Here is a 60,948-nt window from a genome sequence, read left to right on the forward strand (position 1 = left end):
GTTGGTCCAATACCTACTGTTAAGACCAAAAAAAAAGAAAAGAAAAAGAAATAGTGGTTGAAATTTAATAATCAAACTAAAAGCATCAGAATAATTACACAATTGTGATGGAATACTGAGTATGAGTACCTGTATTTGTGAAACGTGCAATCTTAGGAGGTGGGGTTCGGTGCTCCATTTTAAGCTCAGAGCATCAAGATGGATGGTCAAAGTAACTGAGAAAAAGTAACTGCAGGGATAGAGTCTGAACTCTGAAGCACAGTGTAAAAAGACTATATAGATCTCAGTTCCCAAGTCAGAGAGATTGGCACAGCCCGTGGGAACGACGACCAAAATAGAATTATTATATAAACATAAAAATATGTTTCCAATACGACAATGTAGCTCTGACACCACACGTACCTGTTGTCCTCTTTGCCCACCTATGACCTATCCCACCACAACTGTTGCGAGTGGAGTAATTGACGATCACCTTGGATTATCACTGTAGTACTGCTTTTTACCTTTCTAGTTCTGAACAGATAAGTTTTTACATCAACATGCATGCGAATCTATCATAACACTGTTTTTATTTGTTGTTATTTTTACCGGGTGTTTAGTTAATGTGTGTTTTAAGGGTACATATTAAATTATTTATTTTTAAAAATATTTTATGAAAAATTAAAAAGTTTATAAAATTTTTTCAATTCTTGATAAAAATATTTCAAAAAATAGTATACTATTTAGTAAAATTCTTTTTACAATATATAATTTAATAATTCTACCAAAAACTTTTTTAATAAACTATTTTTTTAAAAAAATTGTGTGATGGATGGTAATACAACTATTTAAAAATTTTATATTATAAATTACAGTAATTGTAATCACTAAATTGAAGCATCTTCAACGTGACCTTTATTTCCCAACATCATTGTATTCATGTCAAAATTTGCAAAATAGAATAGATGACTTTCAAAATCTTTCGCATCAATATATATATCATTGTTAAAAAATATATTTGTGCTACAAAAATTTTTTAAAATATAAACAATTATTTTAGCTTTGCAAATAAACAGTTTAATAATTTTTTTATTTTTATTTTTGGTTTCATTGTTAAAAGAGGAAGAAGGTAAATGATTTGGAATAATAAAAAAATAAAAATAAAATAGTTTAATAAAATAGTATAAAAAAAAGATAATGATGTGTTAAAATAAAATAGAAAGACTAAATTGCAAACTAAACCCCTAAAATTTAGAGGTATTTAAATTTTAAATCTTAAAATTTCAGAATTTGTTTAGTCTTCTAAAATTCGGGAGTATTTGAATTTTATATTTTAAGGTTTTAGAATTTGAATTTTTTATCCAATCTCCTATTTCATTTGCATTAGCAATCATTTTATCCATATTTTTCATTAAGAACTATATAAAAATTTTACACTTATTTAGTTCATCTAATGAAATAATGTCACATCATTTTTATTATGCCATATTATTTTAAATTATTCAAATTTTTTAGGCTACAAAAATGATGTGAAAAATTCAAATATTAGAGGATAAAAGTTAAATATTCAAAAAATTTATGGAATAAAATCTAAAATTTTAAATTTTAAAATGTAAAATTGAAAGTCTAGATCCCTCCAAACTTTATTAGAGTATAATTTACAATTAAATTTATTAGAAAAAAAAAGATTCTTTTTCTTAACTCTAACGTTTGTTTATTTATTTATTTATTTTTGATAGGATTCTTACGTTTATTATCGTTACGAAAAAAAAAAATAGTGAAATCATAATCATGTGAAGCACAATTAGTAGATTTATTCTTCCCACAAAAAGACATAGAAAGTGACGATGGTTGAGGTGAGAGTGGTGAGACTGCAACGGCTGAGACTGTCAGAAATTGCAGAAGCTGCCGCAGAAGCAAGCGCGTTGATCAGGATTTCCAGGTCTTGAAGTGAAGTAGAGTTGCAATATTATATTTATATATTGGAGCTGAATGATGTCATTGTCTGACAAAGAGCTTTGTCTTGGCCTCGCTTCCGTCTCCCACTTGTGCAGTTTAATCTGAAGCGCATGTCTACCGCGTGTATTGTTATGTTGTCTTGAAGACATGAAATTCCGGAAGATTCACGTGAGCCATGACCACCATGACAAGCAAGTTGTGAAGGCAAAATTTGCCAAATAGTATGGTTTTAGAAAAATTTTAGAAAAGCAGCTCACGAAAGAAATTATTTAGTTAGTTAGACTGCTTTTGAAAGTTGAGTTTGGCAAATTTGAATTTGAGTTGGAAGTTGAGTTAGACAAATTCGACTTCCAAGCAAGATCAAACAGGATGTATCAATATTGCTTGGAAGTCGAGTTTGTCAAACTCAACTTCCAGCCCAAACTTGAGTTTATCAAACTCGACTTACAAAAATAATCTAACTAACTAAAAAATTTCAAACATATGCTATTCACCAAATTCTTTTCTAAAAAAGTACCATTAAGCAAATTTTGCCAATTGTGAAGGTACAAGTCGAATTATACGAGTTCATTATATTATGGTGGCATGCGACATGTTGCAGACACTGGCACTTGTTTACTTACTATGGTTGCCGAATTGGACATCAACTATAAGCTGCAAGTCGTGGAGCACTACTTCTGGACAAAACTTATGCTTTATTTGTTTCAATAATAATGTTTTCTAAAAAATAAGTCATTTTTCAAAAAAATATTTTATATAAAACTATCTAATTTTCTTATGTTTGGTAGCAACCTTAAATAAGTTGAAAAAGATCTCCTAATTTTCCTTTTTTTAGGATGCTGTGAAATAGAGTTGTTTTCCAAAGAGTATTAGTGGAAAACGATTTCTAAAAATAAACCATACTTTTTGACAAGTAGCATATAAATGCTCATCTGTCACTCGCAAACCAACCATAACAATGACGAGTAAGAGTATGGATGAGCGTAAGTGCATTAACTCCAAATAGTATTCAATGATCAAGCAATAAATAGCACAGAACCGTTATCTTCGTCCTATAATGCGAATTTAAGAGTCGGTTACAAACAGGGAGCGTTGGGATTTTGGCTATATAAAGCCAAGAAAGACACGTAAAACAACGAGACACATTTTTGCTCTACAGATTATAGATTTCCAAAGAGTATACGCTAACTTAAGTATCAAAGGGTACTTGGCAAGCCCCAAATCGGTGCCGCTATCTATTGAGTGCCTTCTTTGACGCAGGATTTCAGGATGTCCATCGTACCGACGAGGAACATACTGACGAGGTGAAATCTCACTTCATCAGTTTGGCGCCGTCTATGGGAAAACGACCATAAGTCGTTGAATTCTCTACTGACTAAGTTCCTCAGAACCAATAGACTCAACTACGACCACACCACCAGATCCTGTGGTAATGGCCCAACAAATTCAAGCGCTGATAGCTAATGTGCAAGAATTGATGAAACAGAATGAAGAGTTGAAGCGAAAGGCGCAACCCGAGGGTACGAGTATATCGCAGCCTCGATGCAATCGTAGTGACAACGACGATGAGGCCCAAAGTCTAGGGAACAGTAGAAGGGAAACTTCAGAACACACCGCACAGTCAACTCGCAGCAGTGACCAAATGATGAAGAACATGAGGAAGGAGTCAGACGAAGTCAAAAACGCCATGAATAATAAGGCAGCAATAAATCTTGACGGCATGATCAAAAGGACAAACTCACCCTTCACTACCAGTGTTTTGGAGTGCCCTTTGCCTCCCAAATTTCGACTCCCTCAACTGGAAGTTTACGATGGCACTAAGGATCCCCTAGATCACATAGGGGCGTTCAAAACAATTATAAGCCTCCAATAGACCCCAGATGAAGTCGTTTGTAGGACATTCCCGGTAATCCTTATGGGAGCAGCAAGGGTATGGTTTAGCAAACTGCCTGCGGCGTCCATTGAAAATTTTGATCAGCTGAGTGACTCCTTCGTCCGTCACTTAATTGGAGGTCAACGCCTCCTATCTGCTAACCGTGAAATAGCAGGAAGGAGAAACCCAGAGAGAATATGTAAATCGTTTCAACAAAGCAGTTCTGGAAATTGACAAACCAAATGATCAAGTGATAATGACGACATTCCAGGCTAGGTTGAATAATCATGACCTTGTTTTCTCTCTAGGGAAGACCCCCCAACTTCAATGACAAATATGCTTTTCAAAGCACAAAAAAACATAAATGGGGAAGACGCACTGACTGCAAAGGGACTGACAAGCAAGTGAAAGAAGGAAGAAAGCACTGAGTCCAAGGGCAAGAAGAGGGGTCACAAAGATAATCTCACAGAAGCCAAGACCAGCAAAAGTGGTCTGGACACATCATCAAAGAAAAAGCTGAACTTCACTCCTTTGCTACTACCCGTGGACAAGATTCTCATGCAGATAAAGGACGACCCTGCACTGAAATGGCCCAAACCATTTAACTCGTCCTCAAAACGGAGGGATACGAAGAAATATTGCCGCTTCCATAAGGGCCATGGTCATTATACTAACGAGTGTCGAGATTTGAAAGAACAGATCGAAGAATTGATCCAGACAAAAAAACTTCAAAAGTTTGTTAAGAAAGATTATCAAGTCTGCCAGCAAACGGAGGAGAAGCCTATTGATGACCATAAGGAAGAAGATCGGGACAACCTCAAGCCGATTGTGGGAGAGATAAGGACGATCACTGGAGGACCAATTGTTAGGGGGTCATATAAGTCCCTGAAAAAAGGCAATCTAAAGGCAAGTGAACAGTGTTCATATCAAACACTTAATAGCGAAACAACATCGTACTGGGAATGACGACATTGTTTTCTCTAAGAGAGATGTGAAAGGGATCGAGCAGCCATATGATGACCCCCTTGTCATTATGTTAACCATTGAAAGGTTCAACACCCGAAGAGTACTGGTGGATAATGGAAACTTGGCAGATGTAATGTACATGAGGGCTTTCCAAAAGATGGAGTTGGATCCAAAGCGGCTCAGACCCTACGGATCTCGCTAGTCAGTTTCAAGTGTAGAGCGTGTTTATCCAAAGGGCATCATTTCATTGCAGATTACAGCATGGACTTGCCCCGCTCAGGTGACAAAGATGGTAGACTTTTTTATAGTCGATTGCCTTCGTCTTACAATGTGATTCTTGGACGACCAACCCTTAATCGCCTTAAGGCAACAACTTTCACATACTGCTTGAAAGTGAAATTCCTAACCACCTACAGGATTGGAGAAATCACTGAAGATCAACTTTTAGCTAGGAAATGTTACCAAGTAGTCCTGGCGTCTAGAGAAAATCACACTTGGATGGTAGAAGAAGAACCACCTAAGCCCATGGGAGAAGCGGAAAACATAGAACTAGTGGAAGGGACCCATCCAAAACCACTAAGGTATGAAAAGAGCTTCAGCAGTCCTTGAAGGATGAGTTAGTGAAGTTTTTGAAAAAGAACTTGGATGTCTTTGCATGGAGCCATGAAGATATGCTAAGGATTGATAGACAAGTAATAGAGCACAGTCTCAATGTTGACCCAAGTAAGAAACCCATTCAACAGAAGAGATGAGTATTCGTTCTAGAGAAGAATAAAGTAGTTATGGAAGAGGTGGAAAAGCTGTTAGCTGCAGGGTTCATTCGAGAAGTCTATTATCCCAAATGGCTTGCCAATGTTGTCATGGTAAAAAAGTCTAACGAAAAATGGAGAATGTGTATGGAATTCACTGACTTAAACAATGCATGCCCCAAAGACAGTTTTCCCCTTCCCAGAATTGATTGGCTCGTCGATTAGATGGTCATGAACTACTAACCTTCATGGATACTTTTTCAGGTTATAACCAGATCCTAATGGAGGAAGAAGATCATAAGAAAACTGCGTTCGTCACTAGCCAGGGCCTATATTGCTATAAAGTCATGCCGTTCAAATTGAAGAACGCAGGTGCCACCTACCAAAGATTGGTAAACCTGATGTTCAGCAAGCAAATAGGTAGGAATATGAAGGTCTATGTGGACAATTTGCTCGTAAAAAGTAAGGAAGCCAAAACTCACCTTGAAGACCTCCAAGAGACATTCAACACTTTGAGAAGGTATAGAATGAAGCTCAACCCTACGAAGTGTCTTTTTGGGGTCTCATCAGGAAAATTCCTAGGCTCATGGTATCTCAATGAGAAATTGAGGCAAATCTAGAGAAGATCAGAGCCATACTTGACATGACTTCTCCCAAGACAGTCAAGGAGGTACAAAGGTTGATGGGGCAAGTGGCAACATTAAACAAGTTTGTCTTGAAGGCCACTGACAAGTGCCTTCCCATTTCTAAAACTCTTAAGCAGGCATTTCATTGGATGAACGAGTGCGAGGTAGCTTTTCAGAACCTCAAGGAGTATCTAGACAAGCCCCCATTACTGAGCCCATCTGTAGAAGGAGAAGATTTGTTTTTGTACTTAGCTATATCACTAACAACCGTCAGTTTAGCATTGATCCATGAAGAATCCAAGATACAATGGCCCATGTATTACATAAGTCAAGCTTTCCAGGGTGCCGAAGCAAAGTACCCATGCATGGAGAAGATGGCCTTCTCATTAATTGTGGCTTTGAGGATGCTTCGTCCATACTTCCAAGCCCATACCATCATGGTTATGATGGATTAATCAATTCAAAAAGCTATGAGCAAACCAAACGCTGCAGGATGCATGGTCCAATGGGCTGTTGAGCTAAGCCAATTCAATATTGAGTACAGGCTAAGAACGGCAATCAAAGCTCAAGTTTTAGTGGATTTTATTGCAAAATTCACTCTTCCAGACCTTGATCGAGAAGTAGAGTATTGGACAGTTTGCATAGATGGCTCGTTCATTGCAGGGATCGAAGGCATCGGTATCATTATGACGTCACTCGATAAAGATGTCCTCAAGTATGGGGTTTAACTCTAGTTTCCGGAAACAAACAACGAGACAGAGTATGAAGAAGTCCTTACTAGCTTAAGAATTGCAAGAGCCCTAGGATCAAGGATTTGAGATTAAGGACTGATTCTAAGCTGGTTGTTGGGCAAATAACCAATGAATATGAAGCAAAGGAAGAAAGAATGAAGAAATACCTCAAGTTGATGACTCAACTCATTGACAAATTCAATGACGTTAAATTCGAGTAGATCCCAAGAGAAGACAACTCAACTGCTAACGAGGTCGCTAGACTAGCGTCAACTAAAGACACCTTAGTAATGACAGAATTACTTATGGAAGTCCAGATGATCCCTAGCATCAATGAATTGCAGACCCTCTCAGCTCAGCAACCAAACACCTGGATGGACCCGATCTTGTCTTACATCAGAGACGACCAACTCCCATCTAACTCGTTAGAAGCAAAGAAGGTCAGAGTTAGAGCAGCAAGGTTCACTGTTTTGAATGGTGAACTTTACAAGAGAGGATTCTCGATGCCATACATGAAATGCCTAACTCCTAAAGAAGCGACATATGTGTTGCGAGAAATACACAAAAGTGTATGTGGTAACCATTTAGGACCTTGATCTTTGGTGGGAAAGGCGGTTAGGGCAGGCTACTTCTGGCCAACTATGCAAAAAGACACAGTCAAACTTGTCAAGAAATATGATAAATGTTAGCAATTCGGAAACGTGCAGCATATACCTGGGGAATTATTGACAAGCATCTCCTCACAATGGCCAATCTCCATATGGGGAATTGACATTGTCGATCCACTTCCTCGAGGGAAGAAGCAAGTAAAGTTTCTACTTATTGCCATTGATTACTTACCAAATAGTTCAAAGCAGAGCCACTAGCAGTAATCACAAGAGGCAAGATACAGAGTTTTGTTTGGAAGAACATTGTCTGCAGGTTTGGAATCCCTAAGACGATCCATCTCTAATAATGGTTGGTAGTTTGACAGCTAAAAATTCAGGAAATTTTGTGCAGAACTAGGGATACAAAACCACTATTCGTCACCTGGGCACCCACAAGCTAATGGGTTGGCAGAAGTCACAAATCATACTTTGCTTAAGCTCATCAAAGCATGGCTTGAGGGGGCAAAGGGTGTATGGCCCGAAGAATTACCTAGGGTGTTATGGGCTTACAAGACAACAACGAGAGCACCGATAGGAGAAACTCCATTCAAATTGGCCTTTGGCACTGAAGCAGTTATTCTCGCTGAAGTGGGAGTATCTAATCTTAGGCAAGCTCATTACGATGAAGGTACAAACAATGACGAGCTGAGGCTCAACTTGGATTATTTGGCTGAGGTCAGGGATGAGGCAGCCCTAAGAATGGCCCAGTATCAACAAAAAATGAAAAAAGTACCACAACCAATGGGTGAAGCTTAGAAGGTTTAACCCCAACGACATGGTACTGCGAAAAGTCTCACAAGCCACTAAAGATCTAGTGCAAGGGAAGCTAGGGCCTACTTGGGAAGGTCCATATAAGGTCGTCCATTATTCCAGAAGATGAAGTTATTACCTGAAGGACTTGGACGGCAAGCCACTGACACATCCTTGGAACGTGGAACATCTCAAGAAGTACTATCAATGAGAAATACCCTAGTTTAATAAGCTCTGCCTGTGAGAGCACCTCGCCTGACGACGCATTAGATAAGCGAGATTTCATTATTGTTTTTTTTTTTCTATAAGTATTTCATTTCCTTCAAGTATTTTGATTAAGTTATTTTTAGTTATTTCCTTGTAATCCCCTCGTATATGAGGATGCATGAAATAATAAGGCTCTCTAAGCCATCCCTTTTTCAATATATTTGACAAAGTTTCAAGAGTAAGTTCAGAGACGAAAAGGAAGTACCCGAAACCAAGTGACGAGTACAAATCACAGAAGTGGTAAAAACACGAACGAAAAAATAAGGTAAAGTCTCTATTGACAAGTTTAAATCATAAACATGGTAATAACTCTAATAACGAGTTAAAATCACAAACTATGGTAAAAACTCTATTGACGAGTTTAAATCACAGATGTGGTAATAACTCTAACGACGAGTTAAAATCACAAATTATGATGAAAACTTGAATGACAAGTTTAAATTGCAAACGTGGTAATAACTTTAATGACGAGTTAAAATCATAGATTATGACAACGAGCTAAAGTCATAAGCATGATAATAACTCATATGGCGAGTTAAAGTCATAGAAAATGATGAAAACTCAAGTGATGAGTCAAAGTTCAAACTATAACAAACCCAAATGAGTGCATTGTTCATAAAAACAAAAGCCTCAAAACAGGAGGCACCCATTGTTCATAAAAAAAAAAGTCTCAAAACAGGAGGCACCCATTGTTCATAAAAACAAAAGCCTCAAAGCAAGAGGCACCAATTGTTTTTAAGTTTAAAAAAAAAAAAAAAAAAAAACTTCTTTCATTGACCACTGATGACCTCCTCAACATGGTCCATGTCCATACGAGCCTCGTCCATGCCTCCACCAGCGGTAGTATCACCTATGACAGTATCATCTCCTTCAACAACATCCGAAAGCTTTAGCAACAGTTTCATCTCCCTTCTCATTGACCTCGTCAGCAAGGACCTCGGTATCGATAGCTTCAAAGTCCAGGTTTGCAAAATACGCAACGTGGTTGTGATGCTTTATCATCCATCTACGAAGAAGCTCAAAGCCCTTGAAGTATTGCAAGAACTAAAGATTAGAGAAGTGATCAAACTCAAGAAACTTGGCTATCACCTTGTCACGTTCCTTATCTGTCATCAGAAGGGCAGGTTGAACTTCTTCGTCCTTTTGAATGACGAGCTTCTTCTCAACTTTCAGCGTGTCCTTAAGTTCCTTCACCTTCTCCTTAGCCTTCATCGATTGGTCCATAACCTCAATTAGATCCTTCCTCAACTTAGAGCTCTTGGCCTCGATTGAGTCAACCTTGGAATTGGCCACCACTACCTTCTCTTCACTATTCAAGTAATCCATCGTCAAGCGCAGGGATTCACCAAGAACCTGAAAAACGAAGGAAAGGTTAGAATTGTTAGCAGGAGTAAATACTTAATGAGCAATAAAGAGTGTCTGAGTAAAATACCTGCACCAGTTTATGGATATGAAGACTGACCAGTTCGTGAGAAGGAATGGACAAGAGACCTTTAAGCTCGTCATCAGTGATGATGTTGTGAGCTCATCCAAGGGCTATGGCAGGGTCTTCCCAGACACTCTTGCCAACCTTACTCTTCCCTTTGGAGCGTGTGGTTGGAGGAGTGAAGGTTATCATCTCGAGGGAGGGTGTGGGAGAAGATGGTGTGCCAAAAAGAGAGAAGGGGGCAGGAGTTTCGTCTTTCCCTTCATCGAGCTTACGTTTCTTCGATCCAGGAGTAAGTTGAGACAAAGGCTCATTCTTCAAGCTTTTCACACGAGCATATTTATATACCTAGAAGCCATTTCTGCAAGATAGAAGGTTGGAAAAATGAGATCCTATAAAGAAAGAGGAAATAAGAAGGAACGGTGAGTTAAACCTACTTTTCTCTTCTTAGGCAATCTTTTTTATAACAAATGCAGAGGGTTCGGGTCCAAGACAACACTTACATAAGCGATGAGGATCAACTAGGTTGTCGAAATCGTCGATTGTAAGGGCAAACTCGAGGGCTGTTTGGACTCGTCCTTGATAACGCTCTTCCAATAAAGGACGATAAAAAACTGCAAAACAAGTTAGTAAAAAAAAAAAATCAGGAAATGGCAAAGTTAAAACAACTAGCTTAACGAAGAGGTAGAAAGAAGCACCAAGAGAGGGGATTTCCCATTTCCGTAGCAACCACGGGACCTCACCCCACAAGTCGTCAGACATGGTTTCCCATCCAGATCCAGAAACGAAAACTATCATGACTTCCAGTAACGAAAGGAGGTAGGAAAGCTACAGACAATCCTAGACTCCCTGTTCCAAGGCAAGAGTACAAAATACTCATAGTGGGTAGAAGCCTTCAAATGATACAAGTGAAGAAATTCATTTAAGGTGATCGTGTCCCCATCATGGATAGATACCCAAATAGACATACAACCAATGATCGTCCTCCATGCCTTAGGGATGAGTTGGCCAAGTGCAACATTGAGAACAGAAAGAAGCTGCATAATAAAAGGAAGAACAGGGAAACGAAGGCCACTTGAAAAGGTAGCTTCGTAAAAACTCACCTTGCTATGAGCAAAGGAACGTGCTTTTTCGTTAGAACGAGGTAACCTTATGACAACCCCTTCAGGGAATTGGAACCCTTTTCGGATAGATTTCAGATGTCTCGACTCTAAAAGACAAGACTCAGAGAAAGCATGGAAAGGGATTGAGGACAAAGAAGAAGAAGGTTTTGAAGAAGAGGAGGGTTTTGAAGAAGAGGAGGGTTTTGAAGATAACAAGGGTTTTGACACTACAATTTCAAAATCCTCATCAGTAGACTCACCACTCGATGATAGACCAGTTTCAAGCTCACTAGACCTAACATCACTATCTCTACACTCTATAGCAGTCATCTCTAGATAATGAGTGATCAAAGAACGACAAATCAAAGGAAAAAGACTAGTCAAGAAAGGCCTAAAAACCCCACAATCTCGTGGCACAAAAAACCAACGTGGAGATGGCGCCCACTAGAGGGCTCAAAAAATACTCCTAGCCTAGCAAAGAAGAACGAAACAGAGGGAGTTTCCTACCTAACAAAAGCAAAATCTACCATTAATGGAATCTAAAGGAAGGGGATTCTTACCGTACAGAAGGTGTAGAAGCTTTCTTTTAGTTTAGACTTCAAGCTCAACATATAATGAAGAAGAAGAAGAAGAATATTAGAAGTTTTTGCTAAAAAAGGAAGCAAAATCAATGCGCAAGAAACACAAGGAAAGAGCACACGTGCGGCCAACATGAGAAAGAAACATGGCAAAGACGTCGCCCCATAATAAATATGATGGGACGAGAATCTTGGGGCATGAATAAAATGACCTGCCCAAGAAGGACTTTCCATATGCCTTCGCTCGTCTAGACAAAGGACAACAAAGGAATAAAGGGGACAACTAATGAGTAGCATATAAATGCTCGTCTGTCACTAACAAACCCGTCCATAACAATGACGAGTAAGAGTATGGACGAGCGTAAGTGCATTAACTCCAAACAGCATTCAATGATCAAGCAATAAATAGCACGGAACCTATATCCTTGTCCTATAATGCTGATTTAAGAGTCAGTTACAAACAGAAAGCATTGGGATTAAGTGGCCATCATTGAGCATTAATTCCTCTAGCTGCAGTGTAACATTATACTAAGTATTAACTCAACATAAGGCTATATAAAACCAAGAAAGACAAGTAAAATGGAGAAACACATTTTTGCTCTACAGATTATAGATTTCCAAAGAGTATTCGCTAACTTAAGCATCAGAGGGTCATTGGCAAGCCCTAAACCGATGCTACTATCTATTGAGTGCCTTCTTTGACGTAGGATTTTAGGTCGTCCATCGTACCGATGAGGAATATACTGACAAGGTGAAATCTCACTTTATCACTTTTTATGTTGATTAAAGATAATTTTCCTTTGACTCATTTATTTTGATGCTACCAAATATTAGAAAATACGAAAAATTATCTGTACACAATGTTTTCCATTGAAGAGCGTTAATGCATTTTTAAATTCAATTGAGGAACTTGAAAATAGCTTAACTTTTATTCTTGCTCTTTTTACGATAACTTTACTTTCTAAGGACACTTGTTGCATTATGATTGGATTAAGTTGTTTAAGTGGAGGTATTTATTCTGTTTAGGGGTAGCAATTTTTTCCATATTCAGGAACCCACCTATTATCCACCTAATTTGGGTGAGTCTTAATCCAACCCATTTGAATATTTGGGTTAAATGGGTAAAGACTCATTAGCTTATTTAATTATATGGGTCTTAATGGATAAACCCAAAAAACCCATCTAAAATTATAGAAAATTACCGAAATACTCCTGAAACTTAAAAAATTAACCAAAATATCTCATGAACCCTGAAAATTGACCAAAATATCCTAAAACCTTAAAATTACCAAAATACTCCCAAAACTTAAAAAATGACCAAAATACCCCAAAACCTAAAAATTACCAAAATACCCCCTAAATCTAAAAAATGACCGAAATACTCCTGAAACATATAAAATAACTAAAATACCCCCCGAAACCTTAAAATTACCAAAATACCCTCTAAACCTAAAAGATGATTGAAATATCTTGAAACCTATAAAATGACTAAAATATCCTTGAAACCTAAAAAAAATACCAAAATACCCCCTAAACCTAAAAAATGACTGAAATACTCATGAAATAGATAAAATGACCAAAATACCCTCAAAACCTAAAAATTACCAAAATACCCTTGAAAACTAAAAGATGGCCCAAATATCCCCAAAACTTATAAAATTTCCAAAATACCCCCAAAACCTAAAAAATTACCAAAATACCACAAAACGTAAAAAATGATTGAAATACCCCCAAAACCTAAAAATTACCAAAATACCCATAAACCTAAAAAATGACCGAAATACTCCTAAAACTTATAAAATGACCAAAATACCCCCGAAACTAAAAAATTACCAAAATATCCCCTAAACCAAAAAGATGATTGAAAACCTATGAAACCTATAAAATGACCAAAATACCCTTGAAAACTAAAAATGACCAAAATACCCTCGAACCCTAAAAATTACCAAAATATCCCCTAAACCTAAAAGATGACCAAAATACCTCCGAAACATATAAAACGACCAAAATACACTTGAAAAAAATTACCAAAATACCCCATATACCTAAAAAATGACCAAAATACTACTGAAAACTATAAAATTACCAAAATATCCCCCAAAACCTAAAAAATCACCAAAATACCCCCCAAAACGTAATAAATGACCGAAATACTCGCAAAACCTTAAAATTACCAAAATACCCCCGAATCTTAAAAATGTTCGCAATACCCCTCGAAACTTGAAAATGACCAAAATACTCCTAAACCTAAAAAATGTTTGAAATACTCCCAAAAACTAAAAAAGAAGAAGACTAAATAGGCCCAAAACCAAAAAAATTATCAAAATACCCTTAAAACCTAAAAAATGACCAAAATACCCTGAAACCAAAAAAATTACTGAAATACCTCCAAAACCTAATAATTACAAAAATACCTCTGAAACTTAGAAATTTACCGAAATAGTCCCAAAATCTAAAAATTACCAAAATACCCCTAAAACCTGAAAGATGACAAAAATGCCCTCGTAACCTAGAAAATGACTGAAATACCCTTACAATCTGAACAATGACCAAAATAACCCTAAAACCGAAAAAATTAGCGAAGTTCCCTCGAAACCTATAAAATGATCTAAACACTCTTAGAATTTTTAATTTGCCAAAAATATGCTAATAACATCCAAAACATACCAAACCCCTATTTTGGTTATTTTAGATGTTACGGGTGTATTTTGATCATCTTACAGGTCTAGGGGTATTTTGGTTATTTTTTTAGGTTTTAGGGGTATTTCGGCCATTTTTTAGGTTTGGGGGGTATTTTGGTCTTTTTTAGGTTTCAGATGTATTTTAGTAATTTTTTTAGGTTTCAGAGGTATTGCGGTCATTTTCTAGGTTTAGGGGGTATTTTATTAATTTTTAGGTTTTGGGGTATTTTGATAATTTTATAAGTTTTGAGGGTATTTTGGTAATTTTATAGGTTTTGTGAGTATTTTGGTCATTTTTAGATTTATGAGGTGTTTTGGTAATTTTTTAAGTTTCAGGGGGTATTTTGTCATCTTTTAGGTTTATGAGGTATTTTGGTAATTTTTTAGGTTTTGAGTATATTTTGGTCATTTTTAGGTTTTAGAGGGTATTTTGGTCATTTTTAGATTTACAGGGCATTTTGGTCATCTTTTGGGTTTCGGGAGTATTTCAGTCATTTTTAAGTTTCCGGGGTATTTTAGTCAGGTTTCAGGGATATTTTGGTCATTTTAGAGGTTTTGGGAGGAGGGGTTATTTTGTTCATTTGAGAGATTTTGGGGGTATTTTAGTAATTTTAGTGGTTTTTGAGCATATTTGGTGATTTTAGAGATATCGTGAGCATTTTGGTCATTTTAGAGGTTTCATAGGTATTTTGCTCATTTAAGAGATTTTGGGAATAATTTGGTCATTTTAGTGGTTTTTGAGCATATTTGGTAATTTTAGAGATATTAGGGGTATTTTGATCATTCTAGAGGTTTTATGGGTATTTTGCTCATTTTAGAGATTTTGGTGATATTTTGCTCATTTTAAAGATTTTGGGGATAATTTTAGATGTTCAAGGGTATATTGGTAATTTTGGAACTGTAGGGCTATTTGGGTCATTTTAGGTATTTAAGGTTATTTTGCAAACCAAGAGGGTATTCAAGTAGTTTTAGAGGTATGTGAGTCATATTGGGTTAAATAAGTGGATTACTAATTAAATGGGTTGGGTTGGGTTGGTAATGGGTAATTAATTTATATATAAATAGGTTTTAAATAGACAAATGGGTAATTACACACTCAACCCATTTATGACATAACCCGCCCATATGTCACCCTGTTATTTCTCTAGACTAGCTAATAAGTTGGCTTTTTTTCTCCTTTGTTTTATACATTGTAGTGTATAAAAGCAACCTGCCTTTGGACAATGAGTTCATGACTTCATTAAGGTCAAGATAAGAGCACTTTCTCCATTTTCAATACTTTGATTCAGTACCAAAGAACTATTAGATTAGTTCTTAATATGGGGAGAAAATGGGCTTTTGCCCTTATTTTTTAAAATATCTAGCACAATGTTCCTATTTTGAAACTATATAGCAATATGTCCCTGTTTTGAAACTCGATTTTCTTAAAATTGAGTTTCAGTGTAGAACTCGAGTTCCTTGAAAATTTTCAAGTGGAACTCGAGTTCCACAATTTTTTTTTTTTTAAAGCTAGATTTGACTATAACTCAATTTTCTAAAAATCGAGTTTCAAAATAGGGACATATCCCTATATAGTTTCAAAACAGGGACATTATGGTAAATATTTAAAAAAATAAGGGCAATAGCCCATTTTCTCCCCTAATATGGCACTAGAGCAGTTTTAGCAATTTTTTGCTTTATTAATACGTACATTTGTACAATCCTTTCAAAAAAAAAAAAAAAAATTCATACAATCATTCATGTATAGATTTTTCATCATGTAGGTCTTCAACCTTTGCAACAATAAAGGATTCTTTCTGGTAATTGGAGCAAGGTAGGGCAGGGCGGGCCAATATTAGATCATAGGTGCCTCATTCTTGTCTTGTCCTATCTTTGGAATGGAGTTACATTGCACAAAGCAGGAGTAAGGCAAATCGGACTAGGGTGAGGTGGGGGCATTTTGATATCTCTAATTAGATAGCTCAATCATTGATGAGATAGAGATGAGATAAAAAAGGAAGGGGGCACCAGTGAAAGCACTGAGAGAAGAAAAAACAAGTGTTATATATATATATATATATATATATATATATATATTGTGGGGAGTGAAAAGACCCTGATGGGAATGTGGGCCTTTGGGCCATGCTAAGGAAGGCCGACCTGCTCTTGGGTTTGGTATTTGTTAGTACTACGGGTCGGCCCATACGCCGAGGATCCGAGAGTACAGCCAAGAGTGAATTTCTCCTCGGACGGACACTGGAGATCCAGGGACTTCATGGTAAAGGTTGGGGAATGATACGGCCAAGACCAATGGTCAAAAGGGGTGAACCCTTGAATGTCCTGGAAGCACCGATGTTGGGGAAATACCAAAGGTAAAGGCTGCCACATCCGCATTAAAGACCCTGCACCTACCACCCTGGCCGCATTAATGGAGAAGTGACACCTGAACAGTGGAAGGGAAACTTCTGGTTACTATTCAAAGGCACTGAGAAAAGAAATATCTAGGCTAAGGGGGAGTTAGGACAACACGTGTACAAAGTATCAAAAAGAAGAGTATTTAAGGAGCAACCTAGAACAGAAAGAGGGGGGACTACTTTGTAATCTAAAAGGAAAAGAAGAAAGAGAAAGAGATAATATAAGAACAACTCTTGGCTTCGTCCGAGGGGGTTGATTGACAATATTCCCCGTTGTTTTTGAGTGTTTGCAATTTTTGGCTTGTCATTTAATCCTTATTCACTTCTAACCTGGGTTTCAAGCCCACACTCTACAAATTCATATTGTTTAAGGCTCATTGGGCCTGAGCCCGTAACTGTTCTTGGGGCCAGGTGCAATTGTGCGCTTACAATTGGCGCCGTCTGTGGGAAATCTAGTCTAGAAGAGGTAGGGATATTATGGCAGGCTTAGGTGCTCACCATGCAGAGTCACAGGGATCACAGCCGGAAGATCATTTCGAACGTCTTGAACATCGAAGGGATCGTGAGGGGAGTGTCCATACTGAATACCCAGGTGCTAGCCATATTCGTGAGGGGAGTAGCACCACCCACGATGAGGGTTCTAATCCATGCAGAAGGAAATCAACCGTTTAAAGAGAAAGCTACGCCGCGCCAAGCGTAGGTTTTCACCGTCCTCGTCTAATTCTTCCTCCGAGGAGGATAGGGGAGCTGGCTACAGCTCAAGGTCGCGCTCTCCCACCAGTGCAACATCCTCCGGTGAGGAGGACGACCAGCCAACTCGCAGACGTAAGAAGCCTCATTCTAGGGGCTTAGGCAACGATGCTATGAGTAGGGCGTTGCACCAGCTCTCCAAATCTCCATTTGCACGGAGGATTGAGAAAGGAAGGCTTCCCAGAAGGTTTACCCAGCCCTCTTTCACCATCTATAATGGCCGGACTGATCTGGTGGAGCATGTGAGTCACTTTAACCAGAGGATGGCGGTGCACTCTCACAACGAGACCCTGATGTGTAAATTTTTCCCCTCTAGCCTGGGACCTGTTGCTATGAGGTGGTTCAACGGCCTTAAGTTGGGGTCTATAAGTTCGTTTGGGGAGCTCACTAGAGCATTCACATCACGGTTCATTACGTGTAGTAGAGTACCTCGGCCATTGGACTCGCTGTTATCCATGACCATGAGGGAAGGGGAGACGTTGAAAGCATACTCCGATCGTTATTGGGAGATGTTTAATGAAATAGATGGCGACTTTGATGAGGTGGCGCTTAATACCTTTAAGGTAGGCCTCCCTACAGATCACGACCTGAGAAAGTCTTTGACTAAAAAGCCTGTTCGCAGTGTACGTCGCCTCATGGAACGTATTGACGAGTATAAGAGAGTGGAGGAAGACCAACAGCAAGGAAAGGGAAAGGAGAAGGTTATCCCGCAGGAGAGAAGGGATTTCAGGTCGGACAGATACCACAATAATAGGCCGAGGAGAGATTACGTTGGACAGTCCGCCTCGGCAGCACCTCAGGCCGTGAACACTGTATTTCGGGAACCAGTACATCAGCTGCTGGAGAAAGTTCGTAAGGAACCCTTTTTTAAATGGCCTGATAAGATGGCAGGAGACCCTGCGAAGAGGAATCGTAACCTCTTTTGCCAGTACCACCGGGATGTGGGCCACACTACAGAGAACTGTCGGACCCTGTGGAACCATCTGGAGCAGCTCGTCAGTGAGGGAAAATTAAAGTAGCACTTGTGTCAGCCCACTGGGCAGGTCAGTCAAGTTGGCTTAAACAACCAGAGGAACAATACATCTCGGCCAGTATTGGGAACAATTAATGTTATCTTCGCTGCCCCTGGTAGGACCGGCTCAGGTCCCACTAGGGTAATGGCGGTTTCCCATCCTCAGGCCGAGGATGTGGGTCGCAGGCCGAAGAGGTTAAAGGGCACTTTGCCCGTCTTAGATTTCTCCGAGGAGGATAAGGTGGGAACTATCCAGCCCTATGACGATGCTCTTGTGGTCACCCTCAGAATAAGGAACTATGATGTGAGGAGGGTGATGATAGATCAGGGCAGCGGTGCAGATATCATGTACCCTGATCTGTATAAGGGGTTAAGGTTGAAGTTGGAAGACCTTACTATTTATGATTCGCCGCTTATAAGCTTTGAAGGGAGAGCCGTTGTGCCGAAGGGACAAATCCGTTTGCCCGTTCAATCCGGCTCAGAAACGGTTGAGGTGGACTTCATTGTGGTTGACGCGTACTCACCATATACAGCCATCCTCGCCAGGCCTTGGCTGCACGCGCTTGGAGCCGTCTCCTCTACCTTACATGTTAAAGTTAAGTTCCCCTCGGGAGAATGTGTTGAGGAAATCCTCGGCAGCCAATCGGTAGCCAGGCAGTGCATATCGGCTGCAGTATTGCATCAGACAGAAGCCGAGACTTCAGCTTTAATCACCAAAGACTTATAGCAGTTAACGGCTCCTGATTCATCTGGAGTGGTGACAGGAGATGAGACACATTGCGAGGGGTTGAAGAAGTTTCCAGTAGCCGATGACCCGGAGAGATTCTTCCAAGTCGGAGTACTTTTGCCACCCCAAGAGAAGATGGAATTGTTAGAATTCTTGAAGGACAATGTTGATGTTTTCGCGTGGGATCCTTATGAAGCTCCAGGCGTGGATCCGGGCTTCATTTGTCATCACTTAAATGTCAACCCAGCTATTATTTCGAGAAGGCAGCCACCTCGGCGCTCCTCCAAAGAACATTCCGAGGCTGTGAAGGAAGAGGTGCTTAAACTCAAGAGGGCTGGTGCTATCAAAGAGGTTTTCTACCCCGAGTGGTTAGCCCATACGGTTGTTGTCAAAAAGAAGAATGGAACGTGGAGGGTATGTGTGGACTTCACTGATCTGAACAAGGCCTGTCCTAAAGATTCGTTCCCAATGCCACGTATTGATCAACTGGTGGATGCCACTGTCGGACATCCTCGGATGAGTTTTTTGGACGCCTTCCAGGGTTACCACCAGATTCCCTTAGCATTGGACGATCAGGAGAAGACTGCCTTCATTACACTGACGGGGAATTATCATTATAAGGTCATGCCGTTCGGCTTGAAGAATGCTGGGGCTACCTATCAAAGAATGATGACCAGAATGTTCGAACAGCAAATGGGGAAAACCATTGAGGTATATGTTGACGATATGGTGGTGAAAAGCAAAACAATACCCTCACACGTGAAAGATTTGGCCGACACTTTTCAGATATTGAGAAAGTACAAGTTGCGCCTCAAAGCCTCAAAGTGCTCTTTCGGCGTAGGGTTTGGAAAATTTTTGGGATACATGATTACTCATAGAGGCATAGAGGTAAATCCGGTGCAGGTCAAGGCTATTCAGGACTTGCAGTCTCCTCGGAACCCAAAAGAAATCCAGAAGCTAACGGGAATGATTGCCGCCTTGAATAGATTCATATCTCAGTCAGCTGACCGGTGTCGTCCTTTCTTCCAGCTGTTGAATAAGTGGAAAGGGTTTCAATGGACCGAGGACTGCGAGTCAGCTTTTCAACAGCTCAAGCAATATCTTTCTCGGCCACCCATTTTGTCTCGTCCAGAGGCACATGAGATTTTGTTTGCTTATCTGGCAGTGGCCGTCCACGCGGTCAGCTTGGTCTTGATAAGAGATGATAACGGGGTGCAAAGACCGGTATATTATGTTAGTAAGTCTTTAGGTGAAGCCGAGGTGCGTTATCAACCCTTAGAGAAAGCGCTCCTAGCCGTGGTTCATGCCACGCGAAAGCTTCCCCATTATTTTCAGTCTCACACAGTGGTTGTTCTGACCCAATTGCCCCTCAAGGCAGTGCTACGTAGTGCCGACTACTCGGGCAGGATAGTAAAGTGGGGGACCATCCTGGGGGCTTTTGGTGTTAAATACAAGCCTCGCACCTCGATGAAGGGCCAGGTCCTCGCTGACTTGGTGGCGGAATTTGCCGAGCCATAGCTGGAAGAAACTCTGAAAGAGGCCCACATGGGTGAAAAATCAGTTGGTGTGATCACAGCTGCGGTGTCTCCGATTTGGGAAGTGTATGTGGATGGGGCTGCTAATCAGAGAGGGTCTGGTATTGGACTTGTTCTATTGTCCCCTGAAGGAATTGTCTTTGAAAAATCTTTAAGATTGGCCTTCTCGGCCACTAACAATGAGGCCGAGTATGAAGCAGTCTTAGCAGGCATGCAGATGGTACGTAAAATGGGTGGAAAGGAAGTTCACGTCTTCTCGGACTCTCAACTGGTGGTCGGCCAGGACATGGGGACCATGGAGGCTAGAGACCCTAGAATGCAGGAATATTTGGCCCAAATCAAGCGCCAGCAACCTGAATTTGACTCCTTCGCCTTAACTCATATCTCTCGGAGCGAAAACACGCATGCAGACTCCTTAGCCACACTGGCAACTACCTCGGCTCAAGGTTTACCTAGGGTCATCCTCGTTAAGGATTTACTAGAACCCTCTGTTGTCATTGCCAACGCGCCTCACATCCATCTAATAAGGCCAGGACCTAGTTGGATTGACCCGGTCATATCTTTTCTTAGGTATGACGTCCTTCCTGAGGACAAATCCGAAGCAGATAAGATACGCCGGAAGGCGCCGCGTTTCTGGTTGTCCGAGGACTAGAAACTGTACAAACGATCCTTTTCAGGACCGTACTTGTTGTGTGTACACCCTGACTCAACGGAAGGGCTTATGGAAGAACTGCACGAAGGGATTTGTGGTAGCCACACCGGGGGAAGATCCTTAGCCCACAGAGCTCTAACTCAGGGTTACTGGTGGCCCAATATGCAAAGGGAGACTCAAGACTATGCCAGGAAATGCGATCAGTGTCAGAGGTTCGCCCCTAATATTCATCAACCTGGAGGAGTTCTTAACCCCCTTTCCAGTCCTTGGCCCTTCGCACAGTGGGGACTAGACATAGTTGGGCCATTCCCAAGGGCAACAGGTAACAAAAGATGGCTTCTCGTGGGAACAGACTATTTCACTAAATGGGTTGAGGCCGAGCCCTTAGCAAATATTAGAGATGTTGACTCCAAGAAGTTCGTCTGGAAAAACATCGTCACTAGATTCGGAATACCACACACACTCATCTCAGACAATGGTGTCCAGTTCGATAGTAAGGCTTTTAGGAAGTATTGTAGTGACATGGGTATCATAAATAGATATTCCACACCAGTTTATCCTCAAGAAAATGGGCAAGCCGAGGCCGTTAACAAGGTCATTGTCAGTGGGCTGAAGAAAAGGTTGGACGATGCGAAAGGCAGATGGGTAGAAGAGCTCCCTCATGTTCTGTGGACGTATCGGACCACACCGCGCAGGTCCACTGGAGAAACGCCATTCTCTATGACTTATGGGGCCGAGGCAGTGATACCTTTGGAACACGGTTTTCCTACCCTAAAGACAAGCTGTTTTAGCCCAGAGAACAACGATGGACTCCTGGAGAAAGGTCTCGATTTACTTGAGGAACGACGCGAGGCAGCTATGGTTCAAATGGCTTACTATCAACAGAAGCTGAAACGAGGATACGATGCCCACGTAAGGCTAAGGCCACTTGCACCTGGTGATCTTGTGCTAAGAAAAGTTGTTGGCACCTCTAAAAACCCAGCCTGGGGTAAGCTAGGACCCAACTAGGAAGGCCCCTATCGCATTGTGTCAGTAGCAAGCATAGGGTCATATCGGCTAGCTGACCTAGATGAGAGAGTTGTACTACACCCATGGAATGTAAATAATCTTAGAAGATATTATTATTAATGAAATGTGCTTTTGGCAGTGAACGTTTCAAAGTTATGAGTACCTCTGATGCATGCAGCTACTATCTTTAAGAGTCAAACAGAAACTTGGTTAAGTGCCGTCCTCGGACCACAAACCTTGTGGAAATTGATGTCTTGTCATTTGTTAAACAGAATCTTAGTTATGCCGGGTCTTCGGACCTCCTACTTTGGGGAAATTAACATTTGAAGCTACTGTTCTTAAGAGTCAAACAGAAACTTGGTTAAGTGCCGTCCTCGGACCACAAACCTTGTGGAAATCGATGTCTTGTCATTTGTTAAACAGAACCTTAGTTATGCCGGGTCTTCGGACCTCCTACTTTGGGGAAATTAACATTTGAAGCTACTGTTCTTAAGAGTCAAACAGAAACTTGGTTAAGTGCCGTCCTCGGACCACAAACCTTGTGGAAATTGATGTCTTGTCATTTGTTAAACAGAACCTTAGTTATGACGGGTCTTCGGACCTCCTACTTTGGGGAAATTAACATTTGAAGCTACTGTTCTTAAGAGTCAAACAGAAACTTGGTTAAGTGCCGTCCTCGGACCACAAACCTTGTGGAAATTGATGTCTTGTCATTTGTTAAACAGAACCTTAGTTATGTCGGGTCTTCGGACCTCCTACTTTGGAGAAATTAACATTTGAAGCTACTGTTCTTAAGAGTCAAACAGAAACTTGGTTAAGTGCCGTCCTCGGACCACAAACCTTGTGGAAATTTATGTCTTGTCATTTGTTAAACAGAACCTTAGTTATGCCGGGTATTCGGACCTCCTACTTTGGGAAAATTAACATTTGAAGCTACTGTTCTTAAGAGTCAAACAGAAACTTGGTTAAGTGCCGTCCTCGGACCACAAACCTTGTGAAAATTGATGTCCTGTCATTTGTTAAACAGAACCTTAGTTATGCCAGGTCTTCGGACCTCCTACTTTGGGGAAATTAACATTTGAAGCTACTGTTCTTAAGAGTCAAACAGAAACTTGGTTAAGTGCCGTCCTCGGACCACAAACCTTGTGGAAATTGATGTCTTGTCATTTGTTAAACAAAACCTTAGTTATGCCGGGTCTTCGGACCTCCTACTTTGGGGAAATTAACATTTGAAGCTACTGTTCTTAAGAGTCAAACAGAAACTTGGTTAAGTGCCGTCCTCGGATCACAAACCTTGTGGAAATTGATGTCTTGTCTTTTGTTAAACAGAACCTTAGTTATGTCGGGTCTTCGGACCTCCTACTTTGGAAAATTTAACATTTGAAATTACTGATCTAAATAATCAAACCGCAAGCTTGATTAAAGTTAATTCCTCATTGCGCTTGGAAATCAGTATCTTACTGTTTGTTAGATCGGATTTTAAAGTTCTATATCTTTAAGTGTTAAGCAAATTTATGTAAGGAATGGTCCTCGGATCTTACATCCTACTAAAAACAATGTTATACATTACAGGGTCTTCATTGTTATATGAGGTCTCTCTTTTTTAACCAAGGCATTGTTTAAACATATTAGCTATGTCACTTTTTATTAAGTTTTTAATAACACGCGAATGACTGCGTGGAAGTTATGATTGTGCAAAACTTGAAGTTAGGTTTGTTTGCTCTGCCCTTTTTTGACCCTGTAGTAATGGCAATCTTTATGACCAATATAACAAGAATAAAGTAAAATGGATACAACATAAATGAGAATTAAACAAAATACTTCTTCATTAATTACTTAATTGTACATTACATATTTAAGACAAATGTAGAAAAAGAGAAGTCCTAAAGCTAGGTCCTAAGCTTTTGGAGGAGGGTCTTGCTGAGAGGTACTGGTGGCCTCTGTCTTTCTCAACTCTAGCTCAAAGGGTGTCAAGACTTGCTTGCCTTTATCTGCTGTCTTCGTTGGAAGGACGTCGGGTTCCACTATCTGGCTCAAGTCCTTCTCTGCATCCCCTCCTCCTTCCTTCTCTTTTTGGGAACCTGAAGGTTCTGTAGGATCAGGAATTTGCTGTGGGACCACCGAAGGCAGAGCAGGGAGAGTTGGCTCAAGGGTAGGAGTAGCAGCAGGAGCCTCTTCAATCTCCTGTATCTCCAGGGGAAGCCAAACGTTCTCGAACTTCCTCAGATCTGAGGATAGAGGAACTCCAGCCACGTTTAGGGCTTCCCCCCAAACTTTCTGACAGTACTCCCGGCACAAAGCCGCGAAGGCCTCTGTCAGCTGCTCCTCGGTGTTTGCTACCCCTTCCTCGTAGCTCGTCTGCTTGGCAGCCTGTAAAGATCGATGGAATGAGCTGGCTTCTTCCTTCATCAGTGCAAGTTCCTTCTCCAAATCTGAGCGTTCCCTTTGGGCTCGAGAGAGCTCATCATTTTTTTCGTGAAGGAGCTTGCGCTGCCCTTCTATTTGGGTCTTCATAGTCTTCAAGTTTGACTCGACCCCATTTTTCTCTCTCCTCAGCTCAGCCACCTCCGAAATAAGCTTCTCATTTTCAGCAAGGGCTGTGCCCAAGGACTTCTCAGTCTCTATCCTAATTTCCTACTCAGTTTTGGCCTTCTTCCGAGTGTCTTCTATGAACTTCTCGGCTACAAATACCTCCTGAATGGCCTGTAACAAAGTATGATGGAATCAGGAATACTAAAAAACTTACGAATATTCTTAAAAGTGGAATCTTCCTGAAAGGATTAAACTTACCAGCGCTAGATCCCTTTTTAAGGAAAGGAATAGTTGTGGCTGACTCATTTTTTCCAAGGTCTCCATATCCTTGGGCAGCAGAAGAGGGCGCTCCAACACTTCGGCCAAGTGGTGGGCATGGCCTTGTTGAACCGCCCTTATACTGGATTGGCAGGAGATGGGAGCACCATCCAGTCTTAAGTCAGGGGACCAGGTGGTCGGTGCTCGGCGCACTTCGGCCTCGTCCCTGATTTCCCCGCTTTCAACTGAGCGAGCCCTACCCTTGCCTTTGTCCAGCTTCTGCTGCTGAACTGGTGGAGGTTGTCGTCGTGGTTTTTTGGGGTCCTTGCTGATCGTCTCTTCGGCCTCTCCCTTTCTTTTCTTTTTAGGGTCCTCGGCTGGAAGTTTTGGCTCAGCTGGAGGAGGGGGAGGTGGCAAAGTTTGAAGAGCTTGGGACGCCCCCGTCTTTCTCTCCACGACCTTAGCAGCTCTATTGGTTAGGAGACCCTTCATTCTGTCCATATCTTCTTCGGATTCGTCCTCTGGTTGGGCGACGACTAACCTTGCAATTCCAGAGGCCTCGGTGGCTTCTTCCTCCTCGTCAAAAAGCACGACGAACTGATTCCCTCGAGGTCTTTCGGTGTCTTCAAGTTGGAATTGATCTATCTCTTCGTCTAGTGTATTTGAAGAAGACACCTGCTCTTCCGGAACAACAGTTGCCTGAGAATGCACGGCGAGTGGAATCGCTACTATGGGCTGTCCGTATAAAACGGTGTTAGGGGCGTCAGGGAGATCGTGGTTCTCCAAAAAGTGGGGTCGGGCTACGTTTATCTTCCTTTGCCTTCGGTCACCGGCTACTATGGCGTTTTCTATCTCCTGGAAGTCCGAGGAGATGGGGGTGTACCCTAGAATCAGATGAGCCGCTCTGAGTTGCAGGTCCTCGCTGACGAACACCTCGGAGCGAAGTACTCGGTTTAGGTCTGCGATGTTACAGTGACTCAAACGAGGGCGCACGTGTTGCTTATCTGCAAAGAAGACGTCAAAACAAACAAGCCTGATCAGATTCACACAGATATGTAATAAGTTTAAGTAATTATGAATACTCATTTTTGTGTGTGTTAGAGGAAGTTGTGTTGTGGGGAGATTAATCCTATGGCATCGCACCTGGGTCCCCCCACTCAACTGGACAGTGGAGGCCGTCGTACCAGTTCCCAGAAATGATCAAGTAGTCATCCTTCATGCCTTTGTTGGATTTGGGCAGACAGGAGATTAGTCTAACGACGCTGGAACGGGATTTAATATAGTAACCTACCTTGGAGAGTTTGTGGGACTCATACAGAAAGACGACGTCGTGCCAGGTGAGGGTTAGACCCATTTGCTCGTTTAGAGCATCGACACTACCCAAAACTCTAAAAACGTTTGGGAGGCACTGATCGGGACACAACCGGTGGTTGCGAAGGTATTCCCTAGTTACAGGTTTCGTTGGGAGGGTCATCCCACCCTCTATGAAGGCTATCATTGGGATGATAACCTCTCCCTCTTTCCTAGAACCGGCCACGGCTTCTGCCGGGCAATACTTTAAACCCACATCGCCGGGAATGTGATACTTGGCTCTGAAGCCTTCCATTCCGGCGGCGGTATCAACTAGACACTTAAACCTACCTATTGGAAAGAAACGAAAGATTAAACTCTAAGAGGGAGAATGCTTATAGTGACAGCCGATGACAAGGACCGAGGAGAAAAGGTTAAGAATAGAAAGAACAAAAACTTACAAAGTTGAAGATGTGCAAATTTCCACGGTTTTCTGCAAGTAAAGTATGATGGCTGATGTTTTGATGGGATTAACCCCTGGGGAATTAAATGAAGGCGCAGGTTCCCGAAGCATCACGGCGTGCGGAAAAGCGGCCTCGAAATTATATTTATCCCGCCCAAATTTTCGTGGGGGTAATGAGGGCCATTGGATGCCCATCTCGCCGTTGAACGTGGGGGACAAAGTGTAACTGGCAGTAATAAATGCGCGCGTTTTTGAAAATAAAACCGCCAAGTGGCATCTTCTGGGACGCGAAACGATTTCCACACGTGCCATCACTCACAAAGTGTGTGGAGCAAGTTCTCGTCGGGTCAAAACCCTACTTTTCTCCTCGGACGTTGAAAATTAGAGTTTTAAGGGGCTATTGTGGGGAGTGAAAAGACCCTGATGGGAATGTGGGCCTTTGGGCCATGCTAAGGAAGGCCGACCTGCTCTTGGGTTTGGTATTTGTTAGTACTACGGGTCGGCCCATACGCCGAGGATCCGAGAGTACAGCCAATAGTGAATTTCTCCTCGGACGGACATTGGAGAACCAGGGACTTCATGGTAAAGGTTGGGGAATGATACGGCCAAGACCAATGGTCAAGAGGGGTGAACCCTTGAATGTCCTGGAAGCACCGATGTTGGGGAAATACCAAAGGTAAAAGCTGCCACATCCGCATTAAAGACCCTGCACCTACCACCCTGGCCGCATTAATGGGGAAGTGACACCTGAACAGTGGAAGGGAAACTTCTGGTTACTATTCAAAGGCACTGAGAAAAGAAATATCTAGGCTAAGGGGGAGTTAGGGCAACACGTGTACAAAGTATCAAAAAGAAGAGTATTTAAGGAGCAACCTAGAACAGAAAGAGGGGGGACTACTTTGTAATCTAAAAGGAAAAGAAGAAAGAGAAAGAGATAATATAAGAACAACTCTTGGCTTCGTCCGAGGGGGTTGATTGACAATATTCCCCGTTGTTTTTGAGTGTTTGCAATTTTTGGCTTGTCATTTAATCCTTATTCACTTCTAACCTGGGTTTCAAGCCCACACTCTACAAATTCATATTGTTTAAGGCTCATTGGGCCTGAGCCCGTAACTGTTCTTGGGGTCAGGTGCAATTGTGCGCTTACATATAATATAATATAATATAATATAATATAATATAAAAGATATGTTTAAGTTACACTTGGTATAACTCTTATAAACTTACACATTTTTTATATCATAGATTTCTAAGAGATCTAACAGTTAAAAAAAATCATTAAATGCTATTGTTTTCCACTTTACTACCTAATTAATACTAGCATTCTCTCTCTCTTTCTCTCTCTCTCCTTATTTATTGCTTTCCACCGTATAATATTTTCTTCTCCACAATCTAACAAAAAAAAATTGAAAAATAATCCCAACTCTGTCCAACATTTAGTATCTCTAAACAATTCGTAGTGGGCAACTTTTCTAACAATAATCTACAAAATTTGATATGTTTCTATTTGGAGTTATATCAAAACCACTAAAAACATCAACTAGAAGAAGAACCAATAAATATATAAACATAAACAAAATTAATAACAATAGAGACCGAATCTTTTGACACCCAAATGGGGGATTGAAGTGTTCTTTTCTGCCTTTTCGTGCAAAACTCTGTTTCAGGTGTGTATATTCGTAGTCATTATGCCTACTCTTCCGAAAGAAGACATAAATCCTATCCGCCAAATTACCACAAAAAAATTTAGTGGAATGTTATCAACGTTGATGTAGAGTTGTTCGCCTGCAGTCACTTTGTTTTACTTGAGTTCCCATGCCCTAGCAAGTCACAATTTGTTCCCTCACAAAGGAATTCCTGTGGGTTTGCAAAGAAATAATCTTCCCCCTTTGGCTTATCTACAATAACCCTACGATGAGTTGGCCATCCCATTCTTTGCTCATGAACCAATGCAACGGAAGCTACAAACTCATTCCATGAAAGTGTTCTATTGTGATGCATATCCAGTAACGGTACAAGACTTTTCCTATCTAGCAGTATGGTTTTTTTAAACCCAAGATACCTACAAATCAGAAAAATCTTCAAGATCTTAAAAAAATGCAATAGTTTAGCTATTTTGCCATTGAATAAAATTAAAGCCCTCCTCATCATGGTGGGTATACAAACCTGCGATGACCTTCCACAACTTTTGCCATTTTTCCATCGTAGGTGGGAATGATGAGTCTTGTTATGGGTAGTTTTGTGAAATCAATGGTTATGAGATTATTTTTCAATTTTTTTTGTTAGATTGTGTTGAGGAAAATATTATTTGGTGGAAAGCAATAAATAAGGAGAGAGATAATATTAGTATCAATTAGGTAATAAGGTGGAAAATAATAGCATTTAATGGTGTTTTTTTAATCGTTAGATCTCTTAGAAATTTACGATATAAAAAATGTATAAGTTTATAAGAGATATACCAGGTGTAACTTGAACCCATCTCTCTCTCTTTCTCTCCCTCTCTCTCTATATATAACACTCAAGAAAAAACAGGACAAGATGAGTGTGCGTAGGCAAAACCCATTCCAGCTCCACGGGAAAAAAAATCATGAGATGCGTAGCAAAACGCTGAAACAGGACAAGTCAAGTCTTGAGCAATATTGATCATTTTTGGTATACCTATCGACAATCTCATAGTATGCATTGATTATGAACTAGATTGGTGAGTGTTTTATTGTTTATACGTATGGCAAAACTAAAATTATATCCTTTAAATTTGGTCAATTGTTATTTTGGTCATGCAAGTTTCATTTTTGTTATATTGGTCATGTAAGTTCACATTTGTTGTCATTGTCATTTCTTTCTCCACTTTGTTGAAAAAGTTTTCATTAAGAATGACTAATAGTGATAGTAAATGTGAATTTATAGGACCAAAATGACAATTAACCAAGCTTAAAAGGTGTAATATGTATTCTTTTTTTTTTTTTTAAATTTTTTTTAGTGTTAATATTTTTTTAATAGTTTACTAGAGTCATGGATGAAATGACTAACAGTGACAACAAATATAAACTTATTGGACCAAAAATAACAATTGACTAAACTTAAAGGGTCTAATTTTTGTTTTAGCCTAAATGTTTTCATATTTTTATTTTTCTTTGTAGGGCTATAAATGAACTAAGTTGTTCATAAAAAATTTGTACTAACCTCAATAAAAAGCTAATTCATAATTGTTTGTTTATAAACAAGTCAAGTTTAAGTTTTAGTTTTAGGTTTGTTTAATAAACCAATCAAGTCAAAACCTAAAAAAATCATATAGTGTATTGTGAACAATAGGGTTTAATAAAAACAAGTCAAGTTTAGGATTGTTTATGGGTTTGGTAATATAACTTGATATGAGCTTGAAAAATAAACATATATCTTACTAAGCCATTTATTAATTGGGAGTTAGGATTACTCGTCCAAAATAAATGGACTTGATAATGTATTTATGTTGGATCTCAAGCTCAAGAGATTCATATTGAGCCTGGACTTAGCTTGATTAATGAATTAAGCTGAGCTTAAGTTTTTGGTCTTTTTGACAAGATTGAGCTCAAACATTGTTTGTAGTGTATTTCGTTGAAGATGTTGAATTTGGACCAAGAGAGTCAATCTCGTACTGGAGGCTGTACCGGTTTGACCAGTGGTACGATATATTTCGGTACTGGTCAATACTGGTGTACCATTTCGGGTTTATCGTTATTTTTATATTTATAAATAAAAATAAATAAATAAATAAATATATATATATATATGTGTGTGTGTGTACATATATATATATATATATATATTATATAATAAATATAAAAGTTTACCATAAAATATTACCTCAATTCAGAACAAATTATTCCTGATTTTAGACTTTAGCTCCAATTAAAAGAAAAAAAAAACATAATATAAAAAATAGAAAATTAAATTATTCATTACGAACTAAGAAAACAAATAATATTAATAAGTTAATGCAAGTAAGTTACCATTTTGTCTTTACAAAAATTCAAGAATTACAAAACTAAAGTTTTTTTTTTTTTTTTTTGGTTTTGTAACGGTTGGTACGCCCAGTATTGCCCAAAATTGGTCGGTATGGCTGGTACATGACCGGTACGGCTGGTATTTAAACCGGTACGAAACGTTGATATTTTGATACCGATATATGTACCGATATGGTACATACCGGCTGGTACCGTATCGACCACATTGATTTGGACACTCATATCTTTAAATTTTGATATTTAGAGCACTCACATCAAACTGGGTATAGTAAAAAAAGTGTAAAACTTATATATTTTTGTCTAAAAATGACTCACATTAGTGAGTGTATAATTATGCAAATTTATAAATTTTCTATAGTATTTATGCAAATTTACATTGATACTATTTATTTTGTATAAAGGAAGAGAAGAGAATGAATGATGGTTGTTGTGTGATGAAAAATATAATTAAAAAATTAAGAAAAAATGATATTTTAATTAATCATAGTATAAAATATATATTTTATGTAAATGTAATCATAAAATAGATAAGCCGAGTGCTGTTATAAAGCCATTCATTGAAAGTCGGTATTTTCTTCTTTTCAGCGAGGAGTTGTAAGGATGGCAAAGCAAGCTAGTACTCTCTTCCTTGAAGAATGGCTGAGGAGCATTAGTGGCTGTAGCAGTAATGTTAATTCCACAAATTCTTCTTCCTCATCAGCCCGAGCTATTATTCAAGCATGGGCTGAGCTTAGGGACTCCCTTCAAAACCAATCATTTCAACCACATCACCTCCAATCCTTAAAAACCCTCCTTAACTCTCAAACTTCTCTTCATGTTGCTGACCCACAAGCAAAAATTGTTCTTTCCATTCTTTCCTCTCCACACATATCTCTTCCAAATGAATCATATCCTCTCTTTCTTAGACTTCTTTATATATGGGTCAGAAAATCCTTCAAACCCTCTTTGGTTCTTATTGATTCTGCTGTGGAGTTCCTCTCTCACCTTTTTAATGCTCAATTTGATTCTAGGAAGAGTCCTCTCTTGTTTTCCGAAGGTGTTCTCCTTCTGGGTGCATTTGCTTTTGTGCCTTCTTTGTCTGAAGATTCTAAAACTTTCTGCCTGGACATGCTCTGTAGGCTTTTGGAAGAGGAGTACCGATTGATTGGCTCATCCGGAGAGCATATTTCGGATGTTCTTGCTGGAATTGGGTATGCTCTATCCTCTTCTGTGAATGTTCATTATGTTAGAATTTTAGATTCTTTATTGGGGATTTGGGGCAAAGAAGATGGGCCTTGTGGTAGTATTACTCATGGGCTCATGATTCTGCATTTGATTGAATGGGTGTTGTCTAGTTTGATCAATATCCGTTGTTTTGAGAAAATAAATGTTTTTGCCCGCGAGGCTTTAGAGACTTTAAAGGCAAACTATGTCCCATTTGCCATTGTCATGGCTGCGGCTGGAGTGTTGAGGGTTGTCAATAGATCTAAAATGAATGGTCTTGGGCTAGATACTGTTTCCAAATTAAGGGGCTCTGCAGAGGATCGGGTAGAATCTTTTGCAAGAGATATTATTTCTAGAAATGGTGTTACGAATGCAGATAATGATCCCACACGCAGTCTTCTACTGCAGTGCATTTCATTAGCACTGGCTCGAAGTGGCCTGGTTTCATCCCGTGCACCTCTGCTAATGTGCCTTGCTTCAGCATTGTTGAATGAAATCTTTCCCTTACGACATTTATATACAACAGTACTTGACTTCCCACATAGAAATTCAGCTAGACTAGGGCATGATGAGGTCAAAAAGCATTTGGAAAGTGTTCTTTTTAAGGAAGCAGGGGCCATAACTAGTGTTTTCTGCAATCAATATGTTTCAGTAGATGTAGAGAGCAAGGGTGTGGTGGCGAATCTTATATGGGATTACTGTCAAGATATCTACTTGGGGCATCGACAAGTAGCTTTGATGCTTCGAGGTAAAGAGAATGAACTACTTGGGGATACAGAGAAAATTGCTGAATCTGCTTTCCTTATGGTTGTACTTTTTGCATTGGCCATCACGAAGCACAAGTTTAATTCTAAATCCACCCAGGAAACTCAGTGGGACGTGTCAGTACATATACTAGTTTCATTTTCTTGTTTAGAGTATTTTCGGCGCATTCGTTTACCAGAGTATATGGATACAATTCGAGGGGTTGTTGCGAGTGTTCAGGGGAACGAGTCTGCCTGTGTCTCTTTTGTGGAATCTATGCCCTCTTACATGGATATGACCAATGGAACAAGTATGGTTGTCTACCATTTTAACTGTAGTTTTCTTGATTAAATTTTTATTCTCCACTTTGAGGTCCCTAATGAACCCCCCCCCCCCCCCCCCCAACCCAAATTTTTTAATGCATAGACATTGCTAACCTCGATAAGATTTGAATTGTTGTCTTGTAGATTTTTCATCATCTCAAAAAGTGGAGTATGTATGGTCCAATGATGATGTGCAAACTGCTCGCATATTATTTTACCTACGAGTCATTCCAACTTGCATTGAACATGTTCCTTGCCTTACACTTAGGAAGGTTGTAGCTCCAACTATGTTCTTGTATCCTTACACAAAACAGCTCAATTTTATAAGAATTTCAGCTATTATATGTCATGGTGAATATTTTGCTTCCTTATTACAAACTCAATTAGATACATGGGACATCCAAATGGAAAAGTTGCTCGAGCCTCACATTCCATGTTTGTGGCATTCATGTCCTCTGGGAAGGATCTTGATCAGGATGAGAGAGTGTCATTAAAGGAGCAGCTTGTTTTCTATTACATGCAGAGATCTTTATCGGTATTTGAAAGCAATTAAAACAATATTAATCAAACATGAGCTTGATCATCAAAGGTTGGATGCTTACACTTTTTTTGTAATGTAGAGATATCCTGCCATCACTCCTTTTAAGGGTATGGCTTCTGGGGTTGCAGCCTTGGTCCGAAATCTTCCTGCTGGAAGTCCAGCCATATTCTATTGTATTCACAGTCTTGTGGAAAAGGGCAGCACACTGTGTGGTGAAACCTTTGCTCAGGAGGCTGATTTGTCGAGGAACAGGCAAGGAGATTCAGATGCTTGCAAGAAAATCCTAGAGTTGCTTCTACGGCTTATTTCCCTTGTTGATATACAGGTCATTTTATTCTTTTTAATTTATATTTGCAATTCCTCATAAAATTCTAGTTGATTCTCCCCTTCATTTCTGTTTACCATGTGAAAAGTAGGTCCCTTATAATTTATTATTATTCCACCTCAAACAATCATTATGGTGTGCTAAAGGTTTCAGAGGAAGATATTGCAATTAAACTGAAGCTATGTATAGCAAATTTCAGATATTGGAAGTTTTCAAAATAGAAGTTGTAGAAAGGATTTACAGCATCTTGTCTATTCGCTCCCATTGTTTGACTTATTAATATCTGCATTTGTGTATTTGTCCAGGTGCTGCCAAACTTGATGAAGTTGTTGGCGCAATTGATTGTCCAGTTACCAAAAGATAGTCAAAATATGGTTCTTAATGAGTTATATTCACAGGTTGCAGAGTCTGATGATGTTACACGCAAGCCGACTTTAGTTTCATGGCTGCAGTCACTGTCTTACCTTTGTGCTCAAGCTACAAGTGAAAGTGCCACTTCCAAAGGGGTGCAAAAAGAAGTGAACATGACTTCTGCACGTAGCACAGACTCATTAAGCCTTACTAGACTAAATGCACGACTTTGAGACATTGAGGTGCAGATTTTGGATTACCCTCCCCTGCTTTTGATGGACTTTGTTCCTTAATTCTTTTGTGTGTCTAGTGCTTGCTGCTGAATATCTCAGTATGTTTTCAGGAGTGATATATAGAAATATGAACTTGCATCAGTTATATTCTTGTTCACCTCACTAATGCAATAAATACATAAATCACTTGTAGTTTCTATATGTTCATACTTTCCCACTCAGCTTAACACTGCAGTTAAAAAATGATGATCTGCATTTATTCATAATATATACATGAGTGGTTTTTCTTTCTGTTTTCAGCTTGTGTTCTGGGATTAGTACTTAGCATTTCCTGTGCCAACCTCTAGAAACCCAGACCTCTGAGGTATAAATTTGTCAGTTTGTGGGTGTAAACTTGATGGTATGTATGTATGTGTGTGTATATATATATATATATTAGTTGATTGCAGATCGAAGTCATACTTTATAGAGGGAATATCTGAACTTGGCCATCTTGTAGACAGTCTCTTGCTTGCAGAGAAAGAGTTAAATATAAATATGGTTTTCTTATCTTGCTTTTCATATTTCACTTTTGAGGCAATTTGTACACACTAATGCTTCATTTCTTTTGATGGAAAGGAAAACATTTCACATTTTTTGGTTTTAGGTAGGACAGAAAATAATTAAATGTTAACGGAAAAATTTAACAATTGGTCAATGGAACTTATCAAAAAAAAAAAAAAAAAACATTTGGTCAATGGAAAATCAACCCTTCGCAGTGGAAAATGTTTTCTGCTTTTTATCAGCAGAAAGAAACATGTATCTTCCTTTTCTCGACAAAGATCACGGGGACACAAATATTTCTCTCGACAGAAACATGTATCTTCCTTTTCTCTCTCTTCTCCCATCTATCTAGTCGCCATCTCTGTTCCCAACAGTAAGCTATTGTTCCACTCTCAGTCACTCCTGAGCATGGCATCCAGGTAAAATCTTTGCCTCTTTTCTATTTTTGTATATTAGAAGCCTTTTTTTTTTTTTTGCTGAATTTTCTTTGTATGTTTGTCAAATTTGGGATTATTTGGCTGGCTTTTTTTGTGTTTTTGTTATGATCTGTGCATTTTTGGTTTGGATCTGGGAATTTTCTCCGTTATCTCGATCTATTAGAGACCCATCCTCCCAAAGTTTTATTTCTGTAAAAATAAGTTTTCCCTTTCAAACACCTCGGAACTTAGTGCTGGGAAATGGCCATTCTGTTTGTGTTACAAATTGCAAATGATGACTGCCACAGAATATTATTGGTTAATAATCAATACTTGTTGATTGGGGGAATAATTGGCATGCTAGTCGTAGTTTATACAAGCTGTTAGATGGAAAAGTACTAATTAAGCATTGTAATAAAAAGAAGAAGGGTATGTGGTGGAAAATAATGAGTGCATAATAATGAAGGAATTATTGAAGTTGATTTCGTATTTTTACTGTAGTCCATTTTTCAATTAAAAGTGTTTACCTCTTATTATCAGATGTTTTGAAGTATCTTGTAGTAACAAATGTAGACTGTAGTCTCTATATGCAATGGAGATGGGAAATATGTGAAAATGGCAAATATTTACGTCTGTATTCCTTGTGCTGTAAGACCAATGGGAAAGATATTTGGCATTTCAATTGTAACTCAAGAGCCTTTTTTGGTAGCCTATTGGGGTTTAAATTCTTTACAACTCTGAATCAATTTTGTGCAATTCCAGTGGGGATTTGGGGTCTATCCAGTAAATGTTAAATTTTGGATACCATCATATGCCAAGGTTGTTTTGTGCAAATCTTATCTTGGATGCTTGAGCTGTTTGACATAGTGAGGTTTGTTTAATTATTTTCACAAGCTGGCTTTTGCCGAATGAGTCATGGAGGCTTAAACTTAGTGGAGCTATGCTTTGTGTTTTGGAAGATTGCTTAGTGCATGGGCTATTGCCTATTAGAACCTGTTTATTGATTATAACTTCCGCATTCAACACTCATCTACATTTTTTTCTTTCACCTGATGTCTTCAGTAGTTGATATAATTTTGTAATTTGTTTCCACCTTTTAATTTGTTTTTAACATGCTGATGTATATAATCAACTGCTTCATGTTTGCAAAGTAGACAGATCAGACTTAAAGTTTCAATATGAGAGGTTAACAGAATTATGTTTACTAATGACTTTCTTTTGCTTGTCTTCTGTTTTTAACTGATTTATGTGGAAGTTCAGGTGTTCAAACTTGTGAAACAAAATGCCATTGTGCCGGCTAGAAGGGGTTTGTTTGGTTTTGCTTTTGGTGAGGTTGGGAAATTGCCAAACGTTTGGCAATTTCAGCTAAAAGAGCTTTTAACCCCCTTAAAGCACTTTTCAACCCCTCCAAAAACAAAACCAGATAGGTCGTTCTTGGCAATTTCACTAGAGTGCTTTAAAGGGGTTCTTAAAAGCTGAAAACAACTTTAATGCTAAAGATGATATTTGCAGTTTTTAGGAAAAAAATTTACAATTCATTGTTTATACTTTATAAATCCAAAATTTTAAAGTACACTCAAACGCTAGAGAGCTTTTTAGTTAAAGATCTATATTGCAAAAGCTCTACTTCCTATAGCAATGCCAAATGGGCATTGAATGGGAGTGGGAAAACTACTATGTTCAGTGCCCGTTTGGTAAAGCGGTTTCAAACCACATTTTATCAAAGTACAACTTTTTTAAAATTCAATTTTTTTAGGTAAAACTTTTTTAAGCTGTTCCAAATGGGCACTCTATCAATGTAAGTAAAATTTTTATAGTGTTAATGGATTATGTTTATCTATATTGAATTCCATTATGGCTTTCAAACATAAAGATGCACAGTTGTGCAAACAAAATCATTTAACTATATCCTCCTACAACATTTGTCTAATTAATTTGTTCATGTCATTCTGTGGCTTTGATATGTTAATGTTAATTTCTTTAACATTCCAGGTGAGTTTGGATAAGAAAGGCAATTTGATATTTCTTTTCTTTCTTCCTTTGGAAGCTTATCCTGTTTACAGCTTGTCTACGAGCTTAGGTTGTTTGATATGTTCTTGGAATCATTATATTTGGATTGTTTTGGTTTGGAAGTTCTTATGAGCGGATAGTCCCAAATAAATTGGGAAGATCATCGAAGACAGATTTAGTTGCGTTTGAGAAGGAATATAATCTTTGGTGAGAACCCTGTTGTCTACCCAAAGGCTATTTCCTATTACAAGGCAAGTGTTGTTAAATTATTAGATTATTACGTTCTTTATTTTTTGTTATCGAAAGATTATGTACAATTAGAAAATGATATTGGTGTTGAAATGAAATTGATGTTCTCAAACTTGTGAATGTCATATTCCTGTTGGCATGGTTGGATGCATGTTGCTTGAATTGTGCAAGGTTTCTTGTAGTTTCTTTGATGATACGTCAATAAAATGTTGTTGATGGGTTTCATGCTGAAGATGAGTTATATTTTGAATTAAAAAAAAAAGTTTGTGAACTTGTAAATGTGTGTATTTAAATTTTTTTTTTTTCATTGGATTTACATAGGTCTTGTATACTGTTGTATCATTAATAATAAGAAATAATTCAAACATTCAATTATTATTTGTTGAGGTGACACTAATTACATTCAATAGCATATTAGTTTATAAGCTTTATGTTGTAAAACTTGTAGTGCTTTCAACATTTTCCTTTATGTTGTGAATGAAAGTTTTGGTTCATATAATTATATAATTATTTGGAATTATGAGAAATATTAATGCTTTTCTATATGAGTCTTGATATTAAAAAAAATTTTCAGCTTATTTTCAAGGTTGCAATTAATCACTAGAATAATGAGTGTGCATGGATTCGATTGGATTAATTCATATGATTGCCGCTGTTACACATCACAACAGATCTCATACTTCTCGCAGCTGCTTCAAGTGCTAAGCTGTTGATCTATCAGTGAGTCGTTGCTGTATAAATGATTTGACACTTGGGTTTACTGTGGAAATCGTCTAAGTTTTGCTGTACGTTGAATGTCTAAAGTTACTATTAAATGCCCAAATTGGTATAAAATGTGTAAGACTACCACAAAACATCTCGATTGCCACTAAACATCATCATATAGTAATTAGCACTCTTTTTTCTTATTTATTATTTTTTTTAAATTTTTTTATTGAGAAGAAGTGACAAGCTAAGGACTTTTGGTTTACCTCGAATTATTTCGTATCTTTATGTTTTTGCTTCTATGAGACTATTTCGTGATATCTCTCTAAGTATTATGTTATTTAAATCCTTTTAACTTTTATCTCTTTGATAATTCATTCTACAAATTAAATTCATTTACTATCTTTAACGTATTCATTTTACTTTCGTTAATTACGTTATGTCTAGAAACACAATTGCCTTCTTGAACGACCCAAAAGGGATGAATTTTGGAAGTAACTTTCATTCACTAACGAATTTAGGTATCTTAAGGCCTGAATAATTGTTTCTCAAAAAAAAAAAAAAAAGGGCCTAAACAATTTGGTACTAAAACTTATAGTAAATTAGCAATATACTTTATTTTTCATTAATTTTATTAATTAAGATCATTCAATCCTATCGACTTTGGAGCAATATATGAAATATAGTTAATTTGTTTCCTAATAGGGAAATGTTAAGGCTCCCACCGATTTATTATAAAAAGTTTATAAATTGGCCTTATAATAATCGTGATCGGTGGATGTCAACAACACGATGCAATAAATGACCTTTCTTTTTCTTGTTGATTTTGATCTTTTATAATAAAAAAATCCTCGAAAGGGGAAATATTGGTTTTAAGCTATCATCAATTTGGTTATTTAACCCATGCCTAGCCATCCTTACCAGGCATGGTCTCATGTGATTTCATTAATCATTGTTTGTTGCTCAATACTAGAGGTTGCACCAGTTTTCCCACTTAAAACGTTAGGGAAGCTCATGAACTGATGAATGTTTGGTTGGAAGACATCTCATATGATCTTATTCCTGTAATTTTGGATGATTTGATACACTAATAAAAACTACTTACTTATTCCTAAAAAAAGAAACAACAAAAATAGAATCACCCGTACGATTAACATTGTATTGTAGGGGTAGGGGCCAGTAGTAATTTAAGTGACAACCAATAAACTACATTATTCAACCGGTTTTACATTATTTTTAGACTGGAATAGGAACAGCTCTTAGTGGATGAGCTCTTCGAAAGGTTTTGCCAATATTATCATTCATGTTCATGTCCACAGGTTTAACCCCATCTTCAAGCTTCCAATTGAAAGCCTAGATGAGTGAACCCAACATCAAGTGTGATAAGGGTAATTTTTAATTGGTAAAATAAAAGAAGCTATTGGAACCCGTCAGTTTGGTTATGTATGCTAACGACTTCACGCGAGATGAAGCTGTCAATCTCTAAGCTGACGACTTCATCCCATGACTTGATGACGTCTACACCTAGATGGGATGAGAAGCTGACGAGGGGAAAGCCAAAGGCAAAAGAGGAAATGGTGATGAGTCTAGCATGGTTATACTTGGCCCCCAAGAATATACATATAAGGAAACATCTTGCGCCCCACGATTAACCCTAATCAAGGGGATCCCTACAAGGAAAGTATCCTGTGACATACGCGTGTTAATGAAGATCTTCCCTACAAGGAAAGACCCTCTCCACCAAGAAACGGATGTCAAATCGACGCTACTATAAAAACTCCAAGACCCTCACAAACCAAGGTACACATAATTCACCCTAACTTTAGCACTTTAGAGTTGTGAAAGTTCTCTAACTTGACCGTAGGAGGATATTTGGCCGGTACCATACCGATACTCTTCGTAGAGTCTTCTTCTTCTTCTTGTTGTGTTGTGCAGGTCTCGCCTAGAGTACGTGAGGACTGTGTAGCTTACTGATGATTTTCAATATCATCAGTTGACACCGTCTATGGAAAACGATAGGAAGTAAGCCATACTACTGCTTTCTGGACAAAGAGTTGCATGGTACTTACTCGCTCAATGGCAACCACCACCAACAATCAAGGGGATGAACCATGTATCACTGCCCTCGAGAGACAAGTTCAAATGCTCGCTGCAGCTGTAGAACGCCTTACCAAGCAAAACCATGACCTAGAGGAGCAACTATGCCAAAAGAACGCAGTGCTTACATTCAAGAGGAGGACCAGGAAGGAACCAGCGCCGAGAGGAGAAACCAAGAAAGGCTGGAAGGCAGCAATGCCCCGACAAGACAAGAAAGGCAGGATACAAGCCGTCCATCCGCCACAAACACGGCTCCACCACACGTGATCGCAGATATGCAGATGATGAAGGAACGGATGGACTTTACGATGAACACCCTCAAAGGATGGGTGTCTAGTGACCTCGATGAGTTGGTCCATCGAATTGACTCGCTATTCACCGCATTCGTCACTTCGTTCCCCTTTCCGCCGAAGTTTTTGCATGCCACAAGTAGAAGTCTATGACGGATCTAAGGATCCCTTGGATCACTTAGAGACTTTCAGGACCCTGATGCCCTTGCAAGGTGTGGCAAACGAAATCGTGCAGGGCTTTCCCTACTACGCTGAAGGGACCGGCAGGGGTTTGGTTCAGCAGATTGACGCTCAACTCCATTAGCACCTTCAAGGAGTTGAGCGCCCAGTTTGCCTCGCACTTTATCGGGGGACACAGGTATAAGAAGTCCACCGCCTGCCTAATGAACATCAAGCAATGAAAGGAAAAGACGCTGAGGTCATACATTACCCGCTTTAAAAAAGAGGTCCTCTTAATTGATGAGGCTAACAACAAGATACTCGTGGCTGCATTCACGAATGGGTTACGTAAGGGTAGGTTTTTATTTTCCTTATACAAAAATGACCCAAAGACTATGTCAGACGTACTCTACAGGGCAACTAAATACACGAACGCGGAAGACGCACTGTTGGCCGGAGAAGAAAATCCTAAGAAGAGAGAAAGACAGGAGGAAATGCGGCAGGATGGGGGCGAAAGACCACAAGGACTGGAGACCGACGAGAGGATAGATGCTCCCAAACCCCCGCTAGGAGATTCACAAGCTTCACCCCGTTGACTGCTCCGATTGACAAAATTTTGATGCAGATCAAGGACGAAGGATCCCTGACATTTCCCGGCAAGCTGAAGGGAGACCTTAGTAAGAGATCCAGAGACAAGTATTGCCGCTTTCACTGTGATCACGGTCATGACACATCTGACTACTATGACTTGAAGTAACAGATAGAAGCTTTTATCAGACAAGGAAAGTTACAGAGGTTCATCAGCAAGGAAAGGGTTGATGCCCGCAAGAACAGGCTGCCCAAAGAGAGAAAGAGAGTCCTAGGCCGCCCCTAGGAGACATAAGGATGATTGTGGGAGGACCTACAGCTTCGGGCTCATTAAAAAAGGCTCGCAAGACCTACTTAAGGATGGTTCAAAATGTCCAACTGACGGGCTTCGCCCCAAAGATGGCGCGGATCGACAACCCCATTATCGAATTCTCAGAGGAAGATGCCTGACGTCTTCATCACCCGCATGATGATGCATTCGTCATTAGCATACGAGTAGGGGACTACAACACTCACTAGGTCCTGGTTGATAACGGAAGCTCTACAGACATCCTGTACTACCCGGCATTCCAGTAGATGAGGATTGAAAGAGAATGGCTAGTCTCGACCAACGCCCCGCTCGTTGGATTCAGAGGAACAAGCGCATATCCCCTCAGAGTGGTCACATTACCTGTAACGGTCGGTGATTATCCATAACAAATCATAAAGGATGTAACATTTCTTGTGGTCGGCTGCTCATTTGCTTACAATGCCATTCTTGGACGACCTACCCTTAACTCATGGAAGGCCGTGACTTCAACTTATCACCTGATGATTAAGTTCCCTACCAAGTACGGGGTTGGGGAAGTACGCGGAGATCAAGTGGCGGCACGAGAATGTTACATAGAAACTTTGGAAATGGACGACCATCTTCAGACCATGAGCATAGAAGAGCAGTGGACGGCTGCAGAACCCGTCGAGGGATTGGAAGAGATACCACTCGACAAGTTTAGGCCTGAACGAAGAATTAGGATCGGTACTCTTACCCGTCCGACAATTCGTCAAGCGCTCATGATGTTTCTAAATGAGAACCAGGAAGTCTTTGCCTGGAGTCACGAAGACATGCTTGGAATCGACCCTTCAGTCATGGTGCACAAGTTGAATGTATCGCCTGCTTTCACCCTATCCATCAGAAGAAACGAGTATTCGCTCAAGAAAGAGACCGGGCCATAGCAGAGGAAGTCCACAAGTTGCAAGATGTAGACTTCATTAGAGAAGTTTACTATTCCGACTGGCTGGTCAATGTGGTGATGGTTAAGACAGCTAACGGGAAGTGGAGGATGTGTGTAGATTTTATGGACTTGAACAAGGCATGCCCTAAGGATAGCTACCCAGTCCCGCAGGTTGACGTCTTAGTGGACTCTATTGCTCGACACCAGTTATTGAGCTTCATGGATGCTTTTTCTGGCTACAATCAGATCAGACTAGACAAAGCTGATCAAGAGAAGACTTTGTTCGTCACCAGCCAAGGCCTCTTCTACTACCAAGTGATGTCGTTCAGCCTCAAGAACTCGGGCCCAACATATCAGAGACTAATGAACAAGATGTTTGCCCATCAGATTGGAAGAAATGTCGAAGTCTATGTTGATGACATGCTGGTAAAAAGCTGAAGGGAGGATGACCACTTGGATGACCTCAAGGAGACCTTTAACACCCTCCGCACTTACAACATGAAGCTCAATCCGAGTAAGTGTGCATTTAGAGTAACGATGGGGAAGTTCTTAGGATTCATGGTGTCCCAGAGAGGTGTCGAAGTTAACCTAGGCAAGATCTGGGCCATAATGGAGATGTCACCGCCAAGGAACGTGAAAGAAGTACAAAGCCTCAACGGCAAAGTAGCCGCGTTGAACAAATTCGTATCAAGGGCTACAGACAAGTGCCTACCTTTCTTCCGCACATTGAAAAAGTCTTTTGAGTGGACGATTGAGTGTCAACAAGCATTTGAAGAATTGAAGGCCTACCTCTCTTCACCACGATTGCTAAGTCCTTCCAAACTAGGAGAAGAATGATTCCTCTACTTGGTTGTATCTCCGGCTGCTGTCAGCGCGACCTTAATCAGGGAAGAAGGCAAGGTATAGAAGCTAGTCTACTACATAAGCCAAGCGCTCTGAGGCATGGAGGAAAGATACCTACCAATGGAAAAGCTCACCTTTGCTTTAGTCACCGCAGCTCGTAAGCTCAAGTTATACTTCCAAGCCCAAACTGTGGTCGTCTTGACGGACAAGCCTCTACTGTGAGTAATGAGCAGTCCTGACGCCGTCGGACGAATGACACTATAGGCAATAGAATTAAGCGAATTTGATGTTCAATACCGTTCCCGAACCGCCATAAAGGAACAAGTAGTCGCTGACTTTATTGCATAGTTCACCGGCATGGAAGGCCAGAGGGCAGAAGAACATCCTCAATGGAGCATCCACATGGATGGATCATTTAATAGGCAGGTTGGCAGGGTTGGCGTAGTGCTTCATTCCCCAGAAGGTGACAAGATTGAATGTATGGTTCGTCTGGACTTTCTAACAACCAATAACTAAACAGAGTATGAAGTTTTAGTGACAGGGCTAGACCTCGCAAAAGCCGTAGGGGCAACAAGTGTGGCCGTATATTGTGACTCCCAGGTTGTCACCAGTCAGGTAAACGGAGACTTTGAATGTAAAGGGGAAAAGATGAAGAGGTACTTGGAGTAGGTGCGAAAACGAGTAGGCAAGATGCAAGCCAAGTTCGTCCAAGTCTCTAGAGAAGAGAATGAGAAAGCTAATCCCCTTGCTAAAGCTGCCTTAGTGGAACACATGCTTATCCCTAGTAAGGTTCTCTCTTTTGTTAAGCTCTTGACCTTGATAAATGACGTCACTATACAGGAAATAGGTTTGGGAAGTAATTGGACCACACCAATAGTTTTCTATTTGAAAAATGGTGCATTACCTGATGATAAAGACGCCGCGAGAAAGCTGAAGGTCCAGACGGCACGATTCGTCCTAATAAAGGATGTCTTGTACAAGAAAGGCTTCTCCCGACCGTACCTACGATACTTAAGCCCCAAAGAAGCGGACTATGTCATAAGAGAAGTCCATGAAGGCATTTGCGGGAACCACTTAGGGTCGCAATCGTTGGTGCACAAACTAATTCGAGCTAGATACTACTGGCTTACTATGCAGAAGGATGCTAAGGCTTATGTCAAAACCTGCGACAAGTGCTAGAGGTTCAACAATGTGATTAGATAGCCGACAGAGGAGCTTACCCTAATAACGGCCACGTGGCCTTTCGCTCAATGGGAACTGGACATCATGGGCCCATTCCCAATAGCAATAAGGTAGTTGAAGTTTCTAATAGTCAACATAGACTATTTCACCAAATGGGTTGAAGCCGAAGCCTTGGCCACCATCACAGAGAAGAGCGTATGAAGCTTCGTCTAGAGGAACATCGTCTGCAGGTACGAGAACCCTAGAGTCTTGGTAGCAGTTTGACAATGACCCCTTTAGGGACTTTTGCTCACAATTGAGGATCAAGAACCATTATTCCTCCCTTGCCCACCCTTAAGCCAACGGGCAAGTAGAAGTCATAAACCAATCCTTGCTCAAGATCATCAAGACTTGGTTCGAGGGGGCAAAGGGTATATGGCCAAAAGAGCTGCCAAGCATACTATAGGCGTATAAGATGACAACTAGAACTCCTACAGGGGAAATGCCATTTCGACTGGCATACGAAAGCGAGTCAGTTATCCCAGCTGAGGTTGGACTCATAAGCTACAGGGTGGGCAACCATGATGAGAGGAAGAATGACGAGGCCATGCGTCTACAGCTTGACCTAGTGGATGAAGTTAAGGCGACAGTTGAACAAAGGGTAGCATGGTAACAGGACCTCATGGCCAAGCACTACAACTCCAGGGTTAGGCACAAAGACTTCCAAGTTGGGGATCTTGTCTTGAGGAAGGTGATGGGTGCCGCGAGAGACCTTTCCTTAGGGAAAGCTTGGACCTAATTGGGAAGGATCCTACAGAGTTAAGTAATGGCAAAGGAAAGGTACGTACCACCTGGAGACATTAGGCAAGCAGAAGTTACCCCATTCATGGAACGCCGAGCACCTTAGGAGATACTATTAGTAGAAGACAGCATGAAGGGGGGTACTCCTCATTTCCAGTTTATTTATTTTAGTTAACTTTTACCTATAGTAATTTTTAAGCCCAAAGGGCAGGTTTTTATTCCTTTTTTGTAAGAAAAATTTTCTACTTATGCACGCATTTATCACAATAAGAGGAGTTATTCAGATACGACCTGTGTAAATGTTTGTCTCTACTACGTGTGTGATTAAGTCCATAAGTGGGCGAGCTTATTATTAAGTCTACAAAGTGGATGAGTTCATCCCATGAGGATGCCTCGAAATTATTAAGTCCATAAGTGGACGAGCTTATTATTAAGTCCACAAAGTGGATGAGTTCATCCCATGAGGATGCCTCGATACTTTTAAGTCCATAAGTGGACGAGCTTATTACTAAGTTTACAAGGTGGACAATTTCATCCCATAAGGGTGCCTCGAAACTACAAAGTTCATAAGTGGACGAGTTTATTATTAAGTCCACAAAGTGGACGAGATCATCCCATGAGGACGCCTCAAGTCCAAATATGGACAAGTTTACTACAAAGTCCACAGATGGACGAGTCCATAAGTGGATGAATTTATTAAGTCCAAATATGGACGAGTTTACTACAAAGTCCATAGGTGGACGAGTCCATGAGTAGACAAATTTATGGACGAGTTTACTACAAAGTCCACAGGTGGACGAGTCCATGAGTGGACGAATTTATTAAGTCCATATGCGGTGAGTTTACTATGAAATCCACAAGTGGACGAGTCCATAAGTGGAAAAATTTATTAAGTCCATATGCGGCGAGTTTACTACGAAATCCATAAGTGAATGAATTACTGCAAAGTCCACGAGTGGATGAGTGCACAACTGAGCCTGCAAGTAGACGATTCTGTTGCAAAGCCCATAAGCAGACGGGCTTACCACAAAGTCCACATGCAAATGAATGGGTGGACAAGTTCATTGTGTCACATACTTTCAAGATTGGCAGACATAAACAGAAATCAACAAAATTATATGTATCTAAAACAATGGTTACAAAAAAGACGCCATAATATAAAAAAGGTATTTACAATAAAAAGCCCAAAAAACAAAGGGCACACGACATTGTCTGAAAATCTGAAAATAGGACGAAGTACATGAAAAATAAGTTAAAATTAGAATACTAAACTACAGGGTCCTGGACGTCCTGCACGGGAACATTCTTGTCGTCTTCAGGAGGGGGGTCTTGGGCACTTAGAGCTGAAGGGTTCTCGACGTCAAGAGAAGGATCTTCATATGACAGGATTATAGGAATAACGGGCCTTTCCTGGGCAGGTTGAGTGAGCACCACAACGTCATCTTGCACGCCTTGCTTTACGTGAGTAGACTCGTCGATCACATCATCAGCGGTGTTGCCAGCAGTAGGGGTCGTTGGCATAAGGTCGTCCAGGGTGACCTTGGATAAATCCAAGTGTGGGAAGACGGACTTGACTTGCTTTAGGCAATCCTTAAACCTATCACCATAGTAGACGGCACAAGCATCAATTACGGCGTCAGCTCTAGCTATCTCTACCTGCCTGTAGAGAGCCATCAGCTCCTTCTCTACATTTGCATTTGCCTCCTCAGCCTTTTCTCTAAGATTCGCCTCCTCCGTCAGCTTCTTCTTCAAATCGTCCACCTCCTTGTTCAGAATACGAATAGCCTCCTTGTATTGTGCTTGCTCGTTGGTTAGGGTCTCATTAGTTTTTCTAAGGCGATGGATCACCCCTTCCTTGGCAACGCACCTGTCTTGGAGCGCCTTCGTACGCACCAATGCCTACAAAGCGAGACAACCGTCATCTAAAAAATGGAGAATCATAAGGTGTATGTATCAAAGGGAGGAGATGTACCCTAGAAAGGTCAAAATGACCTGACGACCCCAGGTCCTCGGTCTCCTGATTACCGCAAGGATCTAAGTCTGTCTCCTTAATGATCGACTCAACCATCTCGATGGCGTATCCCTTATGAGTAAGGAGATGATTGGTTTCTTGGTTGACAGGGCCTGTTGCCCTCATCAAGCCTTTGCCAGCACCATGACCTTGTTTGGGAGGTGACGACTTCTTCAACTGTTTGTCAGCTGTGGGAGTAACCTTGCCCTCCTTAGGATGCCGGTCCTCCTTCCCTTCAACCTTGTGTTTGGTCAACCCCTTCCCAACGACCTTGGGAGTTGACGAGGATGCCACCTCCTTACATTTATCCTTTTCCTTCTCTTCTCTCTTACGGTCAGCAGCTAATGCCCTCACTGAGGCTCTCAATCTAGCTGCCTCTAATTTTGCAAAGGATGACTGACGAAGTTAGATGCGAAGAAGATATGCAAATGACGGCGGGCAAAAGGAAAGGGATGAAATACTTATGTTGACGAGAATAATTGTTTAGTCTACTGGCTGTTGGTGTCAGCTTCGGACCACCACAATAGGGGTGCAGACTATCAAGAGTAATCAAGTTCCTGAACTTCCGTTCCTCAAATGGAACTTCAAGGACTCGATGGATGAATTCCTCTTGATCTTCAGTTATACATGGACGAACGCTTGCTGAGAAAAGAAGCAGACGGCATTATCAAATTAAAAGAGTAGACGACGTTAAAGCTAACAAAGATGTAGAAAAAAGTGAAAGCAAATTGCGCTAGACCTGATTCCTTTACAATGCCCCAAGTGTTGTCAAAACCATGAGGTATAGTAACCCCCTCTTCTGGATGACATACCCAATTCATCCCTTGTACGAAAAAATATTTACTCTTCCACTTCTTATTGGTGTCAGGCATGTCTGACACCAGCCTAAGTGTTTTCTTCATTGCTACAAAATGGAATATTCCTTTGGATTAGGCGATGTGCTGAGGTCGATAGCACCAGAAGAACTCATCCAATGTAAGATGATGATTTCTGCCGCTAAGAAGACCCTAGAGGATTTCAGCCCTAAAAACCCCTCTGACATGAATGATTTTGCATTGTTCCATGACCTTGGGTCTCGCCCTATAGCCCATGCATTCACTAGCACTTGTGCACCTTTTGGAATAATGTAGCCACTGATCTCAACATCTACTTGGGCTTTCCTAGGAACTAAGAAAGGAATTACTGGATGCAGTTGCAATGTTTCTTTGACTATTGCTTGTAAGTAAGGTAACTTAGAAATATTTGATTCTTGAACTAGGTTGCCTTTGCCAATTACTTGCTCTAGCTCTTCTTTGGCTCTTGAAAATGCTTCTGGATTGTGGAGTAGCTCTTCCATTGCCCATTCCAGTGTGGCTGAAGTTGAATTAGTACCCGCAATAAATAGGTCCTAATAGGCATTAGTACCTATTATGGTGCTAGGAGACCTCGCTGTTGGTAGAGCTTTGAAATTCTCTCTAGAAATAGGCATTAGTTCGGCTATTTCAAAAGGGGGTACCGAGATAATGATAAATGCTTTAAAGGAGTCCTCTCCTTTGGTAGCTTCTTTCAGTCTTTTGATTTAGGATACTAAAATTACTGGAGAATATTTTTATCGTGTTATTTTTTCTCATATTTGTAAAAATGGAAATTCTGTAGCCCACAATTTTGCTACAGAGTTCATTCTAAAATAAAATAAAAAACTTAGACAAATTGGATTCCTTTAACAGGAAATTGCAGTTTTAATAGATAATATTATTATTCTCTTTTTTTTGTTCAATCTCCCCCCCACCCCCCCCCCCCCCCCAAAAGAAAAAGAATAAAATTTTGTAGTAGTAAAGTTTCATGCGACCACACATTATCCAAAAGAATTTAGATTGGAGTGAAAGAATTAGTAAAGTTTCTTGCATTGTGCTGCAAAACCTCCTACATCTATTGCAAAACAATTTTATAGACGCATATTACATTGTTATTCACTTCCTTTAAGTTTTTAAAGTAACACACTAACACTAAATTTCACAACTTGTTAAAGTGATTGATTGTGAGTAGTAAAAAAATGGTAAGTCCATATAAAAGTGGTTACAGTAAAGTGTCCATCACTTACGATAATGGTCTACGCCATCATTTTTTTTTTGTTTTTTTAAAAACCAAAAAAAGGGACTCGCTTGTGTAATATTGTCCCACGCCTTATGACACTTGAGTATTTTGGTAAGCCCATGGATACAACCAATGCACAGCATGCAGGGCATGCTACTACTCAACCTCATTACCACAATTTTTGTATATTAGAAATTATGGATCAATGCTAGCACCACTGTTTTAAAAACTAGACCGAACATGCCAATCCAACTGGTTCAACTGGGAATCGGGAGCCAGTCCTTAAAAACCTCCAAAACCGAGTAAAAACTGGGGTTGAACCAAATTTTTTTTAAAAATAGTTCGATACCCAGTTCGGTTTTTAAAACCATGGCTAGTACTCAAACTCATATAATTAAAACAGAACTCATCATTCATATGAGAGGAGCGAGTACACCATTATTGTACTCTTGTAATATTGTATAATTTTCATAAAGTAATAGATTTCATCAATGAATGTCGTTAAAGTGCATTTAAAAATTTTATAAAAGTGCATTTAAAAATTTTATAAAATAAAAGTTTTCCTATTAAAAAAATGAAATAAAAGTTAAAAAAATAGTACACAGAATATCTAGAATTTAAGCATGGTTCATAATTCAATATTTAATATTTAAGGGTAACAATTTGTGTTCGCATTTTGAGTTTGTACCGTGTCAATTGTCAACTCATGAGTATTCGACTATTTAGTTCGATATTAACCTAATATGTTTATTAAACGAATTAGGATTCTTCAACTCTTAACACAATCTATTTATTAAACGGGCCAGTTGTATTAACTTGTTTATCAGATTTTATCAAAGCGGAAAAAATACAAATTTTAGTATTAACCCAGATTTGAACTATGGAAAACCAAACATATAGATTTTTTAATATAAAATTCAGAATTAACAAGTAACTATATCACAATTAATCATTGAAAACTAAAGCAGATGTATCTCAATATCACATATAATTCATCACAATATGTCAAAAAAAAAAAACTAATAATTTTATATACCTTGAATTTTGAAGGGTATATTGACAAAATAATATTTTAATAAGGGTTGGAGACGAATATGATACGTTTATTAAATAAGTTAGTTATGTTAACCTAAATATGATATAAACTATTAAGTTTCAACTCATAACCTACTAATTTCGTGTAATACCAGGTCATGTGTCGAATTTTGCCGCCCGTAATACAAATATCTAGAATCTTTTTGATAAATCAAAATCAAAACCATCTTGAATTTATGTGCACGCTAATGAATGATTTACACATGGCAAGTACTTTTCTCCTTTTTATTTATTTAAAAACCATCTAGAACCTTTTTAAAGAATCAAAATCAAAACCATCTTGAATTCATGTGCGCAGCAATGAATAATTTTTACACATGACAAGTACTTTTCTCCTCTTTATATATTTATATTTATTTTTCTAAGTGCGTTATCTATATATGAAAAGTACATTGTAGCTAACAATTGGGTTCTATAGGCCATTATTTATTTTTTTATTTATAAAAAATAAAGTCAAACTTTACACACTTGAGAAAAACAAATACAAACACTTAGAAAAACCATTTAGGAGCAAAGTATATTAAATAACATGAAATGAATTGGTACACCAATATTACAAATATATATATATATATATATATATATATATATTATAATAGAGAAAACTCTGAGAAAGTTCTATTAGAATCTAATTTTGTGCTATGTGTCTAAATTTATATGGGACCAAACTATAATTATTCACTTAAGTTTGTGTTATGTATTCACTTAAGTTTTTTAATCTTTGCGTTAAGTGAGTTAATGATTGCAAAATATTAAGAATCTAATATTAATATTAATGAATTATAAAATTAAAATTAAAAAAAAACTAATCATATATACTCAATAAATATCACCACACAACAAAAGAAAACCACACATTTTATCTTATTATAAATTAGTAAAAAAATAAGTACTGTTAAATTTGGGTAAGAACTTTAATATGTGACTAATTACATTTACTTTGAAAAAAATTAATTTGACTAATTAATTAGATTTTTCTGATAAAAATTGTGTTTAATTTTAAATGTATTCATATGTATGTATATGTTACATGCTATTTTTTTTAATAATTTGAATAATTATTTATATTTTTATAACAAAAATTATGTTTAATTTTAAATGGATCCATGCGTTTGTATGGGGTTACATGCTAGTTTCTCATTAAATATAGAAGCTCTTAAGATAGACAATAGAAAGTCACACTCCATTCTAAAATAGGCCTTCTGCAAATCGAGCTTTATCCTTAGAAAGTTCCTTATTTTTTTCTTCATGTGTTTGAAACTATAAATTAACTCTTGCACTATCACCACACTCTTCATGATCCATCTATTTGGTACAAATGCCACCTATGTTGGATCTATCAATATCTGCTTAGAAGAGGCCTTAGTTTCACTTTCATCACCAAAATTTTAGAGAGAACTTTGTGACGCATATAAACTGATAACTGTTGGCTGGAATTGTTTAAAGAGAGGTTTGAAAGTTGTAACACACATTGCAAAAATACATGGTCGGAATTGATTTAAGTTATGATTGATACTGTGGGTTCTAGTTAGCTCAGCTGGTAAAGTCTCTGATGGTTGTATAAGAGATCTAAGGTTCAATTCCCGCTTACACTAAAAACTGATTGATGTCTTGATCTGATAATAAAGAGCTATTATCAGGAGCGGACGCCATAGGTTGAAACTCTCTAAAAAAAAAAAAAGTTATGTTTGATACTCCATAATTAATGAATAGATCATATTGAATCGGTCTGTATAATTGTGTGTTGCACACTTGCACGTACTTGCGCTGGTGTGTATTGAACATTGGGCATGGAGGAGAAGTGCTAATTATAATATGCAAAATCGTTTCGAGGTATGGAGCAACTTAGCAAATATGATTAGTTTATCTTATAGTGACAATCTAAGATTCTAAATGCTCTTTCACATGCATATAAATGGACCATTTTATATAGTAAGAACATAATTTTAAATTGCCGCTGTTAGACATGAGACACCACCACCGATCTCATACTTCTCGCACCTTCTTCAAGTGCTATATATGTTGTCCATCTACGACTGAGTCGTTGCTCTATAAACGATGATACTTGGTTTTAACTAAGCGCCTAAGTTTTGCTGTTGAATGACTAAACTTAGTGTGTTAAATGCCCAAAGTTGGTATAAATTGTGTAAGACTGCCACAAAACATCTTGATTGCCACTTAAACATCATATAATGAGCCATTTAAGGACTACGTTGGCTGTAATACAGCCATTCAACTAATCAAAGGACTTTTTGTGTTTATCTCAAATTATTTCATCATATCTTTATGTTTTTGCTACTCCCTCGTGTGTGTGTGTGTGTTTGTTCTCAAAAATTAAATTCCTTTTATGTTTTCTTTTATATGTTCATTTTACTTTCATTAATTACAGTATGAAAGACCCGAAAGGGATGAAGTTTGGACTCAACTTTTATTCATTAACAAATTTAGATATCATAGAGTGTATTTGTTTGGAGGTGAAATATGGTGGATAAAAAACTTTAGAGAGAAAATAAGAAAGAGAATGGGTTTGTGTGTTGTTTGCTAGGGAAGGGGGAAAAATACTTTTATGTGGGGCTAGACATTTTCTGCTCGGGCTCACACAAAATTTGTCTCTTCAAAATGGAAAAAAAAAACTGGTGAGGGAAGCTGTTTGGTGGTGAAATGACAAAATTGCCTATGTGCAGTGCACATGGGCAAAGTCCAGTTACCTTCTTTATTTATTTTTCTTATAGTTTATTGGGCAACATTGCCTCCTCTTTTTATTTTTAATTTTTTTTTTTTGATTTCTTAGGCGTGGTGCTTTGTGTTTTTTTTTTTTTCCTTATGGTTTCCTGGGCAAACGTTGCCACATCTTTTTATTATTATTATTATTATTATTTCTTGGGTGTTGTGCTTTGTGTTTTTTTTTGTTTAATTAGAAATGATTTTTTTTTTCTGAAAATGATTTTTTAATAATAAATTTAGGTGGTTGTTTTTTTTTTTTGTTGCTTATCACTTTTTTTTTATTTTTAATTGGGCATCATTTTTCAACAATAATGTATGGGTAAATTTATACAAACTTATTTTGTTTTTTCTATTATTCCACTTTTTCACTTCCAACTAAATGAAAAGGAGGAAAATTGAAATTTTTTCTATCATCTTATTTTTCTATCTTCTCACCATTTTCTATCATTTCATTTTTTCTATCCATCCAACCAAATACACCTTTTAAGGTCTTTATGACTATAAGTCTGTTATGTATCATAGGCCCAACACATATATTATAAAATTTCGGCAGTACTAAACCTCTTAGTACCTTAGCAATATTCTTTATTATTCAATTTCATTAACTGAGATCATTAAATCCTCTTGACTTTGGAGCAACATATGAAATAAAGTTAATTTATTTGCTAATAGAAAAATATCAAAGCTCCTACGGAATTATTATAGAAAGTTCCCAAATTGACCTCATAATGAGTGAATGAACTTTTTTTTATTTTATGATTTTCAAATTTGTTTTTACTTTTTTTGTTGTTGTTTTTAACTCTAAATTAAGGGGAAATATTGGTTTTATGCAATCACCAATTTAGTTATTTAACCCCATGCCCATCCATACCAGGTATGGTCATGTGATTCATGAAGCACAGGAAATGCTTTAGTGAATTGAATGTTGCATTATTTATTACGTTAATAAAAACTACTAACCTTTTCCGCAAAAAGGAAAAAAAAGGAAAAAGAAAAGAAAACAACAAAAATATAGGGTACATTTGGTATATGTGTTTAAAAATTAAAAATTGTTGTTTGAAAATATTTGTAAAAATACGAGTAGGTGAAAAAATGTTTTTAAATACGTATAATGTTGTTTAAAAACTGAAAATTGTTGTTTGAAAATACAAACCAAACACCCCATAGTCAACCAAACATCCGATAATCACCCGTGACCCATTTGATTAACATTGTACTGTAGGAATAGGGTCAGTAGTAATTTAATCGACAACCAATTACGTACATTATTCAACCTATTTGACACCGTGAATGGATTATAGGAGACAATACAACTAGCTGCAACTAAGTAAATTCTTCAACCATTTTTACACTGGAATAGGGACAGCTCTTAGAGGATGAGCTCTCTGTAAGGTTATGCCAAACTTGTCATCCATGTCCATGTCAACAGGTTTAACCCCATCTTCAAGTTTCCAATTGAATGCCTGCAAGAGCGAACCCAACATCAAGTGTAACATTCGAATTGCCAGTAGCAAACCAGGACATGTTCTTCTTCCACCACCAAATGGTATTAGCTCAAAGTTCAGTCCTTTAACATCAATTTCTGACCCTAAAAACCTTTCTGGCATAAATGATTTTGCGTTGTTCCATGACCTCCGGTCTTGTCCTATAGCCCATGCATTCACTAGCACTTGTGCACCTTTTGGGATAATGTAGCCACTGATTTCTACGTCTACTTGGGCTTTCCTAGGAAGCAAGAAAGGAACTGCTGGATGCAACCGCAATGTTTCTTTGACTATTGCTTGTAAGTAAGGTAACCGAGGAATGTCTGATTCTTGAACTGGGTTACCTTTGCCAATTACTTTCTCTAGCTCTGCTTTGGCTGTTGACAATGCCTCTGGGTTGTGGAGTAGCTCTGCCATTGCCCATTCTAGTGTGGCTGAAGTTGTATCAGTGCCCGCAACAAATAGGTCCTAATCCATGTTCACAAAGCATGTTCATCATTCATAAGTACAGTAAATAAATAACTAACTATTAAAGAGATTGTCCTAGTGTACTTTGTCTGTGGTAGAGTTTTGGTAGAGATACTGATGTTTTGATGGAAAAAAAATTCCACTCACCTCACTCCCTTTGTCAAAGCTTATCTTTAGCAGTTGTTGAAATTGAAGTGGATGCTAGATCTGTAGTGGATGTCAATTGTCATGTTCAAACAAAAATTCAACTAATGGTCCATTTCCTCTTTTGTTGATAATTGCAAGCTAGTTATTTCCAAATTTCTCAAGGACAAATCATTGCTACAAAAGCGAATAGGTGTGTATACACCTTAGCTAAGAAGTGGACAAGTCAACTTGTTACGCCTCTTAAGATTTTTGTTGATTTGTATTCGAAAATTAATATGTTTTGTTCAGGAACTTCTGTTTCTATTTAGCTTAAAAAAATGTACTATTCCCATCCATTAACGTAAAGGGTTTAACTTTAGCTAGGAGTTGGCGAAAAAGCGGCATAAAAGTGAGGTTTTACGCCACTAATGAGAGAACACCACATCATTAACCAAACAAACACCAAATACACCTTACCACAAACAAGAATAACTCAAATAAATCCCCAAATTCAAAACAAAAACACAGCAACTTGCATATCAGTTTCCAGAGGAATCAAAGGTATCTGCCTCTTCTTAGCACTGAATCTCCACGCCTCCACCAGACTCTATGCTGGAACTTGGAAAATGCGCTGGAGCCGCCATGATCGTGGTGTCGTAAACTCAAGGTTTGTTTGTTTGTTTTTTTGTCATTTATTCTTTTACCCAGTTTGGATTTCAAAATATTGATGGCTTTGGGTTTGTTTTTTTGGATGTTAATCACTTGCTTTAGTATGAGTTTTGGTGTATTTTGGTACCTTGATGTATTTTGATTGGATTCCAAAGTGGTTGAGTTCAACCTTAAACAAATCTGATTTGTCTATTATGAGAATCTTGTTTTCTTGTTCTAGCTAATTTTGTTTGGGTTCCAAATCATGATATTATTATAGGATGAAACTTTTGGGTGGTTTTTTTTTTTTGGTATTTTATTGCGTAGTCTTGAGCTACTGGGTTTGTTCTTTTGATTGGATTTATTTAGTTAGTATTTCAAGTTCTATCGATTTTGTTCAACTAATGTATGCTATGGTAGAGCTTCAAATGGATCACTATTGGCTTGAAAGCAATTCATAGGACGGATTTGTCTTTGGGAAAATAACAAATCATCAAAGAACACACCTTGAGATTCGGTGCGGCAGCATATGTGGCAGGGTGGAGCTCTGGTGCTAAGAGGAGAGGAGGAGATGAGATTTTGAGTTCAGATGTTTAGCTCTCCAGGTCTATCATGTATTCATGTTTGAGGATTGTAAAATTTAATTAAGTTATGATTGTGACGTGGCGTTCTCTCATTGGTGGTGTAAAACCTCACTTTTACACCAACTCCTAATCGAAGTTCAGCTCAAACGGAAAATGTGAGGTGTTATTTTCGAGAAGCTATTTTGTGTTTCTGTTGCATGTTTCTTCAATGTGAGGGTGGACCCTCATGTGAGGGAGTAGAAACATGCAACAGAAATCGAGTGAATTTTTCCGTTATTTTCTTGGTGGGGTCTAAGTAAAGTAATTGTTTAAGAGAGTGAAGGTGCTCTAACAAAATGCAGGGCCGGCTTAGGCTGCGTTTGTTTCGGCAGTAAATAGTTTCCGGAAAAAGTTATACACCATTGGGCGTGTTTGGTTGTCTTGGAAAATTCAGTCAAACGGAAAATGATTTCCGTTGACTGTAAATCATGCCCCAAAACCCTGTAAAACCATTTCCGTTCTTATTTTCACTTCAAACCATTTCCGGGCTCACAGACTTGCAAAGAAAGAGAGAGAGAGAGAGAGAGAGAGAGAGAGAGAGAGAGAGAAAAGATCGCGCCAAGCACCGGCAAGTCGCACCCCAGCACTGGCTCCAACCCCAGATCGCACCGGTCTCGTCACACCCCAGCACCGGTTAGATCATGCCTTCGCCATCGCCGATCTGATTCGCGCCTTCGCCTTCGTCGATCACGCCTTTGCCTTCACCGATCGCGCCTTCGTCTTTGCTATCACCGATCACGATCTCGCCTTCGCCTTTGTCGATCACGATCTCGCCTTTGCCATTGCCGATCACGATCTCGCCTTCGCCATCGCCAATCACGATCTCGCCTTCGCCTTCGCCGCGCCGCGCCGGCGCGATCTCCCCTTCGCCATCGCCAGTCGCCTCTCTCTCTTTCTCTGTCTTCATTCTTCTCTGACCGATTTGGGTTTTGTTGATTTGTATTGAGAAAAATTGATGAGCTTTTTTTATTTTTGGGTTTTGTTGAGCTGTATTAAGAAAATTTGATGAGTTTTTTTTTTTTTTTTTTGGAGTTTTGTTGTTCTATATCAGGAAATGATATTTGTTTGGAAGCTGAGAAAATGTGAGAAAATGTGAGCAACAAATACAAAATGCATTTTCTATAATATTTTCAAGATGACAACCAAACACCTGAAAATATTTTTCAAAGTATTTTTTAAAATGTTACTAAACACCTAAAAATATTTTCTTTTCCCGAAAATGTTTTCAGCTGAAATCATTTTACATTCGGAAAATATTTTACACCCAACCAAATGCAGCCTTAATGTGTTTTGGGGCCTAAGACAACGATTTTGAGTGGGACCTTTAAAAAAATTTAAATATTAAAATTTTTTATCCATTGATTTTTTTTTTTCTCACCAAAATAGTTTTATTTGTTAACAAAATAACGAGTGTTGATGTGGACCCATATAAGAGCATACAAGTAAATTTTTTTTAACGAATTAACGAAATTCTCAATTAAAAAAAAAAATTGAAGGTGAAATTTATTTAAAAAATTAAAACCCTAAGAGATAAGTACAGACGTAGCATTCCAAAAAAAAAAAAAAAAAAGTACAGACGTAGCTCCATGATTACTAAAAATACTAAAATAAAATAAATTTATGGTCCTATGCTACTCCACGTCCCAACCAATATGTTAAATGAATGAACGAATGAAAATGAGTTTACCTATGTGCTGTGTCAGAATTTAAAGTAATTACCAAGAATAAAATAAAGAGGAAGTAAAACAAGATAGCTTGAATTATGAGAAAGTTCAGGAAAGAAACAAAGATTCTAGAGAAGTAACAAGCTTGATGATCAAACTCAAATGAGGAGAAGAAGGTTTGAAGCGTAGTAGCTACAGCTTCAAAACAGTTTCTTTTTTATGCTTTAAATAGAGAGTGGGGCAAAATTTTCAGCAATTCGTACAAGAAAAATTGAGGTCTTAGATTGAATATGTATATAATTTTTGTCTTTAAATTTTATTTATTTTTTGTTGAGGGAGATTAGTTGTTTGGTTGAGAGAGAGACTGTGTGTTTTTAGCTTCTCTGTGTGGGAGATAATGAATTCTACACTGAAATATACCCATGGAGAAGGTGAAAGGTTACACATCTAACGAAAAATTTATTTGCTCTAGTTTTTTCTTTGATAAAAAAATTATTTTTTATTTATTGGTTAAAATTTTGGGCTTAATTAATACTTTCGAGAAATAGATCCTATTGGGTAGAAATAATGTTATGATATATAGCATTTTTCACAACAATTAAGTCAGCAAATTTTGGTTTTTATTGGTTTTATTTGGGTCGCTATTGACATTATTTTATCATCTAACATTTTGGAACTTAAAATTTTTTGATTGGATGAAATTTGGGATCTTTTTTTGCCTAGGAGCCTTAGGCGATGCCTCAGTTGCTTAGTATGTTGAGCCGGCACTGGCAAAATGAGCAAGGTTACGTGCACGCAAAAATATCACAACAATTAAGTTGATAAGTTTTTAATGGTTGTCATTTATTGACATTAATCAGTATCATTAACATTTTGACATATCAACGTATGTAAATTTTTTGTGTTAATTGACTTTATCCAAGCAAAACTCTTGCTGCATGTACTGGTCTTTGAATTTGAATAAAATTTCTTATTCATCCAAAGAAAAAAAATTGAAGGAAATTTAAGAAGAAGCAGAGAGGGTAAGAAATAATACTGACCAGGAACAAACGCTCTATCTTAGTTTTGTCCATCTCTTCACTGTTCTCTTCACTGATGTTGAGAAGAGTATCTAACACATCCTTGTTCATGTTAGAACCACACACTTTTCTCAAGTGGAGCCGTTGGCTAATCATGCGGTCGAAGAGCTCTAAAATCTTTCCAAAGTGAACTGCCAAACGGTGCCTTACGCGCTGGGGGTCAACCTTTTTTAACACTGGAAAATAATCTGCCAAGTTTGGTCTCCCAACCTCTTTCATGACATTCCAAATGATCTCCTTGTACTCTCTAGCCGTGTCAGAATTTGGGTCAGCCAAATCCACCGAAAAAATGCTGTTTGATAATAGATTAAGCGTGGTCTTGAAAGCAGCTCTCCCAACATCTACTGCCTCACCGTTTAGGCTGCTTTGATGAGTATCAGCTAGGAGGTCTTGCACTTTCTTGTGCCTGATAGTTTGGTTAGCATCAAGAGTCTTGTTGGAGAATATTTGTTCCATGCATATTCTGCGAAGGTTTCTCCACCGGGTTGAAACAGGCATAAATGGCAAGCTAAACTCGTCTTGCCTGTGGGCTCGGAGTGCATCTGGGATGGTTCGATTGGACAAGTGTTGGTCATGTATTTGAAGGACTTCTTTAGCCATAGCTGCTGAAGAAATGACTACTGTGGTTACTTGGCCTAGTTTTAGGCTCATTATGGGACCATAAACCTCGGAAAGTTTTGCCAGGGACTTGTGGGGTTTTTCACCAAGCTCTAAGAGGTTTCCAATCAATGGAAAAGGTTTTGGACCTGGTGGAAGCCTTTTGGGGATTGCTTTGCTTCTTGAAATTACATGCAAGGCATGGATTAGGAGCCAAGTGAGGCAAAGACATATTATACCGCTCAAGAAATTCATCTTTATCTTTGAACTCTGATCACCACTAGAAAAGAGCAAAGTGAAAAGTGATATAACACAATACTTCGCTGTTGTTCCTTTATAGTCAACAAGCAGAGCAGAAATGCACACCCACTTGCTCTAACAGCACCAAAAAGCCCCACATTTTTTTGGAAGAACAAAAAATCAATAAAGGTGACTGAGTCGACATTTTTCACCTGGACATAACTATGGAAACACTCTACCATTCTTTGTTTCTTTCTATCAACCCAAAAAAAAAAAAAACCGAAAGTCAAAAGTATACCCTACAATATAAATAATTATAAAGGTAATTAGCGATTGGAGTGTATTGTGGGACAACTTGTATTAT

General features: G+C 38.8%; 4 protein-coding genes across 6 annotated transcripts in view; 1 reads left to right on the top strand and 3 right to left on the bottom strand.

The window, feature by feature from the left end:
• LOC142613043 (growth-regulating factor 2-like) overlaps positions 1-316 on the bottom strand; it is a 1,483-nt gene extending 1,167 nt beyond the window's left edge. The window contains exons 1-2 of one of the 2 annotated variants that reach the window (XM_075785226.1): positions 130-316; positions 1-13 (exon numbers count right to left, since the gene is read on the bottom strand). The exon at positions 1-13 is cut by the window's left edge and continues 290 nt beyond it. In XM_075785226.1, coding sequence (XP_075641341.1) covers positions 1-13; positions 130-178 — 62 coding nt within the window. In that variant the 5' untranslated portion in view covers positions 179-316. Of the gene's footprint in view, positions 17-129 lie in introns of both variants that reach the window. The other variant, XM_075785224.1, reaches the window with a different exon arrangement.
• A 31,201-nt stretch (positions 317-31,517) lies between these two features.
• On the top strand, positions 31,518-34,976 carry LOC142613705 (uncharacterized). Of its 2 annotated transcripts, none has more exons than XM_075786167.1 (5): positions 31,518-33,216; positions 33,374-33,524; positions 33,617-33,764; positions 33,850-34,095; positions 34,401-34,976. In XM_075786167.1, the coding sequence occupies exons 1-5, from the start codon at positions 31,560-31,562 to the stop codon at positions 34,677-34,679; spliced, it is 2,481 nt and encodes an 826-aa protein (XP_075642282.1). In that variant the 5' UTR covers positions 31,518-31,559; the 3' UTR covers positions 34,680-34,976. The 2 variants fall into 2 exon arrangements, with proteins under 2 accessions (XP_075642282.1, XP_075642283.1); XM_075786168.1 differs by having other exon boundaries at positions 34,494-34,976.
• Positions 34,977-48,667: 13,691 nt separating this feature from the next.
• LOC142612076 (cytochrome P450 76AD1-like) lies at positions 48,668-49,099 on the bottom strand. The gene has a single exon (XM_075784206.1). It carries the CDS (start codon positions 49,097-49,099, stop codon positions 48,668-48,670), a length of 432 nt encoding a protein of 143 aa, XP_075640321.1.
• Positions 49,100-54,818: 5,719 nt separating this feature from the next.
• Positions 54,819-60,686, bottom strand: LOC142612938 (geraniol 8-hydroxylase-like). The gene is made up of 2 exons (XM_075785113.1): positions 59,709-60,686; positions 54,819-55,607 (listed from the first exon to the last, which is right to left on the bottom strand). The coding sequence occupies exons 1-2, from the start codon at positions 60,597-60,599 to the stop codon at positions 55,002-55,004; spliced, it is 1,497 nt and encodes a 498-aa protein (XP_075641228.1). The 5' UTR covers positions 60,600-60,686; the 3' UTR covers positions 54,819-55,001.
• Positions 60,687-60,948: the final 262 nt, after the last annotated feature.

This window comes from Castanea sativa, chromosome 10, assembly GCF_040712315.1.
Source record: "Castanea sativa cultivar Marrone di Chiusa Pesio chromosome 10, ASM4071231v1".
NCBI classification, from domain to species: domain Eukaryota; kingdom Viridiplantae; phylum Streptophyta; class Magnoliopsida; order Fagales; family Fagaceae; genus Castanea; species Castanea sativa.

Coding starts and splice junctions, on each gene's coding strand:
- LOC142613705 (XM_075786167.1), top strand. CDS start 31,560: ATGGCAAAGCAAGCTAGTACTCTCTTCCTTGAAGAATGGCTGAGGAGC. Junction 33,217..33,373: donor GGATATGACCAATGGAACAA/GTATGGTTGTCT, acceptor GTTGTCTTGTAG/ATTTTTCATCATCTCAAAAA. Junction 33,525..33,616: donor GTAGCTCCAACTATGTTCTT/GTATCCTTACAC, acceptor AAACTCAATTAG/ATACATGGGACATCCAAATG.
- LOC142612076 (XM_075784206.1), bottom strand. CDS start 49,099: ATGGAAGAGCTACTCCACAATCCAGAAGCATTTTCAAGAGCCAAAGAA.
- LOC142612938 (XM_075785113.1), bottom strand. CDS start 60,599: ATGAATTTCTTGAGCGGTATAATATGTCTTTGCCTCACTTGGCTCCTA. Junction 55,608..59,708: donor AGATAGAGCGTTTGTTCCTG/GTCAGTATTATT, acceptor AACATGGATTAG/GACCTATTTGTTGCGGGCAC.